Source organism: Limanda limanda, chromosome 18, assembly GCF_963576545.1.
Source record: "Limanda limanda chromosome 18, fLimLim1.1, whole genome shotgun sequence".
NCBI classification, from domain to species: Eukaryota; Metazoa; Chordata; class Actinopteri; order Pleuronectiformes; family Pleuronectidae; genus Limanda; species Limanda limanda.
The window spans coordinates 15,870,203-15,942,291 of record NC_083653.1 but is presented as its reverse complement, the minus strand read 5'-3'; the positions used below and the strand labels follow the sequence as shown (position 1 = coordinate 15,942,291).

The 72,089-nt window shown below is 44.2% G+C and overlaps 3 protein-coding genes across 6 annotated transcripts in view; 2 read left to right on the top strand and 1 right to left on the bottom strand.

Annotated features, from left to right (window-relative positions):
- The window catches only part of enpp5 (ectonucleotide pyrophosphatase/phosphodiesterase 5), an 8,584-nt gene extending 3,009 nt beyond the window's left edge, over positions 1–5,575 (top strand). Inside the window, exons 2-4 of the mRNA XM_061091822.1 lie at positions 1–20; positions 486–662; positions 2,472–5,575. The exon at positions 1–20 is cut by the window's left edge and continues 889 nt beyond it. Of these exons, the coding sequence (XP_060947805.1) occupies positions 1–20; positions 486–662; positions 2,472–2,872 (598 nt within the window). The 3' untranslated portion in view covers positions 2,873–5,575. The remainder of the gene's footprint in view (positions 21–485; positions 663–2,471) is intronic.
- Positions 5,576–6,528: 953 nt separating this feature from the next.
- Positions 6,529–23,040, top strand: clic5b (chloride intracellular channel 5b). Its single transcript, XM_061091821.1, has 6 exons — positions 6,529–7,334; positions 17,474–17,583; positions 17,672–17,797; positions 18,578–18,684; positions 18,900–19,081; positions 21,198–23,040. The coding sequence occupies exons 1-6, from the start codon at positions 6,642–6,644 to the stop codon at positions 21,360–21,362; spliced, it is 1,383 nt and encodes a 460-aa protein (XP_060947804.1). The 5' UTR covers positions 6,529–6,641; the 3' UTR covers positions 21,363–23,040.
- A 9,103-nt stretch (positions 23,041–32,143) lies between these two features.
- runx2b (RUNX family transcription factor 2b) lies at positions 32,144–69,466 on the bottom strand. Of its 4 annotated transcripts, none has more exons than XM_061091613.1 (7): positions 69,409–69,466; positions 52,023–52,282; positions 50,377–50,533; positions 48,267–48,371; positions 38,185–38,352; positions 35,568–35,729; positions 32,144–32,667 (listed from the first exon to the last, which is right to left on the bottom strand). In XM_061091613.1, exons 1-7 carry the CDS (start codon positions 69,464–69,466, stop codon positions 32,144–32,146), a joined length of 1,434 nt encoding a protein of 477 aa, XP_060947596.1. The 4 variants fall into 4 exon arrangements, with proteins under 4 accessions (XP_060947596.1, XP_060947597.1, XP_060947599.1 ...); XM_061091614.1 differs by having other exon boundaries at positions 32,144–32,622; XM_061091616.1 differs by lacking the exon at positions 69,409–69,466 and having other exon boundaries at positions 32,144–32,677; positions 35,587–35,729; positions 52,023–52,298.
- Positions 69,467–72,089: the final 2,623 nt, after the last annotated feature.

Genomic DNA, 72,089 nt, shown 5'->3' with positions numbered 1-72,089 from the left:
GGGGATACTGCCCAACGAAGGTATCACTTTCAAACAATCAATTGTGACTTATTATCAATACCAATTATTGGATTAGAATCCTGAAATATACTTATAACTGTAAAATATAAACTTTTAGTTGTTATTTTTACTTTGATTTGTTTCTTTTTTGTCTGCTTGTTTTGTATATACAAATACAAGTAAGTTAGACTAAAGAGGGAAAAGTAGAAATATGTAGTAACTGATCAATAAGAGTAATGCCTTCAAAATGTTTAGGTTTCATGTGAAGTTTAGCAGAATGCAGTTCAGCAATGCAGGACATTGAATTGAATCATTGAATCATTGAGTCATTTAGTTACACTGTGGTGATCTCTTACAACCTATGTATGTACCTTAACCTTTAATCTAGGATCATTGCTTTAGCTAAAGATAGATATAAGGTTAATTTCTTTTTTGGTGTCCACTCATTCAGAGAGCTAATTTTTGTATATTTGCTTGTCTTCCAGGGAAACTGGACGAGGTGTTTAACAAGCTGGTGGGTGCCAACCCAAACATGGCGGTCTACAAGAAGGAAGAGATTCCCCAGCGCCTCCATTACCAGCACAACAGGAGGATCATGCCCATCATCCTGGAGGCCAAAGAGGGCTGGACCATCATGCAGAACCGGACCGGGCCCTTCATGTGTACGTTCACAAGCCCGATAACTCTGTGCTGACACAATATTCTGCTTTACACATCAAACAGGTTTTTCAGCTCCTATTAATAGCTCCACAGTATTTCTTTCTTCACTTACTGAAACTCTTGCTTTATTAGCCGTAATTAACAAAGGAAGCCACTTTTGTGTTTCCTTGGAAGCAGCAGGAATGTGTGAGTGGGTGTGGCTGTTCTTTCTTGTGCCATTATGCTTTTACTCTTAATCCAATTTAAATCAAGGAAGTATTTGCCTCTTTAGATTGGAGAGGGCGTATCGTGGGCACAGCAGCAACTAATCTCACCACTTCGTTCTTCCTCCTCTAGCAGAAGGGCTGTTAATCAGTAAAATGACCCTGTGGCAGGAAGAAGAACCTGCTGACTCTGTTCTGTGACAGACTGTGCAGCTCCATCTGTGTAATGTGATGCTCTGATGCTGCACGTCAGGAGATGTTTGTACAGTCCTGTCGTTTCAGCAACTGGCTGAATTAACAGTGATAATGCAGAAAATCTTGTTACACCACACAAATCCAATCTATAGCATCCTTCTCACAGTCTGTGTAAACTATGTGATGCCTTCTTCTTCTTCTTCGTTGGGTTTATTGGCGGTTGCATTAGCGCCATCTACTGTGACGCCTCTACTCACTGTTTATTAAGTACACACGTCACGATTGTGAATGTGGCAAGTTCCATTTTACCAAAGATGTTTCCTTATATCTTATTGAAAAGCCACTTTTCCAACGAACAACACTAATTAACATCTGGCTTTTGTCTTCTATGAATGGATTCAATTATCAGTCACATCAGAGTCAAATGACTCTGCAGTAGATATTGGTTTTTATCACCTGAGAAAAACAAGACACCAGAGTGATCTTCCCTATTTGGTAAAAAAACGAGGTGAGAGCTTCTCAGTTTAACAGTGCATTTGTGACGTTGAAGGTTATGCATTGAAGGAAAATAGGGAGAGGCAAACTCCTCTTCTGGCAGTGGAAGAGGAGTATATCACCTTTTTTTTGTGGGTTTAATTCTTTTGGTGTGAAAGAGGTTTAAGTGTCATTATTTGGTTCCAAAACTGCTTTCAGATAGAATACCAGACATTTCCCCAAAATATTTCATAGGGTCTTTATGTGAGAATGCAAATGTCCGAGTTGCTCCGGACATTTTGCCGAACTTTTCCTGCCAGCAACCTCCGAAAATGACAGTGAGCCCATGTGAGAATGAATCAGGAAAAACATTTGATGATGTTCTGATCTTTTTTACGTTTATGTTCAGTCCAAAGATCAGACGCCCATTTGCTCATACACCTGCTTCCTTTTGCATGTGTACAATATAGAAACATTTGTAAAAATCATAAAAGGCATTACTATATGTTACTACAGGTCGAAGAATGCACAGAGTACCTTTAGGGAAAGTCTGATTGGATCTGTTGCTGCCATCATTGAATAACTGTATTGATTCTACTCCCAGTGAATCCTGTCAGGGAGCTAATGGCACTGATAAATGTTGGCAGCAGCAGTTAGCCTCTCTTAGCCTCCATCAGCTCTTTGTGCTTCTGTGTTTTGATCCAATCTTCAGTTGTGCTCGTGTGACTGATACAGCAGGAACCTGTCGGCCGGGCAGAACAGCGATGGCCGTGAATCACCACATCTGATCCCATAAATCTTTAAACTGAAAAGTGCTGTTGTGTGACTCATGGGAGGTGGAAACTGGAGACCTATAGATTAATAATGAAGGAATAATGAAAATCAAAGCATTGCATTTCCTAATGCAAACTTGTTCTCGTTTCTTTTTCCTCTCTCCAGTGGGTAACCATGGCTACGACAACACCCTCCGCAGCATGCAGCCTGTGTTCGTGGCTCGCGGTCCAGCCTTTCGCCAGAATTACCTGAAAACCTCCATGCGCTCCGTCGACCTCTACCCTCTCATGTGCCACATCCTCTCCGTGCGCCCCCTGCCGAACAACGGCTCCCTCTCGAACGTTCAGGACCTGCTGTACCCTGAGGCTCCCCCCACGCCCAGCGCCCCCCCCAGGGTCGACGAGTACTCCTACGCCCCCGTGGTGGGCTCGTTCATCAGCGTGGTGATGGTGCTGGGCTTTCTCATGTTCTACATCCGACAACTGACGCTCAAGCAGCTGCCCTCGCTGAAGCACAGACGCCGGGAGATGTCGCAGCCCTTGCTGCAAGAGGACTTGCACCTGTAGACGACCAGACAGAAAGGGATAGCAGACGTAAAAAGAAGATGAGGTGTCGCTCCCCAAGGTAGTCTGCTCTGCCCAGAAGCATCCCCTGAACACCTACTCTGCTCGAGTTAGTCGCCATTGTGCTGCTCCTTTATTAGATGGAGAGCAAGAGAACTGAATGTGACCTCGCAATCATGTCGAGAGCTTTGTCCAAAGTGTGAGGGAGGATGTGAAGGGTTTGCTTCTGGTGTAGGATCAAAAATAATAAACCTTTACATGGGCTTTCTAGTGGCTTTGCTTTGATTGTGAATTTTACCTAGTATCATCTCATTGTTTTCATTGTCGCGTACCAAGTAAATAATTTAATTAAAAGCTGAGATTTTAACCTTTGATTCTGGCAAGTAGGAAGCTTTGGTGGCCAAAACTTTGACTTGGATGGGATTACAGTGTCGGTACGGCAGGGTGAAAAGCTCGCCATCACAGAAAGGGATGGAAGCAATAATATGACTGCGCACACTTTTAGACAATCTGTCCTTGACGGCTTTCATATAGTTGAACTCGTGTGCTGCAGGAAATGCGTGAAATAACGTCAAATGTAGCTCGAGAGGGAAGTTGAAAATCCTGCCTAACTTTTGCGCCATGTACAACTTTCAGACATGAAGGGATGTTTTCGAGAGTTTTTCTTTCAAAAGAAGAAAGGAAGCTATAGATTTTTTTAGGTCAGACACAACAGGAGATTTTCTGGAACAGTCAGACGAGGAGTGGTGTGTGGGGAGAATACTCAAATGGCAGGACATGACGTGTAAAAGTCCACTGTGGAAATCACTGTTTTTGTTTCCAGCACATCGACCCCGGGGAAGATCCTTCTCGCCAAAAGCTCTGGCATCTTGTCGTCTTTCCGTGTTGACATCTCTGTCGTCGTGTTCTAGGTGCTTGACACATCTTTTTGATCCTGAGGTATTGTATTCTTCGCGTCGCTTGTTTGAAACCACTTTCTCGTGGGGATTTTTCCAACAAAGTTCGTGCTGTATTCTCACATGGGCTCACTCCATGGCTCAGACATTTTACGAGGGGGCTGGCACGAAAGAGTCCCAGAAAAGGTCCTGAACGACTGACTGACATTTCTCACCTACAGCCCATCTGGAAAATCTCAAGAAAATGTTCGGACTTCAGTGCGTGTCTGAAGACAGTTTATCATTTTATCTTTTGAAGCCTACTGACACCTTAACTTCAGGTAGTAACAGTGAAATGGCTGGCAGTTGGTATGGTTTACACCAAACGAAAAGCTAACTTTCGCGTTGTACTACTCACGCAAGTTTGGTTGCGGGATTATTTGTATTAACGCAAGGTAACAACCCAGGAATATTCGCACATTCTCCTCTACAAAAGAGAGGAGGACTACTGGCCGCGCTTCCTGAGGCTGACCAGTGGCTGGTTTGGTCACCTGCTCCCCCCTTGCACAATTCACATCGCAAATTTGATGCCATTCATGTCTTTGCGTTGACTTATGCAGTCACATTGGGGGGAAATTTTGCTTCCTGTTTGTTTGAACACAGGAAGGGAGAATCCAAGGCCTTGTCAAAGTTTTTTCCACCAATTCCTCCGCTTGTGCTGAATTAGAAGCTACTGTGTGATTATAAATGCTGTGATTTAGCCGAAGTATTAAAAACTCAACTCGTCTCAGGCTGGGCTCAGTGTTCCTTTTGAATGTTAACTGGACGCACGTGTTCCAGTGAAGGCTCGACCAATGTGCCAGGCTACTGCTCACACGCGTAGGTCATTCCACGAGCCGACCACGTCACGACCTTGCTCTTTTAGTAGTCAGCTACCATTTGCCTTTCAACTTAAGTGGAGAACATCCTTCTTTCGGTGTGCAATCATTTGTGTGTAAGTTGGTCTTATTTCTATGTGTGTAGCGTTTTTGTTGGGAAGATATTTTTCTGTATAGACAAGTGTGTACTCCGCTCATCCTCACGTGTCGACTGTCATATAACCACGGCCATTTGTTGGTGAAATGTGAAGTGCAATTGCTATTGGTCAGTATTTTGTCGTTGGGATATTAAGGGTTTCGGTGTTGCTGGGTTGAGAAGACTTCTTTTGGCCCCTGATTTGCACTACAGTACCGAACTGAAACACAGCGAAGGGGCAGCGGTCGGATGCTTTTTTTTTTAGGTCATGTAAACTTTGCACTCCTTGTTCGTAGTTGCTATTTGAAACAATAGAAAACATTAGGAGCCTCTTGCCAAAAAGCTTTGATCAGTGTAAGCATTAAAAGTTGAGTAGAATCCAAATCTGTCAGTAAATTCCTTTTTTTTCCAGCCTATTTTAAGAAAGAATTTGTTAAATTTTCTTCTCATGCTTTTAGATGCATTGATTAATAACTGTGCCCAAAAGATGACAGACATCACTGTGAGAAATTACTTTTTACTAAATTTAAATAAATTGAAAGCATTTATATGGAAAATATAAATTTTCTGATGATTATTTATGAAAGAAGTGTTTCTGATGGTTTTTCCCCTACAGAGAAATGAAATATATCCCTACTATATTTAAAAGATTTGTTTGAAATGGTTAGATTCAATATTAGATCAAGTTAATATATGTTTTATTATTACCTTGGATTTGAAATATGGACATTTAATATGATTTACAAATTAACTATCTTTGCCATGTTAATGCAATTAAACAGTCTTCTGAAAATAAAGGGACTAATGAGAAACTGAATGGATTGCATTTCTCTTTATTTCATGCATGTGTATGTGTTTGTGTATGAGGTGGATCATGCTGCATAAGTTTAATATTAACATTAAAGCTTAGCTCCCTATGACCACATTTCAATTGGAGCCACAACAAATTGCACACAATCATATATATCAGTCCCCTAAATATTTCATTTTTTTTTTCCCATTAAAATTTCCCTGTGAAGTCTGAAAAATGTCAAACAATGCCCTGTTTCACAAGGATAGCAACAGTGGAAACAAAATCTTGAATCTTGAATAAGATTAACACCAAAATGATGAAATCCCTTCAGTAAGTTTTGCATCATAAACACATTCAGTATATGAATATACAGAATCTGTGGGCGAGGCACAAGATTTGGGGGAAGGAAGCCTTCTGGTTTCCCTCTCTAGTTTGACCAATCACGTTTGAGCAGGATTTGGCTGTACGCAGGTAAACAGTCAGTGGGGAGATCAATATGAGATTAGCCAAAATATTGGGCAATTATTTGCTGTGCCCCGAAATATCGGTTGTTTTCCGCAAAGGCCAATTTGTCCAGATGATGGCCAATGGGCTCCGAGATTGTTTTTTGCATAATCCTGCTGACAAACAAACAAAATCACAATCATAAAGTAATTTGCTGAGGTAGTAGGAAACCAAAACAGCAAGACTCCAGATATTTGTGAAAGATAACATATGCCCCATGTCTGCACATTAGAGGGCGCCACTTCATAGCTGAGCAAAGGGCCTCTAAATAAACAGGAAAAAGTTGGACAAACACTGGCATTTTGGTTTTTTAAATGAAACTGAAATACAAGTATAACGTGGATTTGTGCTGCACTAACCAGGCATCAGACTCTCCCTGAGGTCAGGCTCAGATGTCCTTGGAGGCACAGGCCTCTGGTCACATGTTAACTCGCTGGACCAAAGGTCTTTTATGAGTTATCGCTGGAATTTGCTCCTGGGCTCAGTCAGTCAGAGGCAGGCGGACCGTGTGCCACCACCTCAGCTCTTCCCCTCCACACTACACCTCCGCTCTGGTCCAAGAAACAACACTTTAACACATCCAATCATGGAGAACACAGTGGCTGAGGGACATGTGCCGGAGGAGCGTCGGGATGGAGCAGACAGTCCTGACTCCGACACCAAGTCTGAGGGCTCAGGTGAGAAGAAGGAGCAGCTGCTCAGCGAGGCGCAGGTCCACGCCCCGGCCGAGGCAGAGAGCTGCTCCTCGGACTACCTGGAGGTCAGGGACCGGGACAAACACAGCAGCTCGTCCTCTTCATCCAGCGAGGACGAGGATGACGGGAAGGACGAGAAAGCTGCAGAGCCAAAGGTGGAGGAGGTGACGGTGGAGCCGGCGGTGACTGTGGAGCCGGAGGTTCAGGTCACGATGGAGCCGAAGGTGGAGGTGACAGTGGAGCCGGCAGTGACGATGGAGCCGGAGGTGGAGGTGCCGTTGGTGGAGCAGGTGAACGGCGAGGTGCACGACGCATCCCGGCGCTCCTCGTCCTCCTCCTCGGCCTCCTCCGCCTCCCCCGAAGACCCGTGCGAAGACCCGCCGATCCAGCCGAAGACTGAGGAGAAGGATCCCGCCGAGGAAGCGATGCTGATGGCCGACACCCACCCGGACACCGACACCAAGCCGGAGGAGTCCGTCGACTTCAGCCTGAAAACCCTGGAGATCGTCAGCCTGGAGGAGAGCAGCTCTGCCCCAGCTGACCCGGCTGACCCCGGCCAGCCTGACATCGCTCTGTTCGTCAAGGTAAGAACCAGACCCGGGTCAGAGAACATAGTGACGCGTGGTGACCCAGGTCCAACTTCTGTAAGTGTTCATGAGAAACCTGCAGGGCCGGTTCCGTCTCATCTGGGACCCACGGGCAGAACAATACCTGTATTTATATAGCACTATTCAAAAACTAAATAAAAAAAGTGCTTTACAATAAACAGTATTTTAAGAATCAAAATATTTTTTTACACAATAAGCAAGATAGGACCATTTAAAAAAATCTAAATAAATAGCAATAGTTAAACATAAGCCATACGATAAAAGTGAGTCTTAAGAAGATATTTAAAAGAAGATACAGATGTTGCCTGCCTGAGATCTCCAGGCTGTGGGACCTGATAGCGAAGGCCAGGTCACCTTTAGTGAGATATTGGAGCTGTTCATAGGGCCCTGGTGGAGGATTTCAGGCCCTGCCTTGCTGTGATACAGTAAAATAATTATAGAACAAGCTAAAGTATACACTTACAACCCTTATTAACCCATGAAGACCTAAGGCGCTAAGAAAACACTAGAAAACCTAAGTGCTGTTTGAAAACGATCCCCTGAAACCTGAGGGCTTTCTGAAGACCTGACTGAAATGGCTGAATATCAACAGAAAAACTACATTTCCCACAGTGTATTTTCACGAGAATGACAGTGAATATTGGGTTGGTTTATCAGTCATATGTCTTGAAAATACTGATGTTGTGTATTAGACGTACATGTCTCATTTGACTCGTAAGGGCGAAGCACCGGTCTTAGAAGATGTACATATAACAATGAAATCATAAATACATTTTTATGCAATATAATCGATGTATTTTTTACTTATTGTTGCACAAACTGTGAAGATTAAGTTCACTTTCACAGGTGGCTGTGTGGCCTCAAGCAGCTGCTAAGTTGGCTTTTGAAAAAAGGTCGGCTCTGGGTATTAGGCAAGAAGGCCCCTGCATTGAAGTCGTCTTTTCACTAATGTTTGTGTTGTGGAACGTTTGTCTAAAGGCTTGTACCATCTAGTCCTCACTATGCTGGGAACTTTTAGTTGTTGTATTCTCCTACAACTCTCATGTCTCTCTGGCTTTAGTGTTGGTTCTTGACGGAACACCGACACTGTAAGGTGTAGTAGTAGTCTTAAGTTATCATCCTTTCAGCCAATTGGCACACTATGTGTTTGGAGATAAAGAAAATTGATTAAGTGTTATATGTGTTATATTACAACGTAATGAGCGGATAAGACGACAATAAAACAGTTCACATCCTTTTCTCCTGCACACTTGCATGCTTGAAACTGAAGTTTTCCTACTGTATTGTGACATGTGTTGCATATATAAGATTGGTGCGTATATGTTCAGAAACACCATCAAACAGCGTGAGAACAATGTGGTATTTGTACCACTCATAAAACGACCTAGACAAACACATACAGTACATTAATCTATGAGGTCACAATAGGATAATCATATAAAATGATCTGAAGTGTCACTGTGATTGAATTAAAGGTATTTCACAGTTACGATGCAAATCTGAATACATTTAATGTGTTATGTCAATGTCCACACTGAAGAAATATGACCCTCTGGTCATATAAAAAAAAAAAGGGGAAACATGTGCACACCTCCCCCAAGACCGAAAAGTCTCTTATAATTCAATCAAGCTGCATCAAATTGTACACACTTATGTCACTCCCTTAAATATGCCTGATTTGTTTTCATCGAGGTCATAGAATTGGGAAATTGGTGTAAAAAATAAAAAAATCCTGGATCAGCCCCCTGTTTTTGATCAGCACCAACATTCACTGGACACACAACACAACCTTCCACCAAGCTTCACGGAAATCCGTTCAGTAGTTTATGAGTAATCCTGCTGACAAACAGACAAACAAAGGCCAATGAAAACCTCTTTGGTGAAGGTAATTAATAGATAAAAGCAAAAACTACTCTATTAAAATCAAATGAAAACACATCAGAACTAGTAATGTTGAATAATAATAATAATAATAATAATAATATCTAAACACTGTGGGAAAAGATTTGTCAATTAAAGATTGCCAGAGCGTACACATGGTTACCTATTGAGGCCTAACTAGAGCTCTTTTAAGTTGAATAAAGTTCACTTTAGTGAGTAGGTACTAATGTTTAACCTTAAGAAAAGTTTATTTAGAAATATCTATGACAACACCAGTGATTTCAGAAAGAAATGTCAGAAGCAGGGATCTGTGTTTGACACAGCCATTGTTAGGGACTTTATCTGGTGTCAACCTGATGTAATAATTAACTCGTTTTCTCAAGGGCCATATAAACCAGGGTTGAACTCCATGGCTGAGCAAATCGGACTGTGTGTGCTTTGCTGCTTTTGTGATAGAGCTGATCTGCGAGGTTTACTATCAACGCAGGCAGGGGTCACTTTGCTGATTGAGTCAGTGGACATGGAATCAAGGAGCTCGGAGCGCAGCAAAGGAAACGACAGCAGCGATTCATGCTGAGCTTTACACTCGTCTTTGAATGGTATCAGCAAAAAACATGGTTATATAAAATATGTACAAATTGCAACAATGTGACCTGAAAGCAATTTTCTTGAAATGATAAATACTTTGGGCTGAAAGAGTAATGGTCTTTTAGCTCTTTTTAGAAGATTACTTCATTGCATCACAAGAGCAACATATTGAATGTCCAATGTTGTGAGTTTGAATATTCTCAGTAATAATACGAAATAAGAATCTTAAGTTGAGTTGTACAGACATTTTATTCCTCCAGTGTATCATACATCGATCAGCTTTAACAAATCAAGCCAGGCAGTAAGTACTATTAAAACAGGAAATGAGTTTATGTGGCGGCTGATTACTGTATATTTGTCCTGGCAGCTGATTCTCACAGCTTTTACAACAGAATTAGAAACTAGGTTGTTTTTTAAAATGCGGGTAAACAGACCAAAAAGGTTTATTAACTTTCTTCCCCATAGTAAAGAAGTTTGCCTCTCTGTTTCCCCCCGGTGCATCATGTTGGACGTCACAGAGAGGCATCTAAGGCGCTCTCTCACTTCGCTGTCTCGGCAAATTTGCGTGTTAACCCAGGTGTAACGTTTCCATCAGAGGGGATATTAATGTTAACATTAACATAACATTATAAAGGACAAGTCCGACACATGCAGCAGATATGCTTATCTTCACGCTGTTATATCACCATTATGATAAAAACAGTCATTCCCCAGGGAACTGACAACACACATGGCCCTTACTCCACATACCACGCCGTCCTCTACTCACTATCTGGCCTTCCTATCTGAGAGAGTCCCATTTGTGGGTGGATTTCCCAACCTTTTAATCTTCAGCGCTCACCATAAACCAGACCAGTCGGTGCTATAAATGCAGGAAGGGCAGTTAGGAGATCATCTATCTGAGCTAAAAGTTTATACGACTCCTCCCCTGCCCCTCTTTGATGAAGCAGGCCACTACAGCATAGGTTATCACCATTCACAATAACACACTCTCACAGTGGGCAGCCTGTTTTTATACTGTACGGTAACAAACTCTTGTCAAAGTTAGGATGGAGATAAGATCATATACATGACGTCACTGATGGTTCATGTCAGTTTAAAAACAAAAGACAATGCACATATAGAAGAGACTGTCACATTTTGGAAGTTCGTATTGTTGCAGGAGAGTTCAAACACTCCCCTCCACCTTAGCACAAAGGTACAAAATGTTCGAGTGAATGATTAAACCCAACAAGTCAGTGATTTGTGCTTCCTTTGTCTCAAGGGGACAAAAAAGAAAAGCGCTAAACCGTTAATGTTTTGACAGTCATTAAGTATTAAGAAATTCTCACAGGAACATTCATGGTTAGGATTATTCGCTGGTTCAATAAAGAGAGAAAAACACCCTCACACTTACCTCTGTATGGTGATTATATAGCTATAGCAAGCAAAGGGTTAGCACAAAGACTGGAACCAAGGTGCAACAGCTGCATGGTTCAGTGTGAAGGTGACAAAATTCAACCTCTTAAGATCATTGATCAACAAATCTTGCTGGTTTATGTCAGGATTCCAAATGCCTCATGTGCAGACCTCACAGCCGCAGCACACGGAATAAAGAATAATAACTTATCGTCAAAGTGAATATGAAAAACAGTGAAATAAAGGGACAAAATAACAGACTAAAGCCTAGTGTAAAGGATGAATGGAGAGGGTAAAAGGGGAATCTAGCGTCAACCGGAAGGAGCCTAGTCTCAGGTAGCTTGGTGTAAGGTAGCAAAAATCTGCCTGCAAGCGGCTCTACATGTCACAACTTAAGCAACACAAAAGGGAGAATCGCCATAGCTCTCACAGAACATCTGGAATTGCACCACATACCTCTGGTGGACCATTCAGCAACATGCTCTACAAAAACGTCTTAGGAATTTTAGGAATATGTTGTCAAGACTGATAATATGTGTTGAACCAAATGCAAGACTTCCCACAAGGACAGTTCCAATTCAGTGTGTTTAAGTAGACTTACGTGTTGGGTGATCAGTCAGTATCTTCAAAAAGTAAGGAAATTATATATATTTACATGAGCTTTCCTGTTTTTTGATTTCATATTTAGTAGCTGAAAGACAATGGAATGAGATATAAATCTGAAAAGAGTAATTAGTGTATGTTGAGAAGCCAAACCTAAATTAAAACATTTAGAAATGTAACTTTTCCCACTGATAATGAGCTCTTCCCTGCACAGTGGCCCAGTAACTGGTTCCTGCTGCATGTTGCTCTGTCTGCCAGGAGAGGGGGCTGCTCTATAAATAGACCTAGCTTAGAAAAGCCTCTATTTTTCTCTCTGTGCTTTCAGCTTACTGTCAAATTGACAGGTGATGAGTCTTTTTTGTCTTGTGTACCTGACACAGTAATCCAAACAATGAGCGCCACCCAATTTACTCACCAAGACCAGATGAAGACTTTTCCAGTCAGGCCTTTTTATTTTTCTTGCCCTACATAGGCCCCATCTGTAAAACGAACCCCAATTCCTGCCTTAAAACCAAGTCCTAGCATCAATGATTCAAATAGGAATCTTCTCCAGGTCTCTTACTGGTGATCAAATATAACCTGTGCTGTTCTGTTCCCGTGTGTGAACGCACATTAAATATGAACGCTGCTGTTCATGCACACTGACAGAGAGACGACCACAGAAACAATAAGCAACACTAATGTTCCTCAGGCCATGTTATGATAGTGTTTGATATATTAGGGGTGACTCTGGCTCGGGAGATAGAGCGGGTCGTTCACTAATCAGAGGGTCGGCGTTTCGATTCCAGTCTCCAGTTTCCTCTGAACGCTGTGCTGGCAGTGTGTGTGTGATCGACAAAGTGCTGCACATAGATGCACTGCATGAATTTGTGTGTAAATGGAAGAATTGGCAAAATGTACTGTAAAACACTTTGAGTGGCCATCAGGCAAGAACAGTTCTATGTGAATACAGACCACACCCACATCTTGATAGTTTAAGACGCACGTAGGAAAGTGTCCTCAACCTAGTCTGACAAAAAGAAACAACCAAACCACTTGTCATGATGGGAAAAAAGGAAAAATAAAAGTGTGAGGTGAGCAGTTTGTGAAAGAAGGGACAGCTAGAGTAGTGATATGTGTGAATGGGTTGTGTGGTTGCTGTGTTGGGAAGAGAGACGAGAGACTCCACCCCCTGGTATAGATGACACACCGACACCTGTTTCCCACTGTGTGTCAGTGAGAGCTGCAGCTCTGCTCTGCATCTGTGTCTAAATCAGAGCTCTGGGCTACATCTGCCACCTGGACCGACTCTCAGCCTCTCCTGCAGGACACCAGGGAGGAAAACCCTTTCCGCGACCAGACAGAGGTGGACATTTTGAAACCTAGAGAGAAACAGAGGTGTCACAAGAGAGGATCCCTCATCATCAGAGAGGATATCTGGGTTTTTTCCTTATTTTCTTGAGGATGTAGATCTCCAAGGACAAACAAAAGGACTGCAGATCAAACAAACACTAAAGAAAGGAGGTTACAGCCAGAATTAGACGTCATGTCCGCAAAAGGTCAAGATAGAGATCCCGATATCGAACTGTTTGTCAAGGTAAGACAGAGACAGAGATGGTATTTACAGTGTTTCTAAGTTGTAGATGGCAGATGAAAGCGGTGTGTCAGGAGGGTTTTTACCTGCAGCATCAGTGTGTGCTGTGGAAAGCTCATGTAACTCAATAGTGCAGGTTCAGTTACAGCAGCTCACTGGGCTCCATGTTGACCCAGGATTGTTGCGACAGTGATACTGAAGCTGCGTGTTGATGGTTGTTGGAGCGACTTAAAGAATAACGGCAATTGGTAAAACACCAATGGATCAGGTTGTTTCGAATTTAAGTTTGCAATTGTGTTTACATAACTTGTTCACTTTACATTAAACAAACAAATTCAAATGGAAATAACAGTGTCAGGAGCTCTGTTCTTTCATATTCTCCACATTATTTTCGTGATGATCAATGTTCTTAGTCGTCACCTCAACTAGAGCGAAACAGAACAAAAATACCAGCGTGGAAGCGTCTGACTCAGCAGATGTACAGGTGTTGTTCTGCTCTTAGATGCACATCTCGGGCCCCTAGAGCAAGGTTAGAGGCAGATGAATGTACCTGAGGCAGGTGAGGTGGAAGCAGGTGGAAACGCTGATGTTGGTGCCTGGATGCACTGACCCAATTAGCCTCCAGGTTCCTTTCAGCTCATCCACCTCCTAGGAAACCAGTCAGCTAGGTGACGTAAAGTGCACACACACTGACATCAGCCTTTAGACTCACCGTCCACCTGTGTTATTTGTATTCCGTCTCGCATTTAGTCTCAATGCCGTCACCCTCTCATTTCATGTCGTTCTTAATGATCTCACTGTTGACTCTGGGTAAACTGTCGTACAGAGCAGGACGTACATGTATACCGAGTGGTTTCCATGGCAGCTGCAACCCTGAGATTACTTTTCTTCTCATGCTGCCGTCTGACATGTGACCTACATGGACTGACGACCATCCAGCATCCTGCACATCGTTTTATCCCCTTAGCTCCGCTCTGCATTTAGACTGTACACTCTATTCAACACAGCACTACATAATATGATTGACTGCACAGTTTAATCGTCTTATTTGAACTCTACTTAAGGAGAGTGAGGATCTATTCTTAGATGTGGAGTCTGAAACATTTGTGTGTTTACTGGGCAGTGTGGGGCAGCCATGGGTACAAGGATGAATGGGTGCAGTAGGATGCAGTGTGTTTGAGGTTTGGTCAATTCATAAAAGAGTAAAAGTGAGCATGGGCATATTCTCCTCTTTGGAAGTATAATTCTCGATAAAGATTTACTCCCCACTGCCTCAGATAAGAAAACTACATGCAGGAATTGCCACTTCAACATATAATATCTTTTCCTCAAATTATTACTCTGATCTCTTATTGGAACAACAATTTAGAAATGTGAGTGTGGCCATTTATTGCTGTATTATTTGATTAGTTACTGAACAGTCTAAAAAATATATATGTTCATGAAAATTGGTTTAGTTTACACTGACTTGGTAGAAAGACAATTACTGTCATTACCTCCACCAGGGAGATTATGTTTTCATGTGCGATTATTTTAGCAGGACACACAAAAACTACTCAATGTGTTTCCATTAAATTTTGTGAATGAGTGGGAAACGGTCCAGGGAAGAACTCATTACATTTTGGTGTGGATCTGGATCTGGCGACGGATCCAGGAATTTCTTTTCCCTTTCTTTAATAGTCTTTAATACTTTCCTTGATTTTCCAGAGAATAATTAATGGATCTTGATGGAAAGAATCAGACATGTTTAGGGGACTGAGGTTTGTCAGTTCGTGCAATTAGGTGCAGATCCAGTAAATTTAAATGTGGTTTCATAAGCAGAATGTTGGGTCTTGTAGGAGGAATGCTCTCTTCTTTCTGGTTAACATGTGTTACAGACTAAGGAAACAAAACTCCAGTTACAGTTTAATATACATAAATATGTATGTGATGGATCATATGAAGTGACGCTGCCTCCAGTGGCCCTGCATATCATCACATCACTCAGTGGCTCCACTCACTCACGATATTGGTGCCCACAGAGCCCAGTGTGTGTGTGTGTGTGTGTGTGTGTGTGTGTGAGACAGCTTTTGTCCTCCATGTTCTAGATGTTCATTGGCTATTATAAGTGGTTGTGTATTGTGTTACGGCCGTGCTGCTGAGCGCAGCCATAACAATGCACAGACAGAAGCATCACATGCATGACAGCGGTGGCTGCTGTGCATACAGTCGGCTCAGCTACTTTCAGGCTGGCAGCTGTGTATTTTCTGGTGTTTGCTCGGAGCTGCAGTCTGCTGGTCGGAACATGCACTGACTGACATGTCTTTTTGTGACTGCTGGTACTTTAATGGCATCTACCTTAATGATTAATAATTAAATTGCACATAATGAAACTCATAGGCTAAAGAGAGTTTAATTTCCAAATCATGATGAATGCATGAAACGAGGGAATAACAACACTTGTTAAATCCCTGCTCCCCTGGCTGACCTCGAGGTCAATGCTCTCGCTCTGACATGTGCTGTGTGTGCAGGCCGACAGCTCGGACCCTGCGCTCTGTGGCCCAGTGGCCAGTGAACCAGCTGATGGAATGGCCATGTATAATTCAGCTGGGCCAGTGGATCAGATGTCAGTGTTGGTGCTCTGCTGAGCATCTATACTCGCTGACACACGATATCAACACGTGGTGAATAAAAACCCATTCGGTGGAGAGGAAGTGATTCTATTAGCAGCGTTATTAGCACACTTATTTCTTTATTCCTATCTTCAGTTGATGGTTCAAATTTTAAATGCCAGAGAACCTGATGAATTCATTTCTAAACCTGTAAAATATAAAAGTTGTGAGGAATTTTTTTTGCTGTTTGGACAACAGGTTTTACCTGAAACCAAGATTGAGCTGCCTCCCTTTGCCAAATCTTTATGAACAAAAAAAATTCTCATCATATTTTAGCCAATTAGTTTTCCAAACATACCATTAAATCCTTTGATTTTCTTTGTCTCTATGACTCCTAAGGGGAATACGTCAGATTAGTGACATCATCAGTTACAGCAGGTACACGTAGGTGAACTTTTTAAAATTCAAATCAATGTCCCTTGGGATAATGTGGGTCACAGGTCTCTGGCTCAGTTATTTTAGGAGTTGTGGGCTGAAAAGTTTGGAGCCTCTGGAGTAAACCTCGGTACTAACTTGAGCTAGTTCTTTATTTGTGTTTTTCTTTTTCATGCTGTTAAATGATTAGTATATTGTACTTCATTCATTTGACAGCTTTAGTGAGACGTACACGACATATGAAGCAGTTTAAAAAATACGATGCATTATTATATACTTCATGTATTTTATATTCCCTTGTACTCAAGGATGAACAGATTTTGGTTGTCAAAGGTCAAGGTCACAGTGGCCTCACAAAGTATGGTAATGTTTTTCTTGATTGTGATATCTTAAGATCAATTTGAGGGAATGTCTTCAAATTAGGTCCAAGCTTTGAATTCAAAGATGAACTTTGAAAACTTGATTCTGGTGCTTGGAGGTCAAAGGTCAAGGTCACAATGACCTCCCGTTACTGTGTTTCAGTTGTCGAAGGTAAAGGTTACAGTGACATGTATCTGAAAAAAAACTATGTAGAAATATGTTCATAGAAAATGCACTGGCTTGTGGAAGCATACAACTTGAGTGACAAGTGACATTTTGTATCCAGCACATTACTCGATAAGCATTTATAAGTTCAGGCAGTCTCTGCATCCACGATCAGTACGAGTGGGTGGATTCCCAGAGTGTTTGGTTTTGGTTTGACTCCTTCGTCCTCATGTAAGCTGATGTGATGTGTTTATGCGTTGAATCACATTTATACAACCTCTGACACGTCTCTTAACAACCTCAGTAGTCCAATAACAAGATAACAAGATAACAGTCAAGATAACGGTCACCAATACAAATATGTACTTAGTTATTAGCAGGAAGGTTGTAACCTTGTGACCAAAGCGTCACAGTCACAGGTTTCATTATGAATGTGTGTTTGCATGTGAACATCACATTTCCACTTTGTGTCGTATTTCCTTGCCCTGACTCACATATTGTCACGTTGTGTTCGTGTGCAGGCCGGCAATGACGGAGAGAGCATCGGAAACTGTCCCTTCTCCCAGCGCCTCTTCATGATCCTCTGGCTCAAAGGAGTCGTGTTCAACGTCACCACCGTCGACCTCAAGAGGTCAGTTACACCGAAAAGTCCCAACCTGATAGCACACCTACACAGCTTCCCCTTGACGACACACTTCCCTCCAATGTTTGCTCTGCAGGAAGCCGGCGGATCTGCACAACCTGGCCCCGGGGACGCACCCCCCCTTCCTGACCTTCAACGGGGAGGTCAAGACCGATATCAACAAGATCGAGGAGTTTCTGGAGGAAATGCTCAGTCCTCCAAAGTAATTCTGCTGGAAGGTTTTACGACATGTAGTTTACAGTATCAAGATTATATTACAGACTGAACACAAACACACACACACACACACACACACACAAACACACACTACTTTGAGCTAGATTTATTTCACTACAGCAGCACTGTTGAAAGGACAGGAAACATTTCGGCCTAGTAAAAGAGAGCTGTATTTGATGAGGACTGATGTTAACTGATACAACTGTTTGTTGTTTATGGCTGCGGTAAATCCTGGCTGAATGAGTGTGTGTGTGTGTGTGTGTGTGTATGTGTGTGTGTGTGTGTGTGTGTGTGTGTGTGTTTGTGTGTGTGTGTGTGTGTGTGTGTGTGTGTGTGTGTGTGTGTGTGTGTGTGTGTGTGTGTGTGTGTGTGTGTGTGTGTGTGTGTGTGTGTGTCCCAGATACAAAACACAAAATGTAACAAATCCAAATATATTTGCCTCATTGACAACCTTTGTGTCATATCAGCAAAAGCGAGACATATTTCATTTCTTGTGTTCTGTTATTGTAAATTAACAAAAAACAAGTCAGAGTCAGTGTGTAAGAGCGAAACGTCAGATTAACTAAATCTCTCTTTATGGCCTGTAAAGTTTTTTACATTATAAATGGACTTTACTGTGAGAAACTCAAGGAGGCGGGCGGCCAACATGGTTTAGAGTGTGTAACACATTTTTAGTCTGAGCTGAGCTCCGGCCCAGGTGTTAATGCTCTCCAGATGTTCTCTCCTGACTGCGTCTCCCCCCCCCGCCCCCCCTCTGTCTGCTCAGGTATCCCAAACTGGCCGCCAAGCAAAGAGAGTCCAACACAGCTGGAAATGACATCTTCGCCAAGTTCTCAGCCTACATCAAGAACACCAAACTGGAGGCCAATGCTGGTGGGCTGCTCACTCTGTGTCTTTTACACACTCACACAGAACAAGATGGAAAAAAAACACATATGACAGCCGTGATCTTATTTCTCCACTAGGCTGTAGCAGAGTCCAGTGTTTGGAGCTCAGAGCTTCTGCTTTGCTGCCACCTAGTGAGCTTATCACCACACAGGTTTTGTCACGCCGTATTTATCCCTGTGTGTGTTTGTGTGTGTGAGTAGTTCTAGAGAAGGGTTTGTCCAGGGCCCTGAAGAAGCTGGACGACTACCTGAACAGCCCGCTACCCGATGAGATCGATGCAGACAGCATGGAGGAGGAGAAGGGCTCCAGCCGCTGCTTCCTGGACGGGAACGAGCTCACTCTGGCAGACTGCAACCTGCTGCCTAAACTGCACATAGTCAAGGTAAACACAGGGTTACAAATACAGTCAATTGAAGGGGAAATCCATTGTTTTCACAGGTCAAATATTCAATTTATTAATTGACAACAACCCAGTGCTGATTGTTAAAAGATCCATCCATTATCTATCTACAGCTTATCCTTTGAGGGTCATGTGGGGCCTGGGGCACCCGGGTCAGGTCGCTGGCTCGTCTTAAATCACATTCCACACCTATTGTCAATTTAAAATCTCAAATTGCTGGCACAGGGACAGAATGCAAACAGATAGATCTCGGCTGAACTGGGATCTAAACCAAACGCCTTCCTGCTGTGAGGTGCTACCCACTGCACCACCGTGCCTCCCCTGATCACAAAAACACAGGAAGTAAACACAGACATATTAAAACCACCAATAGAAACAACATGAAGCTATATTTCATAATAAAACAGTTCAAAAGAATCATCAAATAAACATCCTCCTCACAAAAGTGTTTGTTGTTGGGCTATAACATCATCCTATGGCGGCAGTGAGAGATAGTTCCAGAGTTTATGCGACCAGTAAAAGTAGATTTTGGTCTCAGTGCCATAGAATCAAAGAGAAGTTGTTTCTTTGTTGATGCAGGAGGAAAATTCAAAAAAGCACAACTTTTGACAATTGTAAAATAGACAAAAATGTACAAGTAAATTAAATAGTACAAGTTCAGTACATTAACTTGTCTACTTGTGTAGAAGTACTTGCTTTTAAATATACTTTAAGTGTTAAAAGTAAAGGTACTTACCGAGTAATGCAGCTCTCGACTAGATCGTTATGACCGAGTCGTCTTCTGAATCCATGTCGGGTGTTTCTTCCTCAGCAGTGAGTGCTGCTGCTACAGGAGGCGGGGTCTAAAGTTACCTGTCCACTTTGATTGGATCAGGGGACCAGTTTCCCTCTGGTTATTAAAGACCTTTAAATATATAAATAAATAATATGAACATTCAATACGATGCTCTGTAAAATTGTAGTGGAGCAGAAAGTACAGATATATTATGAAATGAAGTAAAATGTGAAAAGTATCGGAAAACAAAGTAAATGTACTTTGTTACATCTCGCTTTCTGATAGTATATATTACTGTACTGGCATAACTTGCAGGTCTTTGCAAGTATTTGCAAGTTGTATGATGTACAACTATACCCGCATTCGGTCATTTCAACTCTTTGGACCAAACTGAAATATCAATAACTATTTCATAGATAACAGAGGTTCATGGTCCCTGGTAATTTAACTGCACTCACTCTTAGTCACTCTCCCATTTACTTTTCATCTCACAACAAAAGAAGACAGTTAAAAACTCACGTTGACCAGACAACTATAAACCTTAATGACATTCCCATCGGCCTCAGCTGAACATTGTCCCATTTAGCAAATATTTAATAGCTAATGTATACATGCTATACAGGAACAGGACGGAAACCAGACTCACGATAGCAGCATAACGTTATTGAAAAGGCAGGAACAGTCGTTACCTCTGGGTAAAGCCGACATTTTGATAAATACCGGGTGCAGGCTTAAATATGGAGGGTCTAGGTGTGATCAGGTGAGGAGGAGGCGGGATCGAGTACGACTTGTAGCAGCTCACAGACGGGGGGAGAGACAGACAGACAAACAGGGGGAGAGACAGACAGGGGGAGAGACAGACACACAGGGGGAGAGACAGACAGGGGGAGAGATAGACACACAAGGGGAGAGATAGACAGGACACACGGGGGGAAGGGAAAACAAGAACTGCAGATCCCAACAATTATATATATATCATTTGAAAGCATTAGAATAAGTTCAGCAACTCAGAGCATTATTCTCCTCTGACATCCCCTCCCTGTTCCTTTGAAGGACGTCCTCATGCTGTTAGTGCTCACTCACTTTCACCCAAAACACCCAGGAGGTTGTTTAAACTCATTTACTCTTACATTTATTAACTGACAGAGCAGGAAATGAGGCCGGTTGACGGAAAGCAGGAAACAAATGGAAATGACAAACTTAAGCTACAGGTTGACTCCCACCTGAGAGAGGGGGTTTTTGAAATGTTAGATATTATAACGGGAAGTTTTTCATTCAGGTTTACGTCAGACTTACAGCTTCGCCTTCTTTTCCTCGCTGCAGGTTGTTGCTAAGAAGTACCGCAGCTACGACATCCCCTCCGACATGACGGGCGTGTGGCGCTACCTGAAGAACGCCTACTCGCACGACGAGTTCACCAACACCTGCGCCGCCGACGCCGAGATCGAGACGGCCTACAAAGACGTGGCGAGGAGACTGGCCAAGTAACTCGCCAATCGAGCCCGGGCGAAAACAAACCAGCAAGCACAACACACCAAAAAATACCACTTTCAAATACACGTGACTGTCCTGTTCTTCAGCGTCATTTCTCTACGAAGCTGTGTTTTTCGGTCTGTGATAGTGAGCAGATGTTACAGATGTCTTTAGCAGCTCCGGATGTGACAGATGCAAATGCAGGAACAGACGGTACAAATCGGAAATGGAGCAGAATAAATAAATCTACGACTTCAATTCACAAGTTTTCAAAACCGGATCGAGATTTTGCTGCCGTGAAACTTCTGACATAACGTGATCACGTCTGTCTGCGTTCATAACACAAAGCTCTCTCTCGTACGGACTCCATCGCTGGTCCACACGGGCCAAACCTTTTGCTAGCTGCTGCTGTCAGGCTCGTTCGCTTTATTTATTCCTAAATAGCCCACAGACGACTAGTCGGTGTTTATTGTCACATTCTGGCTCCTGTGTAGACACCTTTTAAATTAACGTAATGATTCATGCTCTTAATCGTTTGCTGAATATGAATGTTGCGATCTGCAGATTCTTCTCTGACTGTCTCACATCACTCTGGGTGATTATGCTCATAAATTCACTCCTGCTTCCAAGAGGTTGTTTTTTTAAAGAAGGTTGATTTGAAAAATAAGGGAGCAAATAGAAACAAATTTGATTTCAATTGAGAAAAAAACCCAATCTGCTCTGTTTTTCTGAATCAAGGAGATCCTTTTCTGTTTTCGAGAAAGAAAATGGAGCCGCATGATTTCAAGTTCCATAAGTTTTCTTCAACGCTGTCTGTCTTTTGAGGTTGAAGTCTTGTTAATTCCTCAAAAAGAGAGCTAAAATGTGTCCTAATTAAAGCAGAAAATTATCTCGTTAATCCATTTTTTATCTTGTGAAAATTTTTCTTTTTAATTAACTTAAAAAACTGCTCGATGACATTAGTACAATCCATGAAGAACTTGCTGATGAGAGCGTCCGTAACAAAAAAAAAGCTTGTTTCCGAATTGCTTGCGCGAATCTGTTTTATTAAATTGTAATATTTTTAACCTGATCTTTATAAGATATGAAAAATTGTCGACTATGTGCCTTTATTTGGAAGTGTCGAAAGTCCACGCCAACGTCACTGATGGACTCATTCTGACAAAAGAAAAACTGTATCGCAGCCGGAGCCGAGAGGTTTGGTTTTGCCTCGGGCTGTTAGTGTTGGGTCGAAGGTATTGATTCCGTCTCCAGTTACAGACGACATTATGAATGGAGAGTGTATTTATTCAGCAGCCCCAATCAGGCCTGATTAGCTGGAGAGCCATTAGCGCCGCGATGAAAAGCATCTTCCAGGCCAGGTCCACCGTGGTCGGGAGCCCTGCCCTCCAGCTCCTCATCACACAGACACGTTTCCTCTGCTCGTAGGGGAGTCCATCAACTTCCACAGCCCAAAAGTTCAAGTTCAAAAAGTTTCATTAGGAGCAGGACGGATTGTCAGAGGAGGATGGAAATTTGTTTTTCGGGGGCTTATCGTCTTTGGCGTGGTGTCAGGCTGCAACTACAGCGAGACTTCCTTGAAGAACCATAAGGCTCTTGTGTGGTTTGGACAAACATATGAAATGAAATTGGAGCATGATGACTGAGGGGCTTGCTCATTGCGAAGCTCCACAAATAAAATAATATTTTCACAGATCTGCTTCTGCCTTTTCTTTTCTTTTCCAGCGAGGTGATCAATCAACAATGATACTTATAGGCCGTCAGGGCGGGGGGGGGACGGGGGGGGGTTGAGCGGCGCGTCTCGGCGATAGCGACGCCGCTGCCGCGGCCTGGAAGTCCCTAAAAAGGGTTAAGTGTGTCTGACTAGAGTTGATCAAATCCAGTGGTGCAGGTCTGTTTCTCCATCCATGACAGAGAGCGAGGGAGAGGGAAGGAGAGAGAGTTGGAGTGATGACCGTTGACAGGCTTAAATAGAGGCTTCCATGCCAGGGATCAAACGCCATCCCTCTTCTCCACTCTCTCATTAAGACGGAAAACCCGAGCACCGCCATCCGATCTGTCTCCATTTTTCCTCAAAGGAGTCTAACTTGAAAGATCTGCGCCTGTCGGATTTACAATGGTGGGCGAGCGGTGTTTACTGAGACGCGGCCTTGCCAGAAACAACAGTCAAAGAAAATAAATGGAGCCTGCCTAGTGTTTCCACAGGAGTAAGGAAATATGGAGCGAGACTTGTGCCTTGCTGTTTGGTAATTAGTACCTAAACATCCCTGTCCTTGGATCCCATCGCTCACATCCAACATTTCTGCGAGCTGGATAATATACAGTGGAGCATTAACGTCAAACACGTCTGGTCACGGGGTCTGGCACGCCACATTAATCTGTTATTACACTCCCAGTGGAGCTAGCAGTGGCTGGCCTTGGCTCGGCCACCGCAGCACGGGGAGTCTGTGTGTCGGCTGACAGGGACTCACACTCGCCGCACGTTTTAAAGCCAGGTTTACTAAACCTTTTCAGCTCGGGCATAAATTGTGTTAATTGAGTCTCGCTTTGAGAGCCAAGCTGATTAAAACAAACCGGTGCGTTTGACGTGTGAGGACCCACCAGAAACCGACCTGTGATCCAATTAGGGGCCAGACCCATAGTTTGAGATATACTGCCGTGTTAGGCCCCGGTGCCCCTCAGCAAGAACAAGTCCAACTCAGCTGCTGCTTACCTTAGATATTGTACCCAGGAGACACACACACACACACACACACACACACACACACACACACACACACACACACACACACACACACACGGTTCAGCCTGAGGTGATGTTTCTTCACTGCTGAATGTGTTTTAGCAGAGACCTCTTTTTTACCACATCTTATAGCGTCATATAATCCCCTTTCTTTTTCTTCAGATTCTAATCGTAAAATGAGACCAGGGCGTCCCGAACTTTTCAACCCCTGAACACCAGAGTAAAGGTGCCACAGACTCAGGACTTGAGATGAGATGAGATGAGATAAAAGAGGAGAAGGGAAGATTCATTGATCCCTGTCGGAGGAAATTCACTTGGTACAGCAACAAATTGTCAGAATGAATGAGAGAATAGAAAAGAATAAAACCAACAAGTTAAATAAAAAATACAGAGATTATGTAGACATCCACTATCAATAGGTAGAAAGTGTCTGTACAGAGAGGAACTTGAGGAAAGTGCAGTGGCACAGAATGATTTCACAAGGACTTTATTTGGGAAAATATAATGTTGAAAAAGACGCATCCATATTTAGAATAATTACATAAAGATGACTGTATAAATATAGATATAATATCACAGGAGGTGTATCTAATTTCTTTAAATCATGTTGCCATTTTGGGGCCTCATGACCCCCCAGTGGGACCAGACCCCTAGTTTGCGTAGACTATATAGTATATACGTATATATATAAATAAATATTAAAAACCTCAGTCTGTGCCTCTCATGTATGATTATTTAAAAAATGTCCATCATAATAACTATCGGGTGGCTACGGCGACTGGTCGTTCATTAACTAGAAGGGTTGGCGGTTCGGTTCCTGGCTCCACCGATCTGCTTGTTGAATTTATCTTGAGCAAGATGCTGAAAGTCAAACTGCCCCTGAAGTGCTGCGTGTAATTGTGTGTGAACGGGTGAATGGGATCTGCTCTGTAAACGGTTTAAATGGTCGATAAGTCTAGAAAAGCTCTCCATAAATAAAGTCCATTTGCTTTTACTAAAACCATAATTTTATATTTTCTTTTGAAATTATTACTGCTATATTTTTTCTCGTGTGTCGTAGAAAATGAGTAAGAACATATGTCAGCTCTGGCTACCTGAGGGTATTCAGGTTGGAAAAGTCTTTAAGGACAAATCGCTTCAACAGCTCTCTGGGTTTCTACAGCTCGCCAGGTAGAACAAGAGCTCAGGAACTTAACTGCATGTGAGGCACAAATAATTTGAGCAGAAATCCTCCTTCCATCCACATCACTGCAGCGGGACTGACTGACGTGTGGCATCCACATGGCGAGGTGCCGGCTGAGGCCCGACAGGCCGGAGGAGGAAGCGTCTAATCAGGGCACAGGAACCGTGTCATAACAGGAGATCGGTTTCAAAGCGGAGACAGGGCCGAGCCGAAGACGAGTCCGCGTCTCCTCCACTCGGAGACACAGAGCATCTCGGAGAGTATCACATTCTCTGCAGCCCCCCCCCCCCCCACTCCCCTCCAGCCAGGCCCCCTCTGCTCGCCTGGCCTCGGAGGCTTGAGTGACTTGTGGTGAGGCCTGATGGGGGATTATTGATCTGCCTGGCGCACGCCTGCGGTTTAGGCGTAAGACTGACGACCTCACCAGAGACGCTTCTTGGCTCTCGTGGACCCGTGTCTCGGCTCGGCGGCGGAGGAGAAGGAGGAGCCACGTGCAGGAGGCTGCAGGGACGGGCCTGTCGTGACCTGAGAGCCTGCAGGCCCCACGGTTTGAGCTTGGATGGTTGATCAAGACATTTTGGTTCGGTGTATTTAAATAATCAGGCCCAACTTGAAGCATAAGATAACAATAAACATATCTGATTGGCTTTTTGGAGAGGAGTCGTTGGAAAGGAGCAACCGTGTCTGCAGACGGCCGAGCCCGGGGGTATTTACGCTCTCGGTTAGATTCACTGGCTCGGGTTTCGGTTCCAGTCGCGAACCACATGAAATAATCCACGGTCACCGGAGAAGGATGTGGACACTGTGCTAATTATGTGAGATGATGATGTCAGGTACTGATACCTACTAGCGGAGCCAGAACCTTTTTCTCTCTGTGCCGAGTTCCAACGTATATAACCGCAGCGCGCGACCACACTCGCTGTGCGACCACACTCGCATCCACATGTCGGACATGTCTGGATCCTCGGCAGCCCTCACACTTCCGCGCTGTCAGGCGGGCGCTCGCTTTATCATCCACGGTTGTAAATCATCGCTTCGCCTGCAGGAAACGTGCAGCATTTTATTTTCCAGTCATAAACCATAAAACCTGCCTCTAACACGAGTTATGATCCTTGGAGACAGAGAGGATGAATGTCTAAAGCAGAACCAGACACGATGGCGGGCATCCTCCACCACCCCGCCCCCCCACCCCCCTTTTCCCGCCTGGCAAACCCCACGTGGCTGTACTGCCGCGTGGTGGATTTTTCCAAACAGCACCCACATGATGTGAAGTGTCACCAGGGCCGTATGTCATCCAGCAGCGAGCCGGGTCCTGTGCGACTGCTCCGCATTACCAGCCCATTAGTTCTCCATTAACACTGGGCCTGATAAAGTTCTCACAGACCTTCATCTGACGGGAGGAACACACAGAGCTCCTTCACGCCTGCTTTCCGACGAAGATGGGGCCCCTGCCCGAATTTTTTGCATTTTATTGCCTGGCTGCAACGTATGGAAAAGGCCTGTTTTGCATGAATATTTGGCACCGAGCGGAGGTTTATCCTGTTTTATGTTCTGTACACTCAGTCGTGCTGCGACAGTTAGCCGCTCCTGACAGCTGAGATGGTGAATAAATTGAAACCCTGACATGAAGCGAAGGCCCCGGACAAAGAGACCTTTTGTTTGCGTGTTTGGTCGCTGTCCATGGTCCTGACACTTACAGTTTCACAGTAATTCCTTTTTTTTTCTCTCGGTCAGGCCGGTCTCAGATTGCATAATCGGAACTGGCAGAACTCATTAGATGTAGGCATTTTTTGGGTTTCATAAGTGCACTTTTCTCTGAATTGGGTTTCACTTGGCAGCAAACGGTTTCATGGAATCGAATGTTTCCAAAGCGGGCTAAAGACGTAGGCGCGCTTTAATCTGGTGATGAATGGATTCGGCTGTGGGACGTCAGACGGCCGTACAGCCTACCGGGTCTGTGAGGGTCTCGGCTGCTGCCCACGCTGCAGCTCGCCGGCCAACTGATCATTTATTTTATTACAGGTCAAAGGACAAGCCGTAGTTTACGACCTCCCCCCCCCCCATATCTTTGAGGGTGAAGAACTTCATATCTGGAATACATTTATGGAGCAAAATCTCTCAAGCAGTCTGCAGACACTAAACGTGGGGAGCTGGGACTTTCAGTCGGAGCACCACTGACATAAAATGTGCTCGTTTGGCCACATCCAGACTGCCTGTGGCTGTATGCAACATGCATGGGTGGGCCCCCTCACTCTGGTCCCTAAGGTTAAATAAAAAAGCCACTAGAGTGCGCCAAAGCACACAGTTATTGTTGACTCAGTTTGGAATTCGCCTGGACTGGGAGGGCGGTTGCTCAATTACAATCAGATCAAATTAGGTTCAGTTTTGTGTACTTTACGGTGGGCATGGGCTGGTGTCAAAGACGGTTTCTCTGATATTTAAGTGGACACAGGTCACTCAGATTAGGGAGGGTCACAGAGGTCAGGACGCCACACAGGGGAGAGCCCCCGAGCTTATCTCTGGCATAAATGAGAAATCAAGATGTGTGGATTTCCCTGTATGAGGGTAGAGAAGAGACACACACACACACATACACACACACACACACACACACAAAACCTCTGCTCTGTTATTGAAGACGGAAACATACACAGAGATATACAGCTCTGTGAGTGGTATGAGACTCTAGAGGATCACTTCCCGCCCCGGTCGCTCCTCTGAAACGTTTGTAGAGGTCAAGTAAACAGTTTGTATTGGGCTGTCAACTGTGTGTGTGTGTGTGTGTGTGCACGGTCATCTGAATGAAGTGGTTTTATCTCCTCACAGACTCCTGCTTGAATCCCTCTCAGCTGATTGCATAACATCACAGGAAGAGAGTGCAACCTCCTTTGTGCTGCTGCTGCAGAACTACTCATAACCTGGTATAGAAATCAGGCCCACATCATCATCGCTGGCATCATGTTCCACCGCCGAAATTTAACGGGGACAAAACTCCATCGTACCAACTCCACCAAAATGAGTCTGCTGTCTGTCCCGTGCGTGCAGGACATTATGCTAATTTCTCCGGGTGTCTGGGTCCCGCTGCTCCTCCAGAGTTCATTATTATAATTGCTAGACATGGCTGAGAACGCTGAGAATGTGAACCTGAAACCAGTGGGAGCTTTTTCCACGCAATCTATATTCAGGGAAATCCCGAGAATGTTCCCAATTTGAAACTTTAAAAAAAAAAACACACACACACATGGGATGGTGTAGCTCTCCCTCTCTTCTCTCTCTATGCGTGTGTGTGTGTCTGTGTGTGTGTGTGTGTGCACAGTTAGACTGGCTCTATTATGTCTTGGAATAATGTAAAACAGCTTCCCTGGTTCCCTCTGTCTCTGTTCCTGTCTCCGTCTCTCTGGTTTCCCAGTGCACCTTTGAAATGAAGCCATGGCAGTGGCGGTGGCAGTAGTGAGTCTGGCTGAGCGTGCCGAGGGCCTCCGGCCCGCCTCGACGTCCCCGTCCAAAGACAATGTTGGTGCAGACGGAACGGCGGACCAGAGATGACACCGCGGAACGTGCTTCCTACACAGCTCAACTATTTCATAAAAGTTTAAATGAGCAGTGACACCGCTAAACGTTCTTGGAGAATTAAGAGCAAACTCAGCGGTGGCCCTTTCTATTGGAATGGAAAGTCAGCAGAGAGGAACCTCTAATACAAACACACAGAAAGTTCTTCTTCTCCCTCATAGACACGTTGAAAATCTATGATTGTGCAAATTCATTTTGTGACTCCCACTCACACACAAGTTGTCCTCTGCCTCAGTGTGAAGTCCACTCTCAGCGTTAGTGCACGGGAAGTCTCAAGTTTCCACATCGCACTTCTGTAAACTGTGAATTGAACCACGTTGGCTTCCCATGGTGATGTCACGAGTTATTCCACACTTACACTTTTAAGTCTTAAACTGTTTTTAGGAAAGAAACACAGAAACTTTCCCCTTCAATCAAAGGAACATAAAAAAAAAACAACCTTCTAGTGTCAAACTATGCACATAAGCTCTTTAAAGCTAAACCCGGGGGACAGAAAACGAGGTGAATGATCTCGACACACAAACATATTCCACACTAAACCGAGTCATTTGGTGGAGAGAGGAGATGAAGAGGAAAGAATAAGTTACAAAATTCCTATTTTATTCTTAAAATAAACAAAAATGTACAATCACAATGCCAATTTCACTCACTGTTGTCAGGTCTGTTTGTCCCTTAAAAAAAAACAACAAAAAACAAAATCAATGATGATCTTTGATGAAACGTACCAGCAAAGTCTAATGGCGTCTCCATTAGACTCGGATTCCTGACAAGCGTTCATGAGAGAAGAAGCATAACAAGAGACAACAACAAGAAGACTTTACATACGAGCCTGGATATCATACATGGTGATCATTAAATAATACAAGATCTCTGGTGTTTGCAACATTACACCAGAGGAAAGGAAAGGATGAGCGTCTTAGTTTCTGAGGTGGAAGAAAAAAAAACAACACAAATAAAAGCACATGAGGACAGAATGGGATGTCAGTGCTGCGGTGGCATGTAAACAGTTTTTAAAAGACCATTTCCTGTTAAAATTTGGAAAGAATCTGCTACAAATGTCCAGTTACTATGGAGACACTGGATAAAGTGTAACAGGAAAATAACGCCGTAAAATCACAACAATCTAAAAGGTTTTTCTTTGCTTTCTTATGCCTCAGCGTACCAGAAAAAATACTTTTCGTTTTGGGCTGCAGCCGTCGGTGGAAATGTAGTGTGACATGTTCAATTCCATTAAGTGAGTTCAGAACATCCTCTGCAGAGCCGGGGAGAGAGGCGCTGCGTGCAAACCTTCAATGAAAAGCTTGAAGTCTGATCCTTGGACAGGGCCATGTTTTTCTCAGCTTTTTCAAATTGGGTTATTATATTACCTATATGCACTGAATATCAGATTGCATGAAAGGAAAAAAAAATAGATTTTCTTTTTTTAAACAAATACCAACTGCCTTGTGAGATCAGATTCGGGTCCAATGTAAATGGCTTGTTTGGCCAAGTGTTATCCATTCTGCGTGTGTGTGTGTGTGTGTGTGTGTGTGTGTGTGACTCCAGTGGCATTATATCGGCAGAGAGCACCAAAAACCACGAGCCCCGCTGGCAGCCGGCCACAAGTGCTGCTAGAAATAAAACAAGAAATAAGTGCTTTATGAAACAAACATACACAAGTCTCCCATATTTTTCGGTTACCAGTTTGCTGCCAGCAGCTGCATCCAATCACCTCGGTTTTTGCACGTTTTCCTTTTAGAAAAAATATCTCACACAGTAATTTCAGATTGGAAAATATCAGACCTCCCACTCGTCCTGGTGCCACGGAGATTTTTCGATTGTGACACTGGTTGGTTGGTGAGGTTTGTACAAATGTTATTTGGGTAAAATCATGTCAACAAACGCTAAAACACTGGAATAAATAAACGCCTGAAGGAATGTCACAGTCTCTTTAGTCTTCAGCTGTGATGTCTCCTTTTCAATCTTAAAGACGGAGAGAGGAGGACAGAGTACCCATGTGTGTCACACACTAAGACAAACTTTTTCAAAGCCATCTTCTGCACATGATATGAAAGCGATTAATAGACTTGGCGTGTGTCTCCCTGCGATCCTGACCCATCACCCGAGGAATTCTCCCGTCCTGAGGAGTTCATGTATCACAAACTAACCGAACCTCACAGAGTCTGAGCTGCTGCCTCGGAGCGCACACCAGACCTGGGGCTGCAATCATCGTCTTCAGGCTCCGTGGCAAATCGTGCATAAAAGCACCGCTTCTTATTTGGATAAGAAAATACATATGTATGTGAGTGCATGTCAGACTAGACAAACTACAGAAAACCGAGCAGACTTTCCCCCAACGGATAATTATTTTTCCCCCCATTGAAGCGCTCTTTTATGGTATGTTGCCAAGAGGCACAATACGAGTTATTGCTCAATAAATACCGAAGGTTTAATTCCGAGCCAAATGTGTGTCAACGCCTAGCGAGGATGTCGGGCTCTTAACGTGCCGAGCAGTTAAACTGAAAGTAACACCAGAAGAAACATGTTGCAATACTCTTTGGAAATTACATTTCATATTTGAAACAATTTAAATCTTTGGGTACTACAAAACAATTAGACCTCTCACTCTCTTAAATTACCTAACAAAAGAAAGAAAAAAATAGTTTTAACTTAAATCATATAGATGCATCAAAAATATTCAGATTACACTTCTTTGCCTCAAGTTTCAAATACAATACATAATTTATGGCTTTATAAGTTAAAACTAAGAAAACGCCTTAATCTACATCGCTTCACCCACAATATACAAGTTAAATTAATTGATTTAAAGCAAATTTACTGTCCATACCACTTAAGGTAACATATGTGTTACTCTCATCACTTGCTACTCAGTGCGTAACTTGCATCTTGATATTGTCGTAGTACAAAAACATGCTCTGCAAAAAGCCTTATTGAAATACAAACACTATACAAAAAAAGGCAGTCTCCTACAAATATTGTTGAAGCATCCCTTGTGGATTATAAGAAAAGTGAAATAATGTCTTATCCACTGGGGCCTAGTAAACCAAAACTGTCTTTCTCATTATTGCTGTGAGAATGACTCCCTTTGTAGTGCCTTGGTCAAAACACATTCCAGGAAGACAAGTTCGTACAAGTCTGGTCTTTTCAGTCTCTTTTTTTTTATCTCAACCTTAATTTCCAAGCAAAAGGTAGAGATAGCTGATGAGAGCTCAAAAATCCCCTTTTCAATCAAAAAAAGGTTTTGTGCTTTCAAACCATGACCTCAGCTGACATCCAGTCTCCGCCCTCCCCTGATCTTCTTCAATATGGCCTCCAGACGGCTTCATCCATGCGGCCTCCGGGGTTCAGGACCGTCGGGGAGTTGCTGTGGCTCCCGTCGCCGTCCACGCCTCCCTCCGTCTGGCTGGGCAGGTTGGGGTTCACCAGGGAGGTGCCCGTGGAGGCGCTAGTGCAAGGCGGGATCATGCGGGAGGGTGAGCGATCGCCGCCAGGGACCATGGAGAACTGGTAGGAGCCGGACGAGGCCCCGTAGTAGAGATATGGCGTGCTGCTGGTCTGGAAGGGTCCACTCTGGGTCTGGGTGGAGCCCGGGTATGGAGGGGGAAGGTAGGTGTGGTAGTGGGTGCTGCCCAGCGACATGGCGGAGGTGACCGGCGGGGTGTAGGTGAAGGTACCCGGGTAGTGCATCCGAGGGCTGGGGAAGCGGGTCTCTGTGAGGGAGGACAGGCCCGGGAACTGACGCTCAAACTGACCAGGGAACGGGCTCAGGTCGGAGGAACCTAAAGACACACAAACACACAAACACACACAACATGAATCACTTTCTCTCATGAGCTGATATTATTATGAAAGCCTAAATCAAAACACTCCCTCACACCAGGGTGTCAGTTTGGATTATGTGATTTGTGGCTTTGGACTGTCTCACTATTTAGCACTTTGTCTTGTAGAGTAAATTAATTGATCGAATAAGTCCCTTGAGAAATGAAGCGTTCGTTAACTGAATTGTGCGTAATCAGATATTTCAAGTCAGATATGTGTGTCGACCAATTTGGATTGTGTCATGGATTTTGTGGCCACACTTATGAAACAGTATTGCCCCATAAATATTGTTCCATCCTTCAACGTCTGGGCTGTGGCTCACTTCATCTCAGGATGGTTGATAACAGCAAAGTCCCACGCATGCATCCACTTTAATGTTTACACCTCTGCATATATGTTTCTGTGGGAGTGTGTTGGTGCATGTTTATGTGTATCTATACGAATCTTTATGCATGCAAACACACACTCGGTCGTGCAAACAGAGTGTGTGTGCGTGGGTGAGTGTGTGTGTGTGTGTGGGTGGGGTGTGTGTGTGTGTGAATACTGTATGCACATAAAAAAGCAGTTGGGATGAATCAGGAGCTGCACATGTGGAAACACTTTGAGCAAGAAACAGTTTCCATGAGATCCATAATGAGGCAGGGCTGAGCTCTGATGTGGCTCCTCTCCTCGCCTCCCATCGGCCCCAGCGTCTGTGTGTGTGTGTGTGTGTGTGTGTGGGTCCGTGTGCGCGAAAACTTGTGCGAGCGTGCGCTTGCGAGACAGCGAGCGAGCCGAGAGGGAGCCGCTCCATCTCACCCTCAGTTCCCTCTCTGCGCCTCATCCCTTTAAAAAAAATATCCCAAAAACCACTAACTGGCTGCGGCGAGCTTCGCGCTGGGCGCAGAGTTTAAGGAGAATAGGAGCCCCCCCCCCTCCCACCACCACCACCCGCTCCCTCCCTCGCGTCTCCTCTCAGCGGTTTAGTCCAGCCATGGCGCTCTTATCATAAATCACCAGGCGTCTTCCGTGTCACCATGTCTGCTGCGAGAGGACAAGGGGGGGGCGGCGGGGAAGAGGAGGAGGAGGGCGTGCAGTGTTTATGTGCAGGGGAAGAAATTGTGAAGCCAGTTTGTCGCTAGCGTCAGATAGCATATGCTGCCAATTAGGGCCCTTTAAACTTCCTCTTTCCACGAGATCCGTTTGATTGGGATAGAAATAGTAGTTGATTGTCTCAGCTGCTGATCTCAGACGTGAGCGCCGCTGCTCGATAAACTCCCGACTGCTGCGTTTACCACTCGGACCCGTGTGATGTGGAGCCAGGTTCAATTGTATCAATCGAAACGAAACCAAAAGTGAAGCATTGTCCAAATATTTGGGAGGATTTTGCCAGGCTCTGGAGCGTCACTTCCAGATGAGGTGTCTGAACTTTTGGAAACTGCTTCTTGGCCAATGTCATCAGGGCGGAATGCTGTTTGCACTGGAGCATCCATATCAGCTTCTGCTCGTGCTTGTCGGTATGTTCTGTGGCTGGATACTGTTTCCGTGCAGCCTGGCGAGGTGTCAACATGATCTGCGGAGATCTGAGAGCCCCAGTCACATCACTTAGGAGGCATTAAGCGCTGGAGGTGTGCGAGCGGGCGAGGGCGGGAGGGCGAGCTGCCGGCCTGTGCTTATGCGTGTGCACGTGTCGCTTGGAGAACAAAGCCCCGGTGCTTGCGAGATGAAAGCTGAAGGGGGAATACGGGGCTAATCAAAGCTGGCAAGGCAGCTGGCTGGATTTTAAACCCTCTCTAATGCAGAGTCACACGGCCGCGTCGCGTAATCACTCACCCTCGCTCGGGGCGCACGCACGCGCACCCGCACACACACACACCCACACAGAGGGTGTAGTTACAAGGAAACAGAAGGGGGAAAAAAAGTCGAGCAGGAAAGAAAGCTCACATGGCAGTGAGTCAAACAGGTGTACGGGGGAGAAACTTGTCTGGCGGCACGTAAGGTTTGTAAAGGAGGTTCCACATCGGGGGGGGAAAACAGACAAATTGGAACACAGATGCCACTGCTACGAACACAACAGATGACTGGCTAATGCGATTACCCAGAATGCCTTGTGAGAGTTCGGTATCGCTATAAAGACACTTTATTTGTCAGTCACGAGCCTGTTATTATCCCTGGGCCTGTTATTACCCATACTCCTCTGGGATCAAAGGCTTGGAACGAGGAAAAAAAGGAAACAATTGTTCTTTTCCCCCACTTTCAAGAAAAAGCTCCATCCAAAGCAATCGGCTCGCTGTGAGACACTCACACTCTGACGACACGCCTCATTACTTGCGTTCATTTAAGAAAGAGATATGAGTATTTGTTTGTTTCTGCTTGTGAGTGTGAAATGACCAGTGGGTGCGTCTTTCTCTCGCCGATTACAGATGTCTTTCCCCTACAGTTATTAAAGAGTATGGTCCTTTAATTTGAGAGCAGGACTTTTCGCGTTCAGATTTTGTAACGCCCACTCAAAACCCAAAATAGCCCCTCGCTGTGCTCGAACTGTTCGTTAGCAAAATTTCCAACACTTTCCTTATGCTCTTTTTTGTGCTACAAGTCTGTCAAAGTTCTCCAACCAATAGAACGCCAGGTGTAGTGATGACAAATGAAATTATCCCGCCCTCGTTGTTGGTGGGTTAGCTTTACTTCTTCGAGAGTCGCGTACTGGCAGTGACTTTAAGCGGTTTCACACAGATGCTGTATTATTACACCGGCTTCCTGTTGGGAAGTAACGCGAAATGAACACACAACGTGACATCATCCCTCTATTGCTTCAGTAAAAAATCGTTATCTTGATTATTTAAGATTATTATTGAGATTATTTGCAGATGAGACAGTCATAACAGGCCAAGCGTGGCTTCACACAGTGACGGAGAGGCGTTTCTACCTGGCAACCGTCGGGACACGTCGCTGATGGCAGGCAGGCCTGTGCCGCGGCTGGAGGAGAGGGGGGCGGTGGAGTGGACCGAGGGGGACGCCATGGGACTCAGGTAGGACGGGTACGTCTGCTCATAGGACCAGGGAGGAGAGGACTGGGACTGACGAGGGTCTGGTGGGGAGAAAAGGAGCGAGGGAGGGAGAGGAGAGGAGAGGGAAAACAGCCCAGAAAGGGAAAAAAACAGACAGAGGAAAAGAGAGAAAGAATAATTACCAGTGGCTCTTCGTCACTGTTGTCTTCGCTAAACCATGGATCAAATTGACAATACGACACACAACAATCGCAGACATTATTAGTGTCCCTGTTTCTCCGTGCTTGTGTTCGGAGGTAAGTATCAGTTGGGGCGTGTTATGCAACATCCTCTGTAATAACACATAATGTTTACTTTTGAAGAGGAGATCTTCCTGTTTGCCTTATAAAACATTGTGCTTGCAGCTGAGGCACAGAGAGCCTGGCTGGCACAGACCCAGGGTGTAAACACGCCGGCAGACTACCATGAAAATAACCATCATGCAACTTCAACGACGTGTCTGTACTGCGGCAGGGTATTGTGAAGACTGACTGATATTGCAATGTATGTGAGGTATTTTTAAATTCTATGATGATGCAATGGACTAATTTGTAGGATTGAATGTCTTAGATTCTGTGGTCTGACTCACTGGATGTGCACTGTGGGTTCATAATTCAAGTGAGGATGCTTGCTGTTATTGTTCTTGAACCCAGTTCTTGTGATCACACAGTTGACATTCGTTTTCTTTTACTAGTTTTCTTTGCAGGGTTAATAAACCCAAACAAGTTCCCCCTGACGCTATTTTGCAGGCTCACAGTGGATGCAGCTCATCATTGGCTTGTTGTTTCAGGGTGTTTTTGATTCTACTGCAGATAATAACAGGAGACCAAAGCCAGACCATTCTACAGCGCTGACACAGCACTGTGGAGATGGTGATTCAGTGATTCCCGGTCAGGGGTAATTGCAGCCCAGGAGGTGCTTCTGCAGTTGTCAGTGGCTTTATGGAAAGAGCTCAACTGAAAGTTACTTTCAGACATGCACTGTGCTCCGGGTAATCTCCTGACATTCTCCGAAAGGGCTGCATATGAGAATCCAAGTGTCGGAGTGAGAGCATCCAGACTTTCCAGAGTTTCTCCTGCCAGCCCCCTGTTTTTTTAGAGATCATTATCACCTTATATTCCGTAAAGTAAAATAATGTAAAGTAAAATATAATAAAATAGCCCTAACCTATCCCTAACCCTAACCCTTTAAATAAATGAATAGTTGATATGATATAGGTAGTGAAAAGTGCCAAGGCTAAAGTAAACAGCTAAAACTAATAGATAAATAAGTTATTTAAAACAGCTTAAGATACATTTTTGAACCACCATTGATTTCTAAATGAATGAATAAAACTGCTAAAAAGTTTCTTTAAAAGTAGTTTTTAATAGTGAAAGATGATTTTAAAATGAAAGGGGGGATGAATAGGGCAGTTGAAATAGCTGAATATAATGAATATAGAGCAGAAAAAGTTATTTAAATGAAATGTAAAAATAGAGTAAACGATCATCGATGAACCTCCAGCTTCTGCCACTCCACGAAGGGGTCAACGAGACGGAGCCGTGGCCGTAAGTCTGACAACATCTTTTGGGGAATCACTCTAATTCATAAATCTGCTCTTGGATCTAAAGTTTCCCCTCAGAACATCTAAACCTGAAAAACAGTTGACTCACATGGAATTACTGCACAATCCAGTGTTTAATACTCGCCACTCACCACTGCTAAGCTGCTTAACCATCCCGCAAATGATCCGCTAAGTAACACTACAAAGCCGCGCCAGAGAGTAACTAAGAGACTAAATGACGACCTGTGACGAGCCTGCAGAAGTGCGGGCGATCAGGTAACGTCCTGAGCCACGGCAGATGGTGTTACCTTCGTGGATGTAATTGATAGTGAGTGATGAAGTAGAGAAAGATAGACGATCTTAGAGGTGATGTAACAACGCTGCGGAGGGCGTTTCTGTGGCAGAAACCACTGGGATGTACCCGATGGCTCCAGTTGGGGTTTGATATTTCACCTCCCACACAGCAAACGCTTTTGATTGTGACTCAGCTTGTGACTCAACCTGCTGGATAATTCCGTAAAGCTCTTTGGAACACCAACGGCATTTGGCTCCAATCTTCCAATATTAATCAGAGTTTAAATAGGACTCTACCATGTAAGCAGCATTTTCTGATGAACTTGAGATGTACATTGTTGATGTTCCACCTTCTTATTGAATTCTTTAACAATGCTATCATGTGTGTAACTTGGGTGAAAAACATAAAATGTTTTAAAAAAGCTCTCATTCTTAAATGCAAACATAAAATATAGGCCGATTTCAAATCCTTACCATCTGCGACGGTTGTGCAGCAAAAGGATTTTGAATTTTAAACTTATTTCAATGACACACGACACTAGAGTCAGTGTTGACCCCTAATCACGTAATCTCAGAGGTAAGAGTTCACAGAACAATGAGCTGATAGACTCAACAGTGTGGATGCTGGCTGTTATGGTTCTATAACCCAGTCTGCTCACCTGTTATCTGCGTCTGACCCTGTGGGTTGAAGGAGTTGGGCCCTGTGTTGAGATTTGGCCGAGGGCCCTGAGTGGGCACGCTGACCCTCACCCTCATCCTCTCCAGCTCACTGAGGCGGTCGGAGAAGAGACCCGCCTTTGGGGGGTCCTCGAGTTTTTGACGATGCCCTACAGACACAAAAAACAAGTTCTTCATTAGAGAACAAAGTCAACGACGGGAGCCGAGCCAAGGTGCTATTAGATTTATTACACATCAGTGTTTACATTGTTATTACTTCTGTGAGGTTGCACGCAAAACATAATTTATCTCACTGATGACAATCAACTCAGGGTGATTAATGATCTCAGTTCTTCAGCTGTCTCAGCCAACAGCTCGTCAGTTACACTTTCTAGTTTACTTTTAATGACTCAGGCCTTCTGTGTGCCATACCTCACTTTGTAAACACAAGCTCAACAAAGACCAGCTTCTGGGAGTGGGATGCTACATCCTCCTAATTAACAAGGACTTTAATCGAATGTCATTTTATATTTGAGGGAAAAAGAGAGAGTTAAGAGAGAGGGATCCCAAGAGTGAGATATTGTATGTACGTAAGTTTTAACCTGAGGCTTCTTCCTCAGGTAAACACAAGCTCTCACGCCATTCCCCCATTATCCCCACAGGAGTCGTAACTTATGCCAAATCTATTTTACTTGTTCTTTTCCTGCATTCCTCTGCTGATCATTTTACACCCTTTATATCCCTGATCCTATTTTAATCAGCCTTTCAGGGCCATAACTCGGTTACAGTACACAGAGATCGTGCAGCCTTGTCTTATAATGGGAGCCAACGCGAAACCTGCCCATGGGCCCAGGTGTAGACAGTAGTTTTTCAAAGGTGGAGTTAACACAGAGGCCTGTGCACACACGCAGTGACTGTGTCAGTGTGTCTGTCTGATCTCGCACTGGTTTCTCTGTAAAGGTGGTAAAGTAAATATCAAACAGAGGTAGAGCTTGGCACGGCTCCAGCTGGCTCGTGCAGAAACAACGAGCTTCTTCAGAATCCTGCTCAACCTGTCTGGGCTGGGAACAAAGGCCTGGCACTACACCTATAGAGCAAGGGTGGGTGTTATGGACGGAGCGGGAGACGGAAAGGAAAAGAAGAGGAGAGGAGAGGAGAGGAGAGGGAGGGGAGAAATCCTCATTTGCTTTACTGAGGCATCATTATAAAGACCACAGAAGGCTGCTCGGTGTGGGTCCTTGTGGGCTAATAGTTTAACATGCGTACTAATAACCCCCTTCCCCAGCTGGGGAGCTTTCTTAGATGCCTCCCTCTCTGTTTCTGCATATTTCCTGTCACTTTCACTGTCAAATAAAAACTAGAAGGGCACTCAGAGAGTACATTACTCCCCCAAGGCCTAACAGTGCCCTGATGAAACCACATTTCAATTCATTAGATCTGATCTTTTATTTGCATCAAATTGAACACACACCCATCAGTCCCATAGACATACATGATTTCTTTCATCATGATCCATGAATTATTCTCTGAGAAATCTATGAAAATATTGAAAAACAACCTATCCGACGATGATAGATAAAGTGGGTAAAAAATCTGTATCCGCCCCCTGATCCTGTCCATAGTTTTTGCCTCATCCTGCTTAAAAAGCAAACAAGTAAAAGCTAATAAAACATAATCTCCTTGGAGGGCATGACACAAAAAAAGTCCTAAAATCCGCCTCATCCTCTTCAGAGAAGCAATTTTCCACGACTGCAACATGTCAGCCCCAGAAATGCTTTTATAAACCATATGACTCTCCACAACAACTCAATTTATTCTGGAACAAATGTTTGGAATTTTAATAGCAAATACCGCTGCTATGAAATGAGACATGAGAGTGGCGGCAGTGAGAAATCAGCCGGTGACAGACCATGATTTTTTGCGATGACGTTACTGGATTGGCATCATCCAGTTGAAAATAAACAGGCCGTCTCATCATCTGCTTTTTAACATAGCCTCTCTGGAACCTAAAATAATATCGGCTACTCGAAAACCTCTCCTCATTGAGGACTTTATAACAAAATTCATGTCCATATTTCATTAATAATATTTCTCCATCCTTCCTGAGGATAATTTGTACCTCTCGCTGGCATTTATCATCTCTCTGCACAAGCTGTGCCCAGTCAATCATAGCGTTTCCATTTTCAACAGACCGAATTTCTATTCTAAAAAAGCTTCGGGACACAGTGCGGGCTTTGTGCGGAGGCCGTCTCCTAGTGATGGGAATAAATAGCGATGGGAGGCCGAGGGGAGACGGACACGAGGGGGGAGGAGCGGCACATGGAGAGGAAGAGACCCTGATGACCAGTAAATTAAAAGCTCTCGATGGGTCAGGAGACATGGGCTCTGTGAAGAGTGCTGAGCACAGAGAACAGCGAATGGTGAAGCAGTTAGAGAGCGTTTTACGTGTTTGAGGAAGATCCTGAAATACAGACGGATATTAACCTGTATATTTAAAAAGATGAAGACGATTCCGATGCCCACAACAAGTCAAATTTAATACCACAGTGTCACTAACTCTCAGCCTCCACCCTGGACGATCATTCCGTCAAACACACCTATGGGATGCAACCGTGTATTTTCTCCTTGAGGAATGCAGCATGTCAACCACCACATTAAGGACCACTTTACACTGCAAACAGCTCGACCTCAACTCCATTAGTTTAGCAAGCCCTGACAGTAAATACAGTTTTTCAAGGCTTAATTACACCTTTTAAATGACAACTGTTGCCAAACACAAGACGTCTCAGCTGTTTTATCGGAACCTTAGCAGGGCGGAGGAACGAGCCGGGGGTATTTAAAGGAGCGGGAAAAGGCGGATGATTTCACTGCCGTAGGGAAAGTCCCTGAGATTCCCATCATCCCTGTGAAAACAGCGGAGATTTTTGATAGCGCCTGCCACTTCCCTGCCCAGCCAGCGGCCGGAAACATGGACAGATTCAGACCAGATGTGAGCACACACACACACACACCCATGAATGGATGCAAACACAAGTCTGCACATGCAATCATGCACATTTGCACATATGGATGGTGCATATACATGTGCGCACACACCCACATACACACACTGACTTATAAAAGATTAACCATGATTAGATAACACCTCTGTCGATGGTATCTGTAATCACACAGTTGCTGGCTGATCCTGGAACAGTATTATTTCAGCTGTCCAAGATACATATGTCTGGATTCAACTCAGCCCTGCTGATCTGATAACAGTTAGTAAGAGCAAGTAGGCAAACAGACTATAAGTCTTGTGCAATTAATGGCTGCATTAGATTGGATCTGAGCCTGAGCGCAGACGTCTTTGACGGATGGTTAACTGCTGCTTCATATGTCCCGGTTCAAAATATTCCTCAAACAACCCAGTTTCTTAATCTATGGGACGGCTCGTGTTTGGGATCATATATGTCAAGGGGAACTGGTTCCAACGGCTAAAACGTCTAAAAGAACTGTTTGACATTTTGTGAAATATGCTAATTCACTCTCTTGCCAAGCGTTAGATGAGAAGATTAGAAAAATATGAAGCTTCAGGGGGGAAACAGCTCTCCTGGCTTTGCATGAAGACAATAAAATTCATTTTATGTGCAGATTGAACAAACATACACAATGTGTTGATTAGTGAGGTTTAGAGGTGGTTGTACGAGGATTTAGTTCCTTTTAGTCAGAGCCAGACAAGCTGTTTCCATTCTTTAAAATCTCTGAGATACAGCTTCCTATTTACCGTACGTTCACCAAGAAGATGTTTCCACAATGTCGACCTACTTCTTTTAAGTACCGCCTCCCCCCCATCGACACATCAAGTTTCAGCTAACGTCGGAGACACGTCAATGGGAAATTCTCCTGCCTGTTGCCTGACTAAGTAACACGTGAGGAAAATGCGGAGTGCCAGAAAATCCTGTATAAATGGGATAATTTATAAATTTTGTGTCACGTCATGCCCTCGAAGCCCTTCAGGCTGGTTTATGATCACTGGGTGAGCTCAAATGAGTGTATCTTTGGGGCTGATTCAGAAAAACCCCCGTGCTCATGGAGCCTGAGTTGAATCAGCCAGTCTGTGTTTGTATGAGTATGTGTGTGTGTGTGTCAGTCATCTAACGGTGGAGCAGCCAGTAAAGTCGATGAATGAATGCACTGGGTCCATATTTCACTTTTTTATTCGGGAGCCCTCACAGTGGTCATGTTGTTTTTTTGCGAACGGTCAGAAACAATGAATTATTTCAGGTGGCAATCTGAAGCTGGCAGAGGCCGGCTCGGGAGGAAAAGGGCATGAGCTGGTGACAGCCAGACGCCCGTCTACCATGGGGGTCTGGTAAGAGAGAGGAGTAATAGAAAATAATAGAAACAGAAATGGAAAAAAATGGGAAAGAGGGAGAGATGGGAAAGGAGGCATGGGAGAGGAGGCAGCAAGCGAAGGAGAGAAGGAGAAAGAGGGAGCCAGGCTGTCGTGGAGCGCTGCCAGCCGTCTGTGTGGTCCATGCGTTCCAGCCTGGAGGAAGCAAGCCAGGCGAGGGAAGGGCGCGCACACACACACACACACACACAGAGACCCACACTCACACACAGACCCACACTCACTCACAGACACACAGCTATTCTCAAAGGTGATACATTTATTGAAAGAAAAAATACTTTGCATTCACACATTTGTATCGTATTGTCTGTAGTTTAAAGGGCACACACACACACAGTCGCTTGTGTGGTTTTCAGACAGAGTCCCTCTGCTCCTCTCCGCTCACATTTAAGTGTTTTGATTCAGAACAGGGAAGAACAAATCCCTCAGAGATGTTTTCGTTGGAGCTCCGAGTCGACCAATCAGAGCCAACTCCTTTCTTAACCTTTATCTCTTTTTCTACATTATAGTCATTATGCATCATATTCGCTTTCTGCTTCTCTTCCTAGTTCTTTATTCATTCGTCTTTCTCTCTCTCTCTCTCTCTCTCTCTCTCTCTCTCTCTCCCTCTCTCTCCCTCCCTCCCTCCCTCCCTCCCTCCCTCACTGCGTCCCACTGAATGATTTTGTGTTTTGCGTTGTAGAGGCCTTGGCACCTCTTCAAGGAACTTCATGAGACATTCAACTGACTGACTGCCTCTGGAAAAGCCTGAAGTCTTTTTTTTCCTCTTCTTTCTTTTCCCCCCTCCTCCCTCCCTCCCTTCGTCTTTTCATTCCTTTTCCTCCTGATGTTTGGGTGAGTTTTTATTTGTCCGGGTCCCATTGTTAAAAGCTGCTTGGAGCAAGGCAGCAGCAGATAGGTGGGTGTGTGTCTGTGTGTCTATGTCTGTGACGGACAAAAGACTACTGACTCTTCTAAAATCCCCTTTAATTACTATTGATGCAGTACAAAAGCATATTCTATTTTTTGGACAGACTGCTGGAGGCAGTCGCTGACAAGGCATGATAATCCACAGACATAAAGTGACTCATATTACTGTACATAATTTGCGAAAATGAAATGATAGCTATCTGACATCATCTAAATATTGTTGAAGAATGTAATTAGCATCTGTGCGGATCTTAGCATTTAGTTTTGAGCATAAACGTCCTTTGTGAGAAACAAAGCATTTGGCCTTACAGCAGGTAATTACACCCTATGAGTGCTGGTAACAGCCTTTGTGTGTGATGACAACGTTCGACGGCCCGTTTGGTGATAACAGACATGTTAATGGGAGGATCTCACCTACTCATACTATTTCTTGCCTGGCAGAATGATGGCAGTCTTATTTCAGGAGTTTTAACAGGGTGCTGCCTGGCAACCACTCCAATAAAGTTGCTTAGGTGTGTGGGTGTATGTCTGAGTGCATTCAGTGGAAACATGCATCATCCTCTTCTGCCTTTTTAATTTGTTGTGTACCGCAAGGCTCTGCTTTAGACGCACTATTGTTTTCTCTTTAAATGGGGACATTATTGTCAAATATAATATTAATCCTTGGGACGCTTTGTCTTGATTCAGATCTTACTTAAGAGGTCTTTCATTGTTCATGTTAAGACGAAACCCTAATGTATGTATCAATAACTCCTTGAATTAATGGGGATTTTCTTCAGCAAAACCTAAAGATAATCTTATCCACTTTTCCAAACTTCACTTACTACATACACTGTCCCTGCTAAAGTTAGGAAGGTTGTATAGTCCTTCTTTTCTCACTTCTTTTCTCAATTTTTTGGGATCAAAAACCAGATCTATTTTCTCCTCTACAGACCTGGAGAAATGTATCCACTTTTAATCCCATTACTGTAACTCAGCTTAATTCTTAAGTTAATTTCAGAATTGTTTGAGAAAATTAGTGATCACAGTTTGGGTTAAATTAGGTCAAGGACCCAAAATGCATTTTTCAACTTCTAACACTTTGTGAGCTGGTCCACTGCCTGAGGCTCGTCTAGTAAGGGTCTCCTGGCTGTTCAAAGGTCCAGGTGAGTTACAAGATTTGATGGAGCGTTTGCTGAGTGGGCTCCACAGCTTTGAAATTCCTCAATGACACAACTTGACTCACAAGACTTGCTGTCTGCACAAAGTCACTATGCATGCATTCTCAAAATGATAATTTCTTGCCTGCTATTAGCCGTTTTCTAGTGCAAGTTTACATTTCATTTAATTATTCCCTCTGCCTCTTTTTACAAATGTGCGCTAGTATAGAGATCTGCACGAGTAATTATTGTGTGTACGTGTGCGTATGAGTATGTGTGTGTGCCAATGGGTTTCTTAAACCACTAATATTGTCTGCAGACCTGTGAGTAACCAGGGCCTCTTCACCAGACTTGTTAACACCCTGACCAAAACCGAACCAAAACACGACCCCTTTCCTGAGTCCAGAACCCCCCCGACCCAGCAGCTTTAAACACCAGAGACCATGCCTGACCGCTAACCTTCACCACTGACAGACAAAACTCACACGACCCAGAGTTACGCAAAGTAACCACTGCAATATGCTGCAGCAAGACACAGTAAGTGTGACACCATAATGTTTTCTGTCACCTCCTATGTTTGTCTGTCAACAATTAACCATAATGAGAACAGTGGGTTTGGACAGAAAGCCTTGTATATTGTGTTAATTCAGCTCAGCTATTATCGCTCAGGAAGTTTGTCTCAGCTGGCTGCAGCCACCTTTAGGAGCAGCTGAAAGGAGACAGAACCACCTATAAAAGCATATTGGTTTAAGCAACCACTCCCTGTCTATTAGCTCAAAATGACATTTAATGAGGCCTATTAGTTTTGCTCCAAATCAGCAGTGTGGCTACACTAGACACTAGACTAATGACATCAATAACACACACACACACACACACACACACACACACACACACACACACACACACACACACACACACACACACACACACACACGCACACTGTCTCTGAAATGTTATGTGTCTGAACACATGCAGACACAGGCGCTGGGCGACAGAAATACATGCTTCGGCAATCATATCTTCATGAGCAAACAGACATGCACATGCCTACACGCATGAACACACACACGCACACGTCTACAAACACACTTGTTGAGTTGTTGGTGCAGTGGCGAACCACAGGGTAACCAAGAGCTGTCAAGCGATTAAGCACAATGCGAACCACAGAAACCGAGTTAGCCTCCTGCTAATAGCACAGTGGCCAGAGGGACCTGACTAACCACTTACCATACTCACACACACACACACACACACACACACACACACACACACACACACACACACACACACACACACACACATGATCATACCACAGATCTTTAAACTAGGCCTCACTGATATTCGTCACTCTAACCACCCTATTAATTAGTTAAAGCTCGATGCCACAGTTCAGAGATATGAGGCCCCTTCATTCATGGGTGGTCCATCTTTATTCCCCCTCTTATATTAGATGAGGACCCCCCGGGGGAAATGACATCCCTCAGGAAGACTCATATGGCTACCATAAGTCTTATCAAACACATTTACACAAAATGTCCTTCCTGAACGAGGCACCCGCAACCACGCGAGTCATTAACAGGGAGCAAAAGTGTCAGAAAACACTCAACAAAAACAGAGAGTGGTGATTTATTTGAGCGTTTCACACCGATCTGCAGCCCAAATTGAAATCTAGTGTTATTGTCAGTGTATTTCCCACAAACAACACAGTGTTTTTACAGCGCAGGTCCACAGAGTGCCAGTGTATGTCAACTTTAAGACAGCCTACTGTTCTTTCTCTGTGTGGACCTCTCCCTTAGGGGCCCAGTGTACCACAGGCCTCCTAATTACCCACTCGTTTAACACAAAATAGAGCTGTAATGGCCGACAAAGCCCCCCATGTGTCAATGAAGCGTTCACAGATTGAATCGCAGTCCCGGAGACAGCCGGTGCTCTCAGCTCCGAGGCCTCCTCCGTGCTGAAACGTGGAGGAGGGCTTGAGAGGGCACATGTGTGTTTTGCCACCCTCTGAACTCGGCTTAATGACCCTTGAGATTGAGACGTGTTTTGGCTGTAGTTTCTGGGTAAATTACACCGGCGCTGCAATTCTGACCACTTAACGGCGAACTAAAGAAGTTCAGGGGTTACGTATGATGACATAGTCTTTATTGCTTAAATTACTGTCCTGAGACTGAAGTTAAAACATACAAACTTAAACTTTAAAGCTTTCTACCAGACCACAAATTGAGCAAATACAAGGGAAGAACAGTGGATAGAAGTGCAAAGTCTCCTCCCCTCACCTGACACCATCAGCTATAGTTCTGCCTATATGTGGTTTAGTGTCTCAGTCTAACATCTATTAAGGCTTTATGAAAAGACTTTGTTGAGACCATCTTCAGCTCTTCTAAACAAATCCTTGCTCCGGCTCATCTGCTCGCCACCAAACAACAGGACTTGTTTGAACGTCATCTGAAGGGGGACGGCAGATGCACAGGAAATGCTTTTGATCAAACAACATGGCTCAAGAGCGCCGAGCGATGGAGGGGAAATAGTGGGTGTGATTGTGAGTACATGTGCGTTTGAGGACAAGCATGTGCCTTTGTTTCTGGGTGCGTGTTGATGAGCACTGCATGTCTATTGTGTGAGGCGGTTTTTGGCACCACGGGCAGGTTTCCTACAACAGAGAATATTGGTAGTACTAATCCGACTGTCTCCTAGCTCCTCTGTGTCTCTGTGCGTCCTGGTGCCACATGTGACGGGGGCCGCCGGGCGGGTATGATGAATATGTTTCTTTTTTTTTTTTTTTTATGAATAGGGAGGAGGATTTTGGGAAACAGCTGCATGCCAGACCAGTTGGCACTGACGGTTATAGTAAAGTTTTTTTTTCCTCCTCAGTTGTTTTTATATGGCCCATTAAAAGGAGCTGATGCTAGCACTCTGCTACCCAGTGTACCCTCTCGGGAATATTTGGCCTCGCGTTTTGTTCCTCTTCCTTTTCTCAAACTATCACATGGGAGGCTGAGCTGCTTTTTCACTGGTCAGTGGTCAACGTAAATAGCAGTTGATTACTTATTAGCACAATCAGAACTTCTAACAGAATATGTTTATTTTGTTAATTAAGCCGTTTTATTACACTCTCATCGTTTGATGCAGCCAATGGCAGCATGTGCTGCCATTGGCTGGCTGCACAGTCAGACACACCCACAGCTAAGTTAAAAGGACAAACTTAGAAAAACAGGTAAGTCTGTACTGAGAGTTTTTCAGGGTCTTTGGAGGAAGCTTTTAGAAAAATTGAAACACAATTACACTGATGATGTCATCATGTTTATCTCAGCTTGGTCTTGAGGCTTAAAATTTGAGCTTTCTTTAAAATCTCGAGGCGTGGCCCTTGACTGAAGTGGGAATTTACAAGGCAAAAAGGGTCTAATTAAATTGTGGTGCATTGTGGGGAATGTAGGAAGCAGTGTTTCTTGAGATTGACCCACAGAGGCAATAATAAAAATAAGCATAATTCAGACTCCTAATGCTTTGACTTTAAACAGGCTTTTTGTATCTCTGAGTCCCCAAACTTCATGTATGTTCACCCTTTCAATGCACATTAAAAAGATGAAATATGGATCATGCATACTCCCATAGTGTATTAGCGTGCAGTTGTACTCACTCCTGGGCTCACGCGGTCCGTCCACGGTGACCTTTATGGCTCGGTGGTAAGTGGCCACTTGTGGTGGGTTACTGAATACTGTGATTGTCAGCATGAAGCTCTTGCCTGTGGTGACATCAAACAACATCAAATGACATACCATCTGCAGAGACAATGATGTGCATTCATTGCTAAACCATCCCTAAGTCACAAGTGTGGTTGTGATCACATAATAGCCAATACAAACTGGGGAAAATCGACTTTTAGAGGACAGACAATATTGGCTGTTTGAGAGGCTCTATTTAGGTTTTTTGGCAGAGCCTAAATGGAAGATTAACCAGAGGAGACAGTATATTGTTATCCAGAGTTTCTCCCTGTCTAACGCAGTTTGAGTGGGCGAGAGGCATTTTAATAGTCACTTCCTTTCTCGATAATCCCCAGCAGTTGCTGCCTTGGGGGTTAAGTGTGTCTCTGTTCATGTTCCTGTGTGTGTGCACGAGGAATGCTATGAATCAGAACGCAGCAGCCAACTCAGCAGCAGCATTAACGTATGAGTTATGCAGACGCGTCACGTAACCAAGGCTACGAGACGCAAACTGGAAGTGGGGGGGCAGGTAGCTGCAGCGACTCATCGGAGCAGCTGTCCATTCAGTCGCAGCCATCCACCCGCCTGCATCCTCATCCTCTTCCGTTCAACACTGCAGCTCACTCTAAACATGCCTTTCACGGCAGCCATAAGATAAGTCGGAGAGATAGCTCATCATCAGATGCAGCAGGTGTCCCACATACCTGGTGGGAGGCTCATGTGGGTGCAGCAGAGCCAGTGATCTGCGATAAAAGTGGGACACCCCCCACGCTCCCTCCCATCATCGCTGCTGTCATCTGCTACCTGCGATCTAATTTGGGCTTAGTGTCAAACAAGCCTGTTCACTAGCACACTATTAAGCCTAATGATGTTATCAACAGTATCTGATTACTCTCTGTCACCTGTCCCGTCCCTCCAAGCTGTCATCAAGCAGTGGCACCGTTTCACCTTATATCTGTAACTATCAATCCTTGTCCATCCTTTGCTGCCCTCTCCTCTTTATAGACGACCTTTAGTTATCTAACATCCTATCAGTTTGCTCTGTTTGTACTTATCTCCGTCTTGGCCAGGTATTCATTTCAGACACCTTGTAGTCTGATCCCCCCTGGCTCGTTTGTCACTTCCTGTCACTAGATTCTGTGTCACAGCAAAGGGACGCACGCAAGTTCTCCGTGGCAACACGTTCCAGCCACCATGCCTCATCTCTTCTCTATACTTTTGTCACCCCTCATCCCTCTTGACTCCCACCTCCTATCTGCCTTATATACAGGAAACTAAGAGGAACAGTCAGTGTTAGAGCTGCTGACAGCTCTTATCACCATCAACTTATTATTGGTGACAGTTTTCTAGGAGACTTGTAGACAATAAAAAGTCTCAACGAAAATATTTCCATAAAGTTTGGAAATGGCAAGTGACAGCCTACGTGTTCCATAAATAAAAGGATTAAGCATCAAGATGGTGAACGTTGCAACCAGTCACTTGGGTAATGCCAAATATTCAGGGAATTCCATTTGGCCCAATAGCAGTGTGCCTCTGCAGCGCTGCCTAACAGCCTGGGGATATGTGCAGAGCGATCAGCTGCAGGCCTGCAGCACCACCCAACATGTTTATAAGCCTGACTGGAACTGGGTCATGTCAGGTGAACGTTTTATGAAGTGGATGAATAAAAGTCTTGTTTCTCCTTATCAGAGCAACACTTTCTTCTGCAGCTGATGCTGGACTGACACACATCCCGTCTTTGTCCTTGGTATTGTTTCTTAACCTAGAGGGCAAAGATACCCAGAAGGAGACAGAGGCTTGTCTGTTTCACCTTGGTTAAAAGATAAAAAACAAGATGAAGGATCCTCCTTTTAAAGCAAAAAGAGTGGCAGGAAGATGACTCGCCACTCTAAGGAGACGGGCGGTGGGATTTGAGCAACGAGTTGGAGAGATCATTATGTGGTTGCCACGTAGGGAATGTGACCACTAATCCACACCACTGAACCTAATAGCTCCTCTGACTAATAGAAGTGTACAGGGGAAGGAGCACAGTGTTTCAGGCCTCACCTCTGCCACTGCGGCCCACGAAGCGGAGGTCGTTGAAACGCGCTACTTGGTTCTTCATCACACCTGAGGCATTCCGCAGCTCGGCGGAGTAGTTCTCATCGTTTCCTGCCATTACCGTGACAACAGTCCCATCAGTTACGTCTCCCAGGGCGACCACCTGTCGGTGGGCACAAAGGCCAAAAATTAAGCAAGTAGTTTTATCACAGTTCGGACAAGCCTTTACACACTTGTCCTAAGGCCAAAATCTGGTGAACTAAGTCACTACACAATAAGCTGCAGTATATTCTCTCCGTCTCATGGTTAAAGGAAATTTAAAAAAATGCAGAAAGAAAATTAAATAAAGCAATTCTGTCAGTTAAAAGCCAAAAGCTGAGTGAAACCAAACATTTGTTTCATTCTCGGTTTCGTCTGGCTAATGTGACAGACTTGTTTTACATCATGCCACCCCCGCCACACACACACACACCCTCCCCAAATGATGTTGATAAATGGATTTAATTTCAATCTACCAAAGCTGCTTGATATCATGATGAATGTGATTACGTGAATCACTGTTCAAATACTTGTCTTTATAAAAACAAAACAAAGAAAAGCAGTGAAGGCCTCGTGTTATCATTTAGATGCCTGGATGCAGATAAAAGAGCTCGAACAGGCCCGAGCAGCAATAATTACAGAGCCATCACGATGAGAACTGTTAAATAACACACATATATTTTTTAAGTGTCACATTTGATTTGAAGCCGTGATTCAGCTACAAATTTCCACTGTGATGTGTCTCTGATCCAGATTTTTAAATAATATCTGTCAAGTAATTAATGGGGCCTTCGCCATGAAACATCAGTCAGTCAACAGAGGCCTTCAATATATAAACAATTATATAACTACATCTAATAATATACATTTTCTGCCTTTGATTTCCAGCTCATTAGATGTTCAACATGTGAAGACGAATAACAGTAATTTAGTGCAATCATTAAAATTGTATTTTGCTACAGTAAATCAAATTCTGGTTGTAACAAGCTGTTATAGATTTAAATTCGTTTTTTTTTTTTTACATGTGAAAATGATTGTCTTATTGAGAAGATTTAAATTAATCATCATTAAAAACAAAGATTATCCATATTATTAATATTACTATCTGAATGGTAGGGCCACAGTATTTTAATTCACAATATAAATTGACATTCAATTATTTTTTAGTCTGCGAAATATGAAAATAAAACAATATAAGCAGGCATTTCCTTATTTTACATTCAACCCAACCTTTAACATTTTTCTGCCTTTTTCTACCTCTTTTTAAAATGCATTATCTCAAATATTTAGCTTGTGAAGCCACACTTAAAAAAACGTTAAATCGGATTTAACATTTGCAGCAATTATGTTTTTTGGGGAGAAAGTAAGAAATACGGGAGATATGTCGAATGTGACAGTGGGAAGAGAATAATAAACAACAGAACACTGACCTAAAATCGCGGCATGCATGAAATTAATTTAAGTTGCTGAAAGAACAATCCTGCACTTCACATTTAATCTTTTTTAAATCCGTTTTTGGCTCCATTCCGTGGCCGTCTTTCTCCCAGTAGAAATGAACCACACACCGCAGTTCACCCACCCATCGATTCTCACAGCCCGGAGCCGGGACTCACCTTGAAGGCGACAGGCAGCGTCTTGTTGCACCGCCAGTGGGAGGGCAGCACCGAGCACAGAAAGTTGGGGCTGTCGGTGCGCACCAGCTCGGCCGGGTGGTCGGCGATGATCTCGGCCATGCTGCGGTTCTCGTGGGGCCGCAGCCTGGGCACCGCCGCCGCGTCCTGCTGCCCGCCCGGGGAGCTGCCATCGTTCATCTTCCCGGGGACCGGCTGGAGGCTGCTGGACGGCGGGCTGAACCTCCGGCTGGCGCTGGGATCTACGGGAATGCGCATCACAACAGCGAGGAACAGCGATCAGAAGAGGAGGAAAGGCACCAGAGAGGCTCCTCGGGTTGTTCTCTTTGCGCGTCTGCCAATGGAAAATGGGATTGAGCGAACCCCGACGTCTCAGAAAGCGTCTCCACAAACTTCAGTGGTCGCCTTCAAAAGGACATAAAACACACTTCTCCAGGGAGGAAAAACAAGCCCTGCGAACGTGATGATGTGTAAATGACAAGTTCTTTTTTTCCTCTCAAACTTCTCGGAAGAAGCGTCCGTGCGCCATCACGCAGGCGTCGCTGCTCATGTGCGGATATAAATAACATCAAATAAATGTCCAGGCGCGTAATAGGCTCTAGAGTTACAGAGGGGGAAAAGGCAGGTTTAAAAAGGAGCAGCCGAGCCAGATGCTGAAAAAAAAAAAAGTTTTTGTGTGTCTTCCTCGAGTGAAAAGTCAAAGCGCTGCTCCAGGTGCGTCTTTGTGCCAGACTGAAAGAGCCTCTGGAAGCCCGCGGGCTATGTACACACACACACACAAAAAAGTTTTCAAAGTCAAAGGGATAAGCTTTGACAATACTTTAACTGAGCCATTTATAACCCAGCGACGCCTGCGAATTGTATATTTTTTTCCGTCAAATTCTCGCTGTTTTTTTAGGGTTAAAAATGTTGATGGATCAGCGAGAGGACGAACAAAAAAAATCATCGGTGTCGAGATGAAGGAGGCGGAAAAACGAGTCCAGTTTGTGTAGCCGTGAATGTGGTTAGTGTTTTGAGGCCGGGGTTTCCCGTGCGCAGGCTCTTTGTGGTTTATATAGCTCAAGCGCTCAGCAATTACTGCACTGATGCGACTCCGACACGTGGTGTCTGGAGTCAGATCCATTCCCTGCGCCCTAATCTATCACGCCTATATGGACGATCCGCACAGGTCGACACCTTCAACAAACACATGGGCCGGCTGAGTCCCCAAGCCCCGGGTCTCTCCTGATCTCGATCACACACAGTTACAGAGTGTAGCCCCCCGGTGTGTACGTACCGACATGTCAGCGCTCCCCCGGACCGTCCCCCGCGATCCTAACCCCGGAGGAGATGGTCATTTCCAGTCAAGAGTGCAGCACAACGCATCGGTCCAACCATCCAGTCCCCTCCCTCCCCCACCGTGTTGTGTTACCACGATATCCCGACAATGCGCTGCGCACAGGGGTGAGTGTTCAGAGAGCCCGGTCCGAGAAGTGACTCACGCTCCGTAAGGTAGAAAGGAGTGAGTGAGTCAGAGAGCAGCGCAGTCAGGTAGAGGGAGTAGAGTTTCAGCCGAGTAGAGAGCTGCTGCTGTGCAGGTGGACAGGTACCCGGCTCCCCACGGGCTCCACCCGGCTCCACCCGGGCTGCACTGGGTGGTAGTGTCCTATCATCCAACTGCTCTCTTCAATTACAGAGCGTCATGTGTCTCATACAACTTCAATTCAATTACAAGACAACTAGATCTAACAGCTCCAAGAGATGCAGCTGGAAAGTTTGGAACGTGCGTAATTGCGCACACTTTTCAAAACTGAATCTCCAAAAAATGACGGTGGAAAGTAATCAAGTGCATTTACTCAAGTACTATTTTCAAGTACTTGAACTCTAGATGGGCATTTGCATTCAATGCTATTTGATACTCATACTCCATTACAACACGAGGAAATCATTTATATTTTTTCTTTACTATATTTAAATGGAAGCCTTTAATGTGCATATTACGATTTGAACATTCAATAGATATGATGACTATTAAAAATCATGATCATGTATTATTGTATTTTAAACTACTTAAACTTCTTTAAAGTAGTTAAACTTAGCTCTGTCTTGATCAACCTCAAAAATAAAATGTTATTTTCTCCTTAATGCAACAGTAACAGTCATTTATACATTTTTTACTAAATAGTAATAATAACTATTCACAGGGGGCTTCATTTTATAATACAATTAACTTTACTTTAAGCTTTTGGCAGATAATACATTGGATGCATTACTTATAATTGTAATAAAACATCAGAATATTTCTTCGACCACTGCAAAATAAACGATGCAAAAATATTTTTCTTGCAAATTAAACATTTTCAAAAGAAAGGCTGAACTAAATCAAAATAAGACCCCACACACTTTGGTCAAATTAAATTTTTAAATGCCTGAATGAAACTTTTACAGTCCTATAGCTTGCCACTTGTGAAACATGAGATGGAATGAAAGAATCCAATTATTTTAAGCCTTGATTTCAGTGTTGAATTGTGCATAACTCAGAGTGGATGCTGCTGTGAAGAGGGCCTGCTCTGCCTGCCCCTCCGGTGTCTACTGTAGAGGGCATCATCTCCCCTCCGTGAGCTCTCCGTGAGATCTCAGCCTCATCACCCACCCCGCCCTCCGTCCTGATTATCCATCAGTCTCCCGATGAGTGTTTTCCGAGTGCCACATCACACAACAGCATGTGTATAGCTACTCTGTGTTCCTTTTCCATTGCTCTTAAACAGGCTTTTATTACAGAGTCTTTAAGACAAAGGCCTTTGATACTCTGGGCCCGGTTTCAAAAATAAAAGTGACTACTGGGAGGCACAGCTGCCTGGTTGTTTAGATCCTGTCACGGCTTTTGCAACCTATTTAAAATGCTGCAGTTGTGTAGAACTTTATACATTTCACAACAAGATGTTTGTGCAGAGACAAAAAAAAGATTCGGTGCAGCCCGGACATTTGAAATAACTCACCTCCTTATGTTTCATAACTATGTATGTACGTGGGTGTGCACATTCATACATGTCTGTTAGCATATGTGTGTGTGTCTGAGGATGTGGGAGGGATATATATAAAGTCTGAAAGCACTGACACGCATCTGGCACCTCGTCATGTGGACAGGGAGGGGGAAAAGAGGAAAAAAAAAAAGAGTGATTGAGTTACACTTCCCCTCCATGTGCCCCAAACACCAGAAATATGGTTCACATTGTCCAACATTCTCAAAGATCAGCTAACAACTCATGGATGAATAAATGTGAATAGTAGTAATTAAATCTGTAATAGTGATAAACATGGCCTTGCAGGAACCGTGAAGCTAGTTATTCCAACAGAGTTAAGTTTCACCTCTGATATTATCTTGTTTTCTTTCTTCCTCAGCGCTCAATACGTTTGCAGTAATGTGGAAAACCTCCTGATGTTGTAGTGAAATCTAATTTAGGAGACGTTAGGGGATGAAATAATAACTCACGCCGAGTCAATCAAGTTAGTCAGCCTAATTATTTTGAATGCATATGTGTTTGACATTGCTTTTCTTCAGATTACAATTTAAATGTAATTTTCTTACAGTCTTTGCTTGACTAAAAATAAAGAGTTGGTACAATTTCACTTCCTCCTTCGCCCTTTTTTACTCGTCCTTTGCGTTGTCGTCCCATCAGAGGCAGCAGCAGGAAGAACCCCTTGATTTTCCCCACCTCTAAACCCCCCGCCCCTCCACCCCGGTGTATAGTCTTGACAAGAGCCTGCTCATCAAAGAGTGTTTGCCCCATCTGACTCTGCTTTTCCTCCCTGTTGCACGTCCAGCATCTGCCTTCCAGCTCCCTACGTACTACAGGATACGGCGGCTCATGCTACGATGCCTGCTATCTGGTGCTGTCATCCAGAGGTGAGGGGCGACCTCAGAGTTAAAAAAAAAAATCCGCCCGTCTGATTTCCTGGAGATGTGAGGCCGACAGCAGGAGGGGGCGTTAATGTTACTGAATTTGCTGTTTCAGTCAGAAAATACTTCCATCACTGTAATGCTTTTACCCAGCCAAATATCGGCTTTGAATTCAGCTGAAATGCTGTAACCTTTTCCAAAGTATTGGCCTTTAAAGGGGAATCGACCGACTCTGCATCAGACTTAATATTATGTGGTAATGAATCTCGCGTAAAGCTGCTCCCTCAGTGCGGCTGCTGGTTGCCTGCTGCACAGCTGGATCGTCTCTCCCGGCTCTGGGACTATTCATCTACTGTGTTACACTGGCTCGGAGTCATTGCACAGTAGGAGAAGTCACTAACAGTGAAGAACCACACTATACCACATTGAGCAGGATGTGCGTTTTATGATTTATGGTAATACTGTATTTCTGCCTCTCAGTTTCGATTATTTGTTTTCAATAAAAATCAAACTCGGCTGACGCTCCGACTAATTTTCCTGTTGAGATATCAAGCGTATAAAAAAAAGTTTTTTGTTCTCGTTCCCACTTGGAATGACAGCGACTTTGTGAAGCGCTAATAGGAGCACATACACAAAAAGACTCACACACACGCATCTGTCTGTAATGTTGTCAGCAAACCAACCGTGCAGAATCTCTCTGTGTCTTTACATCTCTCTTTCTCTTTGATTTTCACACAAACACACACTTAGACCCTGTTTATATTCACTATTAACAACATCTCATTAGGGAAGATTACACGACACAGAGCCCGGTGTTGATGCTAAAAAGTTAAACAAGAGTTTAATGCAACAGTTCAAGTGCGACACACCCAAGTGTATGGACTCATGCACATGAACGCACCTTTTTTACAGAAAAACAAAAACAACACTAAAGTGAAAAACTTTGCTGTCTCTCCACACCGCTCTTCCTCCTTCCTCCTCTTTTTCACAAGCGCATACTCTCATCATTCAAGAGGAAAAGTACAGCCACTCAGGATTAAGGCTCCATTTCACAGTGGTGCATTTTTCAAGACACTTAATTATAGCTTTCTAGAGGACGACTGTGACGAGGCCCAGACTGCTGCAGCTCTAACGGGATGTTTCCATGTTTGGCAGACCACCAGCCCCACCGGCTTGCCAGTGGACCAATCAGCAAGCCCACCAGGCGAGGCAGTGGAACAGCCAAGTATCCAGTCTATACTCGCCAATCAATACCGAAAGAACAGACACGCAGCCGCAAATCTAGCCTGCTGGTCAGTTGCACTCTGGTGTGTTGCCAGGCCAACCGGGCATATGAATTAGTGAACCAGCGGAGGATGACGATAGGGCAGAAACTTTACTCCTTGTGACCTCATCGACACAGCCTCGCCGACTCACATTCACGCACTGATCCCAGATCACAGCTAAGCCCTTAATGACTGTTTGTCACCGAGCCCGTGACATCACTGTGAACTTTTAGGATGAGGACGGCACGTTCTGTGGTGTGTGTGTGTGTGTGTCCCAGAGCAACCATTTTAATGGAGGCTTGTCCAAGATTCGTATTCGACTTTTTTTGACTCTGGCCCCTGGAGTGGCCATGTCGATAGAGTTTAAGGGATTTATACTGCAACATAGAGAGATGCAGAGCGAGTTTGTCTCACTTTTCTTAAAAATGGGCAGTGAGCAGCATGGAAAGAGATGGAGACGTGGAGGGGGCGGCTGCTCACTGCTTGTGGCAGGAGGGTAGAGAGGGAGGGAGAGAGGGGTATAAAGACAATTTCCTCTCTGCTGTTATTGCTCTGACTGTCTGCCGCCTACTGCCTTCATGGAGGTCCCTAATTGAGATCACTTGTGCTTAAAAATAGGAACAAAAAAGGAACTTCTGTGGGCTGGGAGATGGAGAGGAGAAAAATAAAGTAGTAATATGTGACGAGGGCTGCCATTAAAGAGCACCAGCGATAGATCTGAGCGACTCGGGCTGAGAACTCTTTCTGCGTCTGCCAGGGAACCTTCAGATGTTGACGTGCCACACACCACCTGCTGTCATACACTAAAACTGTGCATGTATAAAGAGGATTTGTAGGTTTTTTGTGTGTTTGTGGCTCTTTGATGGAGAAAGGGTGACAGCGCCCGGGGCTGAGGCCAGCTAAAAGCCAACAAGGGGGGAGCTCGGTTTTTCCACTTTTATATGCAAGTGTGTGTGTATGTTAGATCACTGCAACTAAATATCTTGTGCAGTGATCAGGCATTTTTGGCAGCCCGCATTCTGTGCAGCCTTTGTGTCATTAGCTTTTATTTGCCCTTCACTTTAATTCAAACGTTCCACCAATCACATCATCCCCGGAGCCGCCTTTCCCACACTTGGTCCCAGAGTGTCCCTAAGGCGTGCTGGTTTTCCCTTCAAATCATCTTTCACTCAATCAGTTCTGATCGTGCCATTAATCAAACAATGAGCCCCCCCCCCGCGTCCTTGGAGACCAGTTTGAAGGATTGGTTTTTAAGGAAACGCAGCGTATCCAGGAGTGGTACCGGACCGCGGCCGGGAACAGGAACCCTGTAAAAAGCGTTTTTCTTGGACTGGGACCCTCTGTAGGTGCTAAAGACAATACAGACACTCCGGCTAGGCCAACATTCCACTTTACACTTTTCCCTTCCTCTGTGTATTTCACTGGTCTACTTCCCCTCTGCAAACTAGCCGGCTAGTATCAAAATATTTATAGTACATCTGCAAGACATGCTGTTCTCATGTATCCAGGACCGTTAAGCCCTGTGTTCATTATGCGAGGTAAAACTAATACCAGATTTATAGGGGGAGATTTCTCTCTGTTCTGCCTGTCCGTGCAGTGCGATTGAGGATGATTTATGTGAGGTGAGGACGCACAGGCGAGATAGAGTGACTAGATGGCGAGAGGCAGAAACAGCGGCCGCGGCCCAGACTAGCACTCGCAGGGGGGCTATCGGCTGTCACTTGCTCCGTTTCCACTGCTCCCGTTTGGAGACTGGAGGAGGCTGAGGCCGGAGGGCGAGCGGCTGGCGACTGCGAGGGAAAGGAAGGAGAGTGTAGGCGAGGATATATGTTTGTATATCATGCGTGGAAACGGGGGGGGAGGAATGTCCAGGTGCACTTGGTCCAAATCGATGTGAGGGGCTGCAGAGGAGGACCAGATGGAGGGGGGAAAAAAAACTCTGTCATTGATGCTCAATTAAACACAGACATAAACATTTAACCAAAGAAAGAGTAAGCCCACGCTTGGAAATATACCATACATTTTTTTTTGTCTTGGAGCAATTAAATGTATTTACTATACTATCTGTTTTGTTTGGCCACCTTCACGGGATGTGCATCATGAATGGATTTTTTACGTAAATAAGAAAAACAAAGGTTTCATAAGGTCTCCATTTCTGGGGGGTAATCAACCTCTCGCCTGTCAGTCAGTCTAGTGAATATGTCCAGCATCGATACAACAGCCAATCAGATAAACAGGAAATGAAAAAACAGGAATGGGCAGGCGCTGCAAGCCGCCACAGCCCCGGGGCGTGCATCGAGCTACTCTCAACTTCCGAGGGTTTGGATCTTGCTCTCTTTCTCTTTTTCCTGATCTCCCGCTGATCTCGATCCAGGCTCGGAGCTGCTCCAAAAGCACTGAGCACTGAACTCTGCAACCTGGAGCCGTACATACTAGACTGGATTCCAAACCATTCAGATGTCAAAATGGCCAAAGGAAACCTTGGCTTGTGAGAGATGTCGAGAGGCCTAACATGCAGCAGCTGATGCTCCGTGTGCCGAACGAGTTAAAGTTGAGAGTGTCACGGCTGATGCGGCTCACTCAGAGATGGGCCTTTGCCTAAAACCTTCTGCCCAAAGCCTATAATTACAGCCGTGCCTATGAAGCTACTGGACAGAAATGACTCACAACAAAGCGGGGGTGTAGAGGGGCAGAAAAGAGACGGATGGATGGAGTTCACTTTCGTAACTTCCATCCTGAGATGTACACAGACCAAATCAACTCCAGTCATCTTTGGGAGTGGGTTCAATGAAAGAAAAACATCATGAAAGCCGAGCGAAAAGATGAAGATAAATGACTATTGTCTGATGATGTGACCTGTGACCGTGGATTCTCTACACACCCTCAGAAATAGCCAGCGTTTCCAGGATGAGGCCTTTTCATGTCGTGCGTGCTCTGCCCCTCGCTGAAACGCGGATGACGCCACATTTATAGAGCGTAAATCGAGTCTTAAGCGGGAGGACTCCTCTCGCTGCGTCCCACGAGGAACATCAATTATGTTGTGAAACACTGTCCTTCAAACACAATCTATTCTGTGGTGTTGCATTATAGCAAAGTTGAGAATTTGTTCGTCATACACACACAAACACACAAGAAAAAAAAACCCTCTCTGGCAACGGGGTTGTTGGGATGTGGTCTCGGGCTGACAATTAAATTGTCCGCCCGGAATATACTGTCACTCTGAAAGCACGAGATTTACGGCAAATCATTTCACGAGAACTGATCATCTTAAAAGTTTAACTGGATTTTATGGCGTCATAGATCACTCTGATATGTTCTTGTGTCCTCAGGAGACTGAGAACCGTTCCCAGTAGTTGCAGAACTCATTTACAGGCAATTAAAGAGGCGCTAAACAGTCCAACCTCGGCTCACTGAACTAATGTTGAAGAAGTCTTATACCAAATTCAGCAGCTTTCCTGCCACTGAGCATTATCACTCAACTCTCCATTCAGCGGAAACAAATCAGCATCTACCTGTAAAACACACTTAAAATCATAAAAACAGGTATACAGGGTTAAAGTCTATAAACATTAAACCTATCGCAAGCGATTCTTTTTCATCAGTAATCATCTCACACTGCGAGCCTGGTGATTGGGTAATATTTATGATAGGCCCTCGGGGTGTGCTTCCCTCGCAGTCTCTCTCCTGTCTATAAACCCTTTTACCCTTGGCTCAACTGCAGTGCCATTAGAACCTGATTGTATATGTGCTTTTTAACTATGCCTCTTATAGTGGCTGTAATGTGCACAGGTCATGTGTATACGTGCGCCTATGCATGGGATGTGGGTGTGTATTTGCAGAATAGCAGCGAAGGGGCAGGCTCTCAGACTTTGGTTAACCAGACTATAATTTGGAGGCCCGGTGAAGACTCCCAGCAGCCTCTCACTGTTTGTTTACCAGAGAGACCAACTCGACTGTTTCTGCTGCATCTGCAGGGTTCTGCAGGGAAAAAGGGTGTGTGTGTGTGTGTCTGCCTGAGTGTGCACGAGTATGTGTGTGCAGGTAGAATCATGCATGTGTGTGTAAAAGTGGCACTTTTGTCGGATCAGTTAGGAAAAACTTGCCTGTCAACATTATAAAGATCATTTCGACGATACGTTTCCTTCAATTAGCTGATTTTCACATCCCTCATTCCCTTATTTCTCTCATGCATCTTTAAAAACATCAGTAAATCAAGCCCTTAGTATACACACACCACCCTGCCTATGCTGCAATGGTAGCTTTGTCATAAATAAGAAAACAAAAAGAGCCCCACTCCCCACCTCCAAAAAAAACACCCTTGCATAAAGAAGTGTTTGTCAGCAAAAAATGACTGCTATTTCTATTTGTGCCAAGTGTAATTCTCCCGAGACCAAACTGCTCGCTTTCTGTCCCAATTGGGATTTTTTTTTTTCTCTTTTCACCGATTCTCCTCCCAAGCAGGAATAAAAAGAAAACAATGCAATTCAAAAGACCAGAGCTCCCAGCCTGTCATTTAGCTGTAACTTTGAATTGTCTTTGCTCTGCGTGAGCTGTTTTGTCTCACACACACACACAGAGTTGCTGCAGCATCCTAAAATTCCATCACGAGTGAGGAAGAAAGACAGAGGAGGAGAAGGACTCTTTCAAAATGACTCTAATAAAATATTCCTGTTCCTCTGGGATGCTCTTTTGCTCATTCAGCATCAGGAGGAGTGAGGCGGGAAAGGCCTGTTATTGGTCTCCATCCAAAGAGAGAGAAGAGAGAGAGACCTATTTCCTTTGGGGAAAGACAGAAAATAGAATGAACAGCGCAACAGTTGACGGAAAAAACTTTCAACTGCGACAACAAAATGAACTACAGATGACTGTAAGAGGGCAGCTTGTCTGGGTGAGTGACAGGATTCAACTCCAGAGTGAGCGCCTGCTCCGCGGAGGATCAGACACTCCGCATGTATACACACTTTGATCATGCCGAGCTCCCTGTCAGAGCAGCGTGATTGGACTGAATGTGTGTAAACTGGAACATTTCGGGGGATCAACATAAAACAGCTACAAGTTCTCGAACGTCTCCTGCCCCAGTCGCGGGGAAGGAGCTTTGAAAAGGAGCTGAAATGTAACGCTGGGGATTTTTGCACTTTGGTAACATTGCTGTACCAGCATAAACAGTTTGAAACTTTTCCAATTTTCTTTTTTCTCACAGCAGCACATGCAGGCTTCTGGAAAGTTGTACGACAAGAAACGTTACAGGTATAACTGTACGTCAACTCCCTCTGTAGTGTATATAAGTAACATGTAAATACTTACTGGATGGTTTTAAACACAATAGTTGGAGTTGTGTACAGATTTGAAGTGTTTTAATGTACTTCACTTCACTTCCTGCATGGCATTCTTTATGGTTACGGTACAATTGTGTTAAAATTATTAACAATAAAACACAATTGTCATAATTGAAAACATGTATTTAAGTGGAATATGATCTTTATATGTATGACAACTCCCTACCCAATGATAAAGGTCAATAGATGCAACTGAAAGATCCTGAAAACAAGAATTGAGAATAATTTCCACTTCCAAACTCGATAAAAAAGCTCAACTTGTCTTCATTTACAAACATTGTAAACCTGCCTGTGAATGGTTTCTATGGGGCCAGAGTTAATAATTAATAGTATTAATTATTAACTCTGGCCCCATAGAAATACTTATACTATATAATTGTTGTAATCATCTTATATCTGCAAGCATTTTAAAAGCTTTTAAGTATTGATATCCTGCTTATTAATGCTAAGTGATGTTAAAGTAAAGTGTTAACACGCCACGTTTTTGTTCTTAATCCCAATTATCTATCTTTCCTTCTTCCCTTCTCTCTCTCTGGAGGCCACTTGAGATCTAGAAGCTACCCTCGTCTCCCCAGAGACTTGTCAATATCAGCTACACACTATTCAAAGTTCAAAGGCTGGCATCCAACTGCACACACACCTACACACACTCCCTGGGCCCCTTTTGTATCTCAGGGGCATATTTAATTTCAGTGGTCTGCGCACACGTTTGAATATGTTTCTATACGTGTGTGTGTGTGTGTGTGTGTGCCGCAGGTGGTACAGCACTGGTGACTGTGATTATTGTGGTGGCCATTGGCGCCCTGTCACATTTGTCATCGCCCTTTTTCCTGAAAGCGTGGGTTGGGACTAGAAGAATGAGGGGAGGACAAAAAGAGAAGGAGAGGGCAGAAGGAAAGGGAAGAGGAAGGAGAGGAGGGGAGATGATGGTAAATGGCCACCCCCACAGTGCCATATGGGAGGTGGTTCGAAAAAGACTCAGTCTTGCGTTGCTCTCACCGGACGTCTCACGAACGCAAACCGATCCGGCCATTTGGATCACATCTCTTCCTCTTTCTCACTTGCGCGCTTCTCTTTCTCTATATTTGATCCCTCACTCTCACATGAAAGAATCAACACGCATCCCCTCTCTTCCACATGTACTCCAGACCGCCATAAAAGGCTTGTGTGGGCGTTGCTGAGTGGGTGGGCACTCTGATTTTCAGGTGTGTTTGATCTGTTGTGTTCACACCTCGCTGCTGGCAGGGGGCCCACAGTGTGGGCAGGTAATTTGAGCAAATTAGGAGATGGGGCCCTTGTGTTATTAATGACACACCATCCCCTCCACTGCACTTCCACCTATTGTTCCCTGCGCTGCACACACCTTTCTTTTCTTCCGCTCCGAGTCCCCCAATCCCATCTGTACCTCCTGCTCAACACCCACCCACCCACCCACCCTCAGCCCCTCTAAAGGCAAAGTGTATAGAATGCACACACTCATGCATGCACGTGCACACACGCACACACCCACACACAGTGCACATGGGACAGGGGCGGTAGAAGGAGGGGATTGGTTCCAGGTGCCAGTTTGAGTAAGAGCATTAATCAAGCAGACAGATCTCTTCATAGACACCTTTAACACACACACACACACACACACACACACACACACACACACACACACACACACACACACACAAACACACTCACACACACACACACACACACACACACACACACACACACACACACACACACACAGTATCTATGCACTCATTACATTTCTAAGTTTGCATAGTAGCTATACAGCTTTATAGCAACCTGCCATTTAAAGATTTAAAGTTTCTCTCGGAGTGTTTTTTTAAATATGTGCTGAGTGATAAATGATTACAACTTCAGAGAAAGTGAGCACTGATACCAGCGTCTGAAGACACGTCGTAACAAGGTGTACTTATCCCCTCAGACAGCGCCACTGATCTGCTGCCAAGCTATTGATCACAGTCAGAACTCGGTGTTAAACTCTTTCATGCTCCTTTACTCATCTTGTTTCATCGTCTCCTTGGAAATTAACCCAAGTCTAACTCCTCTATGTTTCCACTCGGGCACATTATGTGTTACTTCACAGAAATGGTCAGTATTGCTTCATAAATACAGCTTACATGTCCAACACGTGCTGCTCTTTGCATGACCTGCTGGTGAGTAGGTTTATATATTCGGGAGTCCGGCCTGAGTCAGAGGGGATACTGCATTCCTTTAAGATTAAACCAACAAGGGGAAAAACCTTCCTTTCTCCGGCAGAGGGGCAGAACAGGTAAGGCCTTGTGTAGGTGCTGTGGCTGCGCTCTCTCTCACATCGTTACAGGCTGAACGCAAACATCCAGGAGGCTCAACACTCCATATTTCCCCCTTATAGAAACACGGAGTGTGGCAGCGAAGCCGCCTCGGCTGTTCCACAGGTCAGCGAGGGAACGCTAAACAATGCTGTTCGGGTTTCCTGTGGTTTGAGTTTGCTGTATCAGCTTTGCTTAAAGCCATCTCCCGACTTAAATAACCTGAATAAAAATAAAAAGCTGAATGCCTGGACGGAAGAAAGGAAAGACAGGGCATTAAACAGCGAGAGCAGAGCTATATGAATCTGGGTTATAATACTGGTGTTCTGTTTCATTAGGGTGAACCCGGTTCCAAGATAGACCAATTTTCAAAGTGTTAGGTAGTTACTTCCTCTCTGAGGGCTTATATCGGATAACGGTAATTCGCCATCGTGATGCAATTGAAATAGATGAAGGGCTGCAGGATCTTGTTAAGTGTGAAAATAGCAAGCTTCGCTGGCTATTGCAATGGCATTAAGCTACCTGGTAATTACGGTGCGTCCAAAAATTATAGCTATGCGTGGCATGAGTTTGCAGAGCCGTCCAAGAAACACACACTAATTTGACTTGTATCCCGAGTAAACACTGTTTAGATATTAAACATTTGCATTTTGAGAAAAGCCAAAGCGGGAGACGTGAGCACTCACAGCCTTAACGAATGGGTTTAGCTGCTCCCTGGAGAAGATTGTTTTCCAGTGTTTTATCAACACGTTAAACAGGCAGAGACCGAGAGTGAGCACAGTCCACTGGCAGGTTGCCTTGTCATAACAGTGCAATTAGCCCCACAGCTACTGAATATGAGGACAAAAGCAGCGATAATACACAGGGCCTTGTAAGTATTTACACTCAGCTCAGTGCTTGTTGTTGCAGTCTCCATATTACAGGGGTGAGTGTGATCTCACGCCTCTCCTCGCATGTTTTTATAACTCCTCGCTGCTTCATTTAGAGGGAGGAGACGCAGATTGTGTGGACGAATCAGTCATTCTGGGACAACTAAAGTTTGCAATTTGACACTAGATGAAAAGACAAAAAGCCCCGGAGTCAAGGCTATTCTTATTTTCTGCAATATTAGAATCAGCATTTCAGATATAAAGGATCAAACACAAGCTGTCCAACTGCAAGCACAACTTTCTCCACTACTTTCACATCCTTACCAGTGGGAAAGAGGCATTTGAGGTCCAGTAAAATCACAGGTTATAGTTTTCTCATGACACTCTCATTTGGACCTTAACAACTACCTCCAGCCTCTTTAGGGCCCTAATCAACCCGCCATTCAGCCTGACTACACTGGAGTATAAATAAAGACCAATTAATCTGTCTCTGATTAAACACTGATCACATTAACACGCTGCACCTCCTTGATTACTCGCAGGAATTACGTAGACTAATGTGCACCCCCAGCACTAATAAGTCCTAATAGCTGGTACGGCTCGCAAAAACACACAGCGCCATTTCACTCCATCAATATGACCCTGCTGGGATTAAATAACATGTTTGCCTCAGAGGTACAATTAAGCATCGCTAAATAGAGTTCCTTTTAGCGCGGAGTTAAGGGAAGAGTCTTCTCAGCACAGTAGCAGCCAGTGAAACGCTCAGATTTCCCCCCCCCCTGGCTCTTTCAAATTACCTATTGATGAGTGGGCTTCACGTTCACCCCCCGGCTGTGGGGGAGGCAGGGGGGGATGTCTGGTTCACTTTTAAGATGTCTCCAAGAAGCAGGCCTGTGGTTAGATCTAAAGCAACACTTATGCAACAGAAGCTGCCTTTCTCAAATACATATACGGTTTCCCTGCAAATTATCGGAGATTTTCTTTCGGGGAAAGTTTTTCCGCTCCGGAGTTTTTCAGATATTTACCCACATCAACCCGCTATGCTTTTGATCGTGTTGATTTGGGTTCGTCTGTGTAAGCACTTTTTTTTCTGTCTCTCCCTACTGAACAATAATTGCTCCCATGACTTAATTGTCTATATGTAATTAAGTTTGTAATAGAGAAAATAGGCACTTAAATGTTCCCCAGAGAGGCTTGGTGGTTGAGTGGGTGCCACACATGTTGAAGATTACTCTGCCCTCTCCATCTGATGTGCCAGGATGAGGAGTTATAAAAGAAATGTATTTGAGCCAATTAAATGAAAATTGCTTGATGTAAATGCCAAGATAAATTTTAATGAGACCCCATTTTTTTTTTTTCTCAATTTGGAACATTTGCCTCGCTCCCTCAAGTCGGCTCATCGCTGGTAATGTGCGCTCAGCCCCCTAAATTAAAAATGTCCTTCGTACAACTTTACAGAGGGGATAGAGACGTGTGGCTTTTTAACAAACAAAACGATATTCTGTAACTTGTGGCCGCAGCAAACCGGCCGATGCCAGACTAAAGGATCCAGGATAAACACAGCACCGGGAGAAGTTGAACAAAATATACGAAATCAACTCAAAATCTAGGACGTAAGATTAGTTGTATTCAATGTTTTGTCAAACAAATAGATTTAGGGTCAAGAATCAAGATTAAAACACAGAAATATATAAATTAAAATAGTGTTAACTCAATTCAACCCTGAAAATCACATCCTTTTTTGTTTGATCAAATACATAAATATTTAAGATGCTGTTCCGAATTTTTTTACCAGTCTTTATACAGTACAGCAGACTACATTTATTTACTTTAAATTAGAAATACAACAGAAAGCGCTGGAGGTCTTGCAAAATCAAATTACAGTGTCGAGGGGACTTTTTGTGGTTGCACTGACAGATTTACTACCCAGATGTTCACAAGTAGGGGCAACATCAATATGCCGTAGCCCAATATCAATCAACAATATTTAATATGAGAATCGATCGGTGATTATCTCCCCTCTCATGTCTCCCCTCCACTTGAACATCTGCTCGTCTCTGTCCATCTCTGCCTCTCCACTACAGTATGCTTTCAATTTCCTGCCGCGCTGCTCCTCTCCGCTCCGCTCCTGCGCTCCGACCCCGGAGACCCAGCGCGAGGTCAGGGGGTTAACGTGGTAATAGGTGGTGGTGATTGGTGGAAGACACTCGCTCTCTCCGCGGCTTTCAGAGCGTATTAGGAGCCACCCCTGCTTCTGTGCGGAGCGGGAGCCCAGAACAGCTGTGTCTGACCACGGAGCGGCTTCTTAAAAAACATCTTTTATACATCTGATTTGGACAGAGGAGTGGAGGATATGGACCGAAAAAAAAGAGAGAGAGAGAGAGAGAGTAGGGGGGGGGTGGGGGGTCCTAAACTCAGCTTTTCAATTTCTTGTGTCGCAAGGAAATGACAATGTTTGTTTGAATTTGAAATTTATTCTGGCAAAACTGAAACATCGTCCATTTTAGCTGATTAAATTAGATTTTTTTTAAAGTTGTCACAGTAGAACGCAGCCAAACCAAAAGCTGGAGCATGCAGATGAGCCTTCACGGATAATTGAAAATCACGAAGTTGACACGGCAAACGTTCACAGGTCTTGAATCATTTGTGGTCATATTCCCTATAGATCCAGTGTGCGAGCAAAGGAGACTGTTGTTCAAAGGTTTGCACAAATAAAGAATAAATGGATATAAAGTATAAATTTAACTTAACAGTGTAATTGTGCAAATCTATGAAAAAACTTATATTTTTAATATAAAGAAAATTTGTGTCAGTGGGTTTTGTAACATGTAGACACAATTACGTTCATATAATAAGAATATATAGAGAGTCAAACCTTCTTATCTACAGAAAAGGAGCAAGTCGGGTCAAATCAAAGTGATTGTTCAGAGTCCAAATTAATTATTACAGTGCTTTAATTACAAATTCATAATATGGAAGTGGACATGGAGGAACTTCTGGTTCAATGTGGATAAACTTTTGTCGGTTAAACGTTCCCCTGGGGCTACGGAAACCGTCACAGATTAATTAATGACAGCAGAGCGACTGAACATTTTCAGGAAGCGATTACAGGCCTTTTATTGGCAAACTAATCAATACTTCTTCCCTACACATAACAGAGACACCCAACACACACAACACAGTAATCCCCACATCTTGTTCCAATGCTCCACTGTAAACTCTCTGGTGCAGTGTCTGTTTACATTTGTCAAAACTATCACCCGTGCTTTTGTTTTTGGTTCCGCAATGCCATTGCTTTGTAAATCTAAGGGTATGTTGCACAAACATGTCATCTCCCTCTTTCAAAAATATTTATAAACATCATGTAGAGTAAATACTGAAATATCTGAATAAGGAAAAGAGAGCGATTTTAAATTTTTGGGGCTTTTTTGGGATTTGTGCACCACAAAGAGCCATGATGGTAGTCAGGTCTTTCTACCACCACAAAAGCTTGGACCTTGGTAGCAATGGTCCTTGATGACCTCAGCTGATCCCCCCCCCAGTCATCTGGACCCAAACCCTTCAATCTGATCCAACATCCTTACCCGCTGTACCCAGACCCCTTCAGCCCTCCGTCCAAACCCCAACACCTGACCCCAAGTCGTCCCCGTGACCCGAGCCCCCGATTCCCATCTCCAGTCACAACAGAGAGCAAAGAAGCTGTACTCACCCCAGAAGAAGTTTTGTTGACATGGTGTCACTGTGCTGAAAAGGCTGTTCGATGCCATAGCTGCCTCTGGTTGCAGCAAGCCCCACTTTTGCTCCTCTGTGGTTTCTGTGACCCTTGACACGTCCTAAACCAAGAGCACGCAGCATGTCATGAAAAAAAAAAATGGAAAAGCCATCCACAAGACATGCTTTTACATATCAACTATTTGGATGACCACAAGTAACAACCAGGTTTGGTTTTATAGAGAAAAAAAGTGCAGAGGCAAATATCGCCTTTGCGGATAGATCAGATGGTGTCGGACTTGCTTGCTTGGCGAGTGTGGTTGGAACGTACTTACTCGCTTAGCGCCGTCCTTGTGACTGGTGCTGGCCCGCGACGATTAACCATTTACACTCCAGGTCGCCCTCAAACACCAACCCCGAGCCGCACGTCTGTGGTTCTGTGGTTGTTTGGGAGGCGAGTAGAGCCCTCACACAACCCAAAAGGCACCAGCTTTAAAACTCGTCTCTTTCCTGCCCTCCATGTGCCGTCACTGGAGAGCCTGGGTCACATGCCCTCTGACGTCATCACGGCAGAGCGATTGAATGGGACAGCCTACCGTTGTGGCTTTCTTCCCTCTCCTCTCTCTTCTCGTCTCGTCTCCCTGGACTTTTTTCTCTCTCTGGCTCCCCTCCTTCTCTGTTGCGCGTGGTTCGGCAGCGTTTCCAAGCTCTCTGGGGGATCGGGGTCTGACGCTCCCATGAGTCAGGAGGCTTCAGTGGGGGCAGCTTGTTCAACCGCCCTTGCCTCCTCAGCATATGGGGAACAGCGCTCTCTCAGCTCTGCTCTCCCTTCACTCTTTCATCCCCCTCTCTCTTCTCTCTCTCTCTTTCAACCCCCCCTCCCTTCTCTCTCTCTTTCAATGTGTCTCTCTGACTCTGCTGCTCCTTCCCTCAACTCCTTTAACAGGCTGCCGTGCTGCTCCTGTCTGCCTCTGAGCACGGAGAGCTGAGCCTGGTAAGATTTGAGGGTGTGAGTGAGGAACGAATGGCTGGCTGGCTGGCGGCGTGAGACTGGGTGTGTACATGTGAGTGTGTGTGTAGAGCAGAGAGAATGGGGGAAGAGAGGGACAGACAGGCTGAGTGTGTGTGTGTAAGTGGAGGTGGTGTGAAAACAGCTTATTTACAGATGAGTGTCTAGCGAGTTGCCTTGGTGTCACTTTTTGCAGCTTGAACTTGCTCTTTCTTGACATTGCTGTGTCACAGACAGCAGTCTTAATTGTTATCAATATAATACATTAGTGTCTGCATGTGCATGTACAGTATGCATGCCAGCCCGTGCCGAGCTTAACTCTCATTGACAGTGTCAAGTCCTTTAAAAGGCCGTAACTCATGGCCACCTGTCCTCTATGTGAAAGACTTTGCTCCTCGCAGTGTTACTAACACTTGGAAACGTGCACTATAACACAAACACCTTCCATGAATGGCCTGCCAACATGTAGTGGATCGCAGGCAACCTGTGACAATAACGATGAATCATCCAACTACACACACGCACAGATTCCCACGCTCGCACATCTAGCACAGAGCCTCAAAGGTCCCAGCACATTGTCCTGCCTTGCCTTTGATCATCACAGGAGTTTGTTACAACAGATCCAAAACGGAGACGAGTTGTTGGTACAGAAGAAGAGGGGAACGCGGACAAGAGCAAGGAGTCCCATCGGATTGGAAAGTGACAAAGAATCCCTTTCATTTTGACACCAGTCAGTGGGAAAGCATGAAGCAGTAAAGACAGGGACAGTGCCCCAGGCTACTGTCATCTAAATCAGTGATTTGCATAAATATATTGCTGTGGTCAAGTTACAACCTTTGATTTGAAGGGATAGTCCATCATCATTCAAAAGGAAATTTGTTTTACTTCTGTCTACTGGTGTTTAGCCATGCAGGTAGTTTTGGTTCTGGGATTTTTGTACCTCCATCAAAATACGTGGGAGGTGAAGAGGATTTTGCTTGTGTTGCTCACTGCATTGAAAATTATGTGTGAAGTACAGTCCTTATTGTAAACTACTTTCTACCAAAGCAGTAGTCCAGACAAAAAATGTTCACACTGTGTTTTCTGAGCGCGACATATAAACATACTTTTACCTGTATTGTATTAGGTGACAGCGGAGACATAGTTAATGTGTTACTCAACACCCAATAGTGAATAGATAGTATATAAATATAAATATATATATACGTCTCTTTACTTAATATATGTCATGGGGCCAATTCAAACTAAAAAAGGCAACGTTAGAAACCACAGGAGATAAGTGAGAAAATATGTTTTTTCATAATTTGCTTCAACTGTTACATTACTAATGTTATAAATGTATTCAGTTTTTACAAGAAAGTTAGAACAAAGCCCCAAGATAACATAAAATCTGTCTACATCAAAGATGAACATTTATTGTAATGAATCAGAATCAATCAACAATTTAGTAACTGTAACTCAAATAAAATTTGAGATGAAAGAATAATAAAAACTAATCTTTAAAAATGAAAGAACCACAAGCCAAACAGTTTTTAGTGCTGTATCTGTTAATATTCAAACTAAAGTTGTTGTTGTTAAGATTCTTAGCCCTTATTTCTTCTTCTAATATAGCATCAGAAAAAAATATGAATAAAAGTGTCAAACATGAAATACTAACCCCCGATATTCCG

Coding starts and splice junctions, on each gene's coding strand:
- runx2b (XM_061091613.1), bottom strand. CDS start 69,466: ATGGCATCGAACAGCCTTTTCAGCACAGTGACACCATGTCAACAAAAC. Junction 38,353..48,266: donor CGGACCGCGTGAGCCCAGGA/GTGAGTACAACT, acceptor TTGTGTCTGTAG/GGCATCGTCAAAAACTCGAG. Junction 35,730..38,184: donor GGGTCAGACGCAGATAACAG/GTGAGCAGACTG, acceptor TCTCCCCACCAG/ACCCTCGTCAGTCCCAGTCC.
- clic5b (XM_061091821.1), top strand. CDS start 6,642: ATGGAGAACACAGTGGCTGAGGGACATGTGCCGGAGGAGCGTCGGGAT. Junction 18,685..18,899: donor CAAACTGGAGGCCAATGCTG/GTGGGCTGCTCA, acceptor GTGTGTGAGTAG/TTCTAGAGAAGGGTTTGTCC. Junction 19,082..21,197: donor CTAAACTGCACATAGTCAAG/GTAAACACAGGG, acceptor TCCTCGCTGCAG/GTTGTTGCTAAGAAGTACCG.